Source organism: Physcomitrium patens, chromosome 5 (genome assembly GCF_059467195.1).
Source record: "Physcomitrium patens ecotype Gransden chromosome 5, ASM5946719v1, whole genome shotgun sequence".
In the NCBI taxonomy this organism is placed as follows: Eukaryota; Viridiplantae; Streptophyta; class Bryopsida; order Funariales; family Funariaceae; genus Physcomitrium; species Physcomitrium patens.
In genome coordinates, this window is record NC_143414.1 from 15,522,397 (window position 1) to 15,594,485 (window position 72,089).

General features: G+C 31.5%; 3 protein-coding genes and 2 long non-coding RNA genes across 19 annotated transcripts; 3 read left to right on the top strand and 2 right to left on the bottom strand.

The window, feature by feature from the left end:
• Positions 1-12,892: 12,892 nt before the first annotated feature.
• On the bottom strand, positions 12,893-16,390 carry LOC149989306 (uncharacterized). The gene is made up of 2 exons (XR_016503099.1): positions 15,513-16,390; positions 12,893-15,292 (listed from the first exon to the last, which is right to left on the bottom strand). It is a non-coding gene; the product is annotated as an uncharacterized LOC149989306 (long non-coding RNA).
• A 760-nt stretch (positions 16,391-17,150) lies between these two features.
• LOC141045386 (uncharacterized) lies at positions 17,151-23,511 on the top strand. Of its 13 annotated transcripts, none has more exons than XM_073533997.2 (4): positions 17,151-17,904; positions 18,090-18,184; positions 18,559-18,675; positions 19,389-23,511. In XM_073533997.2, exon 4 carries the CDS (start codon positions 19,636-19,638, stop codon positions 20,323-20,325), a length of 690 nt encoding a protein of 229 aa, XP_073390098.1. In that variant the 5' UTR covers positions 17,151-17,904; positions 18,090-18,184; positions 18,559-18,675; positions 19,389-19,635; the 3' UTR covers positions 20,326-23,511. The 13 variants fall into 13 exon arrangements, with proteins under 13 accessions (XP_073390098.1, XP_090106780.1, XP_073390094.1 ...); XM_090250654.1 differs by having other exon boundaries at positions 18,127-18,204; positions 18,547-18,675; XM_073533993.2 differs by having other exon boundaries at positions 18,127-18,184; positions 18,547-18,675.
• A 1,397-nt stretch (positions 23,512-24,908) lies between these two features.
• LOC112282742 (uncharacterized) lies at positions 24,909-33,198 on the top strand. The gene is made up of 11 exons (XM_024520774.3): positions 24,909-25,121; positions 25,237-26,191; positions 28,249-28,337; positions 28,724-28,801; positions 28,931-29,103; positions 29,292-29,393; positions 29,848-30,083; positions 30,907-31,334; positions 31,557-31,762; positions 32,078-32,241; positions 32,597-33,198. Exons 2-11 carry the CDS (start codon positions 25,995-25,997, stop codon positions 32,730-32,732), a joined length of 1,809 nt encoding a protein of 602 aa, XP_024376542.1. The 5' UTR covers positions 24,909-25,121; positions 25,237-25,994; the 3' UTR covers positions 32,733-33,198.
• A 3,693-nt stretch (positions 33,199-36,891) lies between these two features.
• Positions 36,892-40,845, bottom strand: LOC112282892 (26S proteasome regulatory subunit 6A homolog). Its single transcript, XM_024521032.3, has 10 exons — positions 40,595-40,845; positions 40,333-40,449; positions 39,895-40,002; positions 39,561-39,752; positions 39,002-39,193; positions 38,721-38,839; positions 38,505-38,592; positions 37,950-38,069; positions 37,633-37,773; positions 36,892-37,121 (listed from the first exon to the last, which is right to left on the bottom strand). Exons 1-10 carry the CDS (start codon positions 40,718-40,720, stop codon positions 37,044-37,046), a joined length of 1,281 nt encoding a protein of 426 aa, XP_024376800.1. The 5' UTR covers positions 40,721-40,845; the 3' UTR covers positions 36,892-37,043.
• A 304-nt stretch (positions 40,846-41,149) lies between these two features.
• On the top strand, positions 41,150-42,740 carry LOC149989307 (uncharacterized). 3 transcript variants are annotated; one of them, XR_016503102.1, is made up of 4 exons: positions 41,150-41,464; positions 41,585-41,710; positions 41,821-41,975; positions 42,368-42,740. It is a non-coding gene; the product is annotated as an uncharacterized LOC149989307 (long non-coding RNA). The 3 variants fall into 3 exon arrangements; XR_016503101.1 differs by having other exon boundaries at positions 41,324-41,464; positions 41,838-41,975; XR_016503100.1 differs by having other exon boundaries at positions 41,184-41,352; positions 41,585-41,628; positions 41,838-42,740.
• Positions 42,741-72,089: the final 29,349 nt, after the last annotated feature.

Below are 72,089 nucleotides of genomic sequence, written 5' to 3' on the forward strand. Positions count from 1 at the left end.
AAAGAATTATCAAATCATTTTGATGATAGTTAATGGTACATCTCAAATACTGCTTCAAGACTTGATTCACATATTTTGTTTGTCCATTAGTATGAGGATGAAAAGCCAAAGAGAGCTTCATATTCATCTTTAAAATCTTACAAAAGATTCTTCAAAATCTTGATACAAATTTAATTCTTTTTTTTAATATAATATCTTTGAACAATCCGTGATAGCGATAGATATTGTAAAAAAAAAGCTTAGTCATTCCTTCATCTATAATGTATTTTATATATAATATAAAATGAACCATTTTAGTATCACAATCTATTATTACAAATGTACAATTATACAAACTTGAAACTCAAAGATCTTTAATGAAATCCATAGAAATAAAATATCATGTTTGTTCCAAAATAGGTAATGGTTGAAGAAGTCCATATAATCAATGAACAAGAATTTTTAATCTTGAAAAAATATCATTTAATTGTATAAAATCTTTAATTACCTTTCACATTTGAGGCTACTAAAAGTCTCTTGATATTAGCTCTAAAATCTTGTTGTATCCAAAATGTTTGTTTGCTAGACAGTTATGACAAGCTTAGAGAACATATAATCATACTTCACCTTCTAGAAAATATAATTGTCCCTCAAAATAGAATAAATTATTCTTAAATTTAAATTTAAAAGTATCACGAGACTTAAAAGAATTATTCTTTATATTATAAATAAGAAAATCAAAGAATATATTCAATTGAATTTACTTGAATAATATTGAATCAATAATTACTATTGATTTTATTATTCAAAGATGAAAATACTTTGGCTTCAAGAGAACTATTCTTGGTTCATCAAAGGATGCATCTCATTCTTTTGATGCAAGATAAAAAAAAATCTAGAAAAGACATTTGACAAACCTTATTATTTTCTAGATTGATAAGTAATCTTAAAATCAAATCTTAATAAAGACATGCTCAAACGGACTTGATGACAATTCAAAATATATGCAAATATGAAATACTTTAGCTTCTTGTGATTTATATATAGTCATTAGAGTCAAGGCATCTTTGAAATAATGATGTCATTCTTCAAATCAATGTATGATTGCAAGAAGCTCTTTATTGTGGATCTTATAATTAATCTTGGTTGCTAAAAATTTCTTAGAATAAAAAGCTATTATGTGGAACTTGTCATATGATCCTATTTGTGATAGAACATCATCCATAGCAAAGTTTGATGTATCTATTCCCATAAAAAAATATCTTAGAGAAGTTTATAAAATATTAGATTAAAGCAAAAATAAATATTATTTTTAAGGTTTGAAAAGATGTTTTAGTATCTTTGCTCTACTTAGATTTGTTTTTATATATCATACATATAAAAAGAATTGTAATTTGAAAAAAATTCTTGATAAAGATCCTATAATAATTAAAAAAATGTCAAAAAATATTTCACATCTTTGATTATTTTTGGAATCTTTTAATCTATGATAGTTTGAACTTTTGGATCTATTATTGGTCTTTTATTTGAAATGATGTACCTTAAAAAGTCAATTAGAATAATATAAAATACATATTTTTTATCTTAGCATATAATCATGCATCTATAAGTTTTTGTAACACATGACAAAGATGATATTATATAATATTTATGTTCTTTTGTATTATTAGAATAAATTAGAATATTATCTAAATAACAAAAAATAAAATAATTTTAAAAATTATAAAAAAACAACATTCATGACATGTTGAAAAGCAACTTGTACATTTATGAATCTAAAAGGCATGAAATTATATTTGAAATATCCATATTTAGTTCAAAATATAATTTTTTATTCATTTCTTACTTTAATGAAGACTAAGTTGTATGCTCTTTATAGATCTATTATTGTATATATCTTTACTTGATTAAGTTGGTCAAGAAGTCTTAAAATCAAAGAAAAAGAATACATATTTTTTATCGTGATCTTCTTAAAGTCCTCAATAATATATGCACATCCGTAGATATCCATGAATTTTCTTTATAAATAAGATAGGAGTTCCTATTAGATAATTTGAATGGTGTGTGAAGTTCTTAATCAAGTTCTTGTCAATGTACTCTTTTATTATAGCCAATTCATTTTACAATAAGTTATAGATTGGTATGAATGATAGTTGAGCTACTTCTTGTAAATCAATTGAACAATAATAGGATTGATGTTCTAAAAGAATATCTACATTCTTTTTTTCAAAAATATCTTAGAAATGTTAATATTCGTTAAGAATATCACTTGATGTCTTTCTACCATTAGAAATAAGCATGGCATATATAACAAAAGATAACCTTTTTTTTGTCATAGTAATAAAAAAATTTGTACCTACTAGTAAGGGTTTGGATATACTATACTTATGTATTTCTATTTGACTAGTAGAATTTTGAATCAAACTACAAGAAAAATTAAAGTTACAAGAAATCCAATCTATTTGAGGATCATACTTTTTTTAACCATAATAATCTTAAAATAATTAAATCAAAAGAAGATCTTATGACATTAAATATTATGATGCTATTATAATCTTTAATTGCTATATTTAAAAGAATAATGTCATGAATAATATCTCCTTAAAAAAATGAATAATCATCAATGGCTTCTACATATATAGATTTAATTTTCTTGACTAATGATATTTCATATTTTTTGATAAAGTCTTTGGATATAAAATAAGATAAGGCTCCTAAATCTAACAAGGCTAAGAATTTGTGATTTTTTGGTCTTGAATAAAATTCTATTGTAAAACAAAGTAATAGATCTCAAAAGAAAATAAGATATTTATTAGATATTATGTAAGATTCTAATCGTAGAATCTCTATTGTTACTGAAAAAACTCGTTGTTTGACCTATTATCCTCTTTGGCAACCATGCTCTTTACTTTGTAATTACGTAGCTTTTTTTTTATAATATTGAGCAGTTTAGATTCTTAATAATATAAACACAAACCTTTTTGAAGACGATGAGTCTTTTCTTGCTCAATAAAAGATTTAAAATGTATTGTGTCAATTTGCACACGCTTTGGCATGAACAAATAAGCTTCTAAAAACTTAGAAGGTATTACTATGGCTTGACTTATATTTCACCAATCAAATCTTTGTTCTTGGCATCTTTTAAAAAATCAATTGTTGTATGTAATGGCTTGAGCAATAAATTGCTCTAATGAATTTATTCTTGACATTATCAATAATAGTTCTTTAATATTATATTTTGATCCTATCAAAATTAATTGATAATGGCTTTGTCATTCCAATCCACGTCGCAAACAAGATTTTGAAATTCAATAGCATATATAATGGCTAAATATGATCTTTGTTGTAGCAACACAAGCTTGATTTTTGCTACCCTTTCTCAAACACTTTTTCCAAATGTAGCTATAAATACTTCCAAGAATGAATTCAAATCATAGAGTAGTCGTTGTGAATTCCATCAATTCATTTTAATTAGTGGATTAATCAAAAATATAATTTTAAATCATTTTATTATAAAAATATTAAGATTAAAAAGTTTCTATGACTATTTAATTATTTATTATATTTTAAAAGTATTTATAAGTATAAAAGTCACATTGAAAGAAAAGTCATAAAAATGGAATCTTAGTAAGTTTTTGAAGCAATTATCTTAGTTAGTTTTATATTTTTATTTAGTATTAAAGATTAGTTATTGAAACTAATATCTTTATTGATCTCCTATCTATAATTATAACTTATAAAAATCCTATTAATGATTAGTTGGTCGTTAAAAGAAGCATGAAAAAAAAATTCATATCTTTTTAGTTAATTATATAGAAAATAGGATTTTTTAGTAGATGTAAATTGATTTTATTACTATAAAAAATCATCAAGATATGAAAATATAGATTTAAATAGATATCATTATTATAAAAATATTATATAATTTTTTAGAATTTATTTAGAATTTTTAGATATTTTTGTAGAAGTTTTCAAGACCTTGGTAAAATTAAGTTTTACCACCTTGGGAGCCATTATGAAGAAATGAAGCAAGATTCAAAATCCATACCAGATTCCTAGGCTAAATGAGTGTTTTTAAATACCATGGTAAAGTCAAAAATGAAAACAAATAATAATAATAGTAATAATAATAGAAAATAGGAAGACCAATAGTTAGTCTAATCCTTGTACAAAGGGAAGTGCACAAGTTTCATATGGATTGTAGCACCTTAGATATATGTAGGAAGATAAGACTAAGGCCTTATGGCCTCTCTTAAAAATCCATATACACTACTTGTGAGCCTTGGTGAGACTCAAATTCTTGATTTTTTAAAGAAAATTATTCTTGAAGTAAAAATTATTCACTTAGCTTTTCTATTATTTACTTTTTATTTTTAATCTATTATAACTTACTCATGGTAACTTAAATTTATATATTTTTTTATATCATTGAAAAGAAAAAAATATATATCTAATTTATTTTGTAAACTATAATCAATTTTGTAATATACAATTACTTGATTATATTTATTCACTTCTTTTGTATTGTTTTTTTTTCTTGTTCTTACTACTTCTATTTCATACCACCAATTACAAGCAACTCTTAATTGAGGCCATCTTATAATTTGGATAGAGAAAGAAATTTACCCTCACAATCATGAATTTTTTTCGATTAAAGGTACAAACCAAGAGAGAGCATTTTTCAATAAAAGTGAACCTATTGATCCAACTTCACAAAATCTATTAAGATATTGGAAAAGATGCAATTTTAAATAAAACTTAATTTGTTACAAAAATCGTCAAAATTTTGATTTTAATCCATTAAACTTTATGGACATCTTAATCCTTGCCTCCCTTTTATTTGTAGAAGCAAGACTTTTTGAATTTGGTTATGAGGTTGATCTACTTACTTCCTTCAACTGCACAATTTTTTGGCATAAACTTTGAACTTCTTTCATATGTGTAAGAATAGTACCTCCATGATTCATGTTAGAAGTACATAAGATTTCTACTCTTAGAGTTTTGACAAGTTTGTGAAGATCTACAATAGTTGCAAATCTATTCTCACTTTTGTTGAGAGTAGCATCCATAATCTTTTCTTCTATAGATAATTCAAATAAATTCAAAAAATTAAATTAGAGGAGGATAATTCATAATTTCTAATATCAAATAAAATTTTCTACAAAAAAGGATAATCTACTCTCTTTAAGAAAAAATTAATGTTAAAAAAATAAATTAATTATTTAAAGATAGGTAGTCCACAACCTTCAAAATATAATAATAAAAGTAAGATAATTCATCCACTTTTAAAACAAGATAAGAATAATAAGTCAAGATTCTTGTCAAACTATGAAAGACATGAATCTTGAAGAAAAAAATCTTCAATACATTCTTGTATCACTCAAAAAGATTAATAAATCACTTATAGATGGTAATATATTGAATTGAAATGGCTATTGCCAAAGACAAAAAGACTAGATAGTCTTGAAACAAGACTAAGGATTAAAAAGGTGTTATTAAGAATGAAGAAGGCTTCACTCTTGCCTCCATTTGTACTATCTAACTACAAACTACATAGCAATGTTCTATAGAACATCTAACATGTGTTGACTTTGCAAGACACATGTCTTAACTTGTAAGTTAAGTTTTATATGTGTGCATCATATTGTTAACTTGTATTACAAGCCATCAACACATACAATACATGGCTAGCTTGTTATCCAAGTTTCTAACCTACCAATTAGTTACAAATATGTATAAAGTCAAAATTGTATCTATGAAGCTTCTTGTAAATGCTTTTGTAATCCTAAGTATTATTTCAAGTCTTTTTAATTATCTTATCTTTGGCAATAGCCATTCTAATTCAATATATTACTATCTTTGAATAGTTTTCTAATCTTTTCAACTAACATAAGAATGTAATGAGTTTTTTTTTTTTTTTTTTTTTTGACATTCAAGTCCTTGACAAGAAGATATGATTAATTATAAGATATAGATATATTAAAAAAAAATTAAAAATTTTGAATATAAACATATACATGTTGAACTTAAATATATGTCTATTTCATGAATTATCAAATAAGATAATTTTATTTTATGATTATCCGACTAGCATGTATAAAATCAATAATATTATAAAAATATATATAGATTAAAATTTCTTTTTTTAGATATATTTTAATATAAATTTATTATGTAAAAAAAGTAATAAGTGGCATGTATCAAAGAATGTGTAATTTTAGAAGAAATAGATGTTATATTACAATTTCTTATAATATATATAATCCAATTAAAAGTCATAATATATTTATAAGTACTAATGTGTATTAAAATAATTATTAGATTAATTTAAAAAGAATTGATATAAAAATTTTATTTTGGTTTCTTATTTTGTGATAAGCTATAAATTAATCAAAATGGAAATTGAGCCTTTTTTTGAAGATCAATTGAGCAATACAAAAAATAATAATTTGATAAAATATTTACAATGCATCTTGATATTATTTATATTATATTAAAAGGTTATTTTGACCTGATTCAATTGATGACGAATATCTAGATATATTTAAATAGCATATCTTGATTCAATTGATTGAAATCTATTCAAATACATTTAAATATTCTTTATATTATATTAAAAGATTTCTTGATATATTTATATCATTAAAATAAATAATGCATAAACAGATATATATATATATATATATATATATATATTTATTGACATGCATAAATATTCTTTTTTTAAATAAATATTTAATTATATTAAACTTATGCTTATTACTTATTTTGAAATATCCTTAAATATATTATGAAAAATATCAAGGTTATTAGAGATCTAATATATTTTAAAGTTTATACTTTTTAACCAAAATAGATCCAAATTGAATAGATTAGCTTGAGATTTAATAATATAAAATATTTTTAAGATGTTATGACCATTTTTTGCTACATCTAGTGAAATAGTTTTATGAATAATATCTCTAAAAGATAAAGGTCAATCATCTATGACTTCTATATATATGGGTTTAATTTTCTTTAAAAAAATTATTTTATGACTCTTAACAAATGCTTCATCTAAAAAACAAATTAAAACTCTTGAATCTAATAAGACAAAGATTTTATAATTTTTAAGTCCTAAACAAATATCTATTGTAAAAAAAAAAAAAAAAAAAAAAAAAAATGTGAGGGTTTTAAAGAAAGAATATGTCCCTCAAAAGATGTTACATAAGAATCTAACCATATGGTTCCTATTATAATTTAGCAAACTTGTTTTTGACATATTATCTTTTCTATCAGCCATGCTCTTCATTCTATAATTGTATTGCTTCTTAGAACAATGTTGAAAAATGTATTTAGATTCTTTGCAATATAAAGCAATCATTCTTAAAAAAAATTATATTATATATTATCTTATTTGGAAATTTATTAGGTACTTTGTTGTAAAAGATAAACTTATATTTTGTAACAAAAGAAGAACCTAAAAATTCCTAATAAATTCCCAAATAAATTCCAATTAAATATTAATAATTTTTATAAAATTCTAATAAAATCTTTAAAGATAATTATAAAGAAATACTTAAGAAAACACAAAAAACCTCAAAAAAATATTTAAAAACTTAGAAATACTTATTAACCTTCAAAATATTTTAATCCAAGCTTTTAAACATTTGAAAGATTATTTAAAAGCTTAAAAATGCTTATTAACTTTCAAAAAATAACTTCTGAGATTCTAATTTACTTAAATTTTAATAATCTTTGAACTAATTATCTAATTAATACAAATTCAACATAATTATTTTCAAAAATTCAAGAATAAATTTATGAAATTCTTTAAAATATAAATCCAAAGTCACCTTAAATAATTCTAACTATCTAAAGTTCTTACAAAGCCATTATATACTCAATCTCTCACAACTAATACTCAAAAAAATCTTATCAAGTCTACTCTCTTATATTAATCTTTGATCAATAAAAAAAACTTGTAATTATTATGAACGTGTGATTTTATATTTGAAGGTTTGGCTTTTATCTTATTTCACAACTTTTTCTTTCCATGTATTAATCTAAAAAAAATTAGATATTTTTGATAATTTTTTTTTAATATCACCTAAAGATTTCTATAATATTATTTTTTTCTAATTTATCTTTATTTATGTAATTTATGACCCTATAAGTAAATAAAAAAATTACAAAAATACAACATGAATAGTAAATATTTTATTACCTTTTTATCTTTTTATGTTTTTTTAAATTAATTTACTATTATATTTTTTAATTAAGAAATTCTATAATAATTTTTTTTCTTTTATCCAATGGCTATATTATCATATAATAATACCATCAAGATTTTTCTTGCTTAGTAAGAGATTTAAAGTGCCTTACATTAATTTTCATATCTTTTACTTTATAATCTATGTATTGAGAAGGTATTGGCCCATAGGATATTTTTACATAGATCATTAGTTAGAAAGAATATAGAAAAGAAGGAATAAAATCTTTTTTACTTTTTTTAGTATTTTTCTTGCTTCTAATCTAGTTTTAATAATCTCTAGTCTTTTTATCTTTGGCAATAGTCAATCTAGTTTCTTCATGAATATATATATATATATATATAATTTTTTATTTCTTTTTGTTATTCTACTTTGATGTAAATATTATTTTTTTATTTAAATTCTTTAGATTCTTCACCTTAAAAAATTCATAAGAATATACTTATAATATCTAAGCTTTTTTTATTAAAAATAGATTTTTAAAATTTATATAATATAAGAATATTAGAGGTTTTGGATTATTCATTTCTAGAGTGATATTATTCTTAGGACTTTTTTTTATTCTTGATTCTTTTCTACCTCTAGTCATAAGTAAAATGAGAAAATTTTTCTTTTAATCATGCATTTATGGCATAGTTTATAGAAATGAAATGTGCAATAAAAAAATTATAAGAATAAAGCAAAGAGTTAGTGATTGCAATGCAACAACTCAATTCATCACCACAACCTCCACAAGATTAATTAGAAATAGAGATGTAGAAATAGTTGAATTTACTTTAACATAATATATTTACTAAAGTAGAATTAGATAGAAGTAAATAAAAAATATATTAAATTACTAGTAACTTCTTGTAAAGTTTCTTAGAAGTTTTGTAGATGCAAATTTGAATATATACATATTTGTAGAAAATTAATAAGTAAAAAATTATACTAACTAATTGGCCACATATATTAGAAATTTGTCATAGGATGCACATGTTGAAAACTTGTCTTACAAGTTAAATATATATATCATGTAGCCCATGAAGCATTGCCATGCAATTTTTTATTTTGATGGTATATATGGAAATAAGAATAAGGCCTTCTTTACTCTTGTCAATAGATTTTTTGTTTTTAATCTAGTTTCAAGTGTTTATAGATTTTTTATCTTTGGTAATAGCCATTTGAGTTACTTCTTGAATATACAAGTTTAAAAAATTAAACTTCTCTAAATGTTTTGTCAAAATAAAACTCGCTATAATATACAATCAAAAAATTGATGCTTATTGGTCATATATTTATTTTAAGCATTAATACGAAATTCATTGTTTTCAACAAATAAATAAATAATTTAAACAAAAAATATTCTACTAATATGTGCTTGAAAGGTGAAGAAATGGACCTCTTCTGAAGCACGTGATTTGTTGAGTGCAGCATTCGACATTCTCTTCATATTCCTTGGCCAAGCTCCTACGCTCCAATTACCTTGTGTTTGGTGCAATTCAGCAAACATAGGCAAAAACATCCTTGTCACATATTACAGTAGCGTCGGGGTATTTTTGCTTCCTATTCAACTCTTCACAGAGGCACAAATCAGAGGATTAATGACACTTGATAACATTCCAAGTGGGAAATTCACTATCTAGTTGTGATTAAAGCTTCGCTAAATACTTTCCGAGCAGAAAAGAGGAAAGAAGTTGTTATAAACAGGAAAGAGGTTTCGAAGTTTCCGCAAATGTCCCAACCATTTTTCTGTTAGTTGCTACGCCCTTGATATATGCAACCAGGTCTTTAAAACCCTGTGAATGAGTTTAAGGTATGACAAAAGTTAGGCGTCTCAATGAACTGCAAAAACCCTCTCAAGTTAGTGGTAATTCTAATTTTACTCATTCTACAAATTGCTCTCTGAGCTAATCCTTGTTTAATTAGTATTACTCTTTGAGTAACCGATTCAAGTTTCAAAGACCGAGATGCAAAGATGACAAGAAACTTCAATTCATTAATTCTGTTTGTGAGCCTTATCCTTGGCATGCGATTTCAAGAAGTGAAAGATTATCCTTAGCATTTCCATTCACTGCAGGTATACCGTCATGACATCCAGTGAGCATCTTCTGAACAAGTATAAAACAGGTGGTAAGGATTTGATTTTGACTAAATTTGATCCCCACATGGTTGAAGGTCACAGGGATCTATCTTCTCTCATTTCTACGACCTTTATTTTTCCACTTCAGTTCCATCTCTCTCACCTTCAATTCTTTCAATCTCTATCACAATCTTCGTGCGGTTCGCAGTCTTCAGTGCCTGAGTCCTTCAAAGTGCCGCACAAGGTGTAAGGTCACGATTGCTTGGTTTCATGTCGCTTTGAGCATGATTTTTCGTTGATTACAATTTTGCAAGAGGAAGTTTAGCATCATGTGTAGAAGGTGGACAAGACACAATGAATTGAATCTGAGACTAATCTGTCGATGGGATTTTTGCGCCTTTGCATTGTGAGGAAGTTGGGCAAAATGCTTCGGCGTCTGGAATTCTAGACGACATGCCTGGGCAGCAATCCGAACTGTAATCGAATTTTCCAAGCTCCTTATCAGTTTTCTCACAAACTTTCAACTTGCACCAGTTTCATCTCCTTCAAATCTCCAACTCTGAGCAACTGTGAGCTTCGCCGCAGGCGTGTCCATTCTTCCACTGAAACAAGTGGAATCGCTGTTGCTACGTCGACAAACTTGCAGGCGACATATTGGGCTTATTTTTGGTAGAAGGCAACACAGAACTGGATCAATCTCACATGCTCGAGCAACAAGAGAAAACGAGAAACAATATCTATTCCTCCAACGCATAATTTCGAAGGTGAAATCTCTTCACTCGCTCTTAAGGTACGGGGGTGTGTACCCTCAGCACTCCAGATAGCTCTTCACTCCGTTTCGTGCCGATTGGCCGTCAACACATGCTTCTTCTGACAGTTTCTGAGCCATATCTTCGTGTACGCCAGGGGAAGTACTAGAAAACGCCTTCACACGCATCCCCGAGTCCAAGTAACTCAAGCGACACACGCAACAGGTTCAACATCTCGCAGACCATGAATAACACCAGACGCTTGAAGGTTCTCAGACTCAACCATCCAGGACAACGGCGCTGTTTGCCGTTCAACATGAACCTTGTAGGACAGACAAGTCACGGCTTTCTCTGGCACCTCACAAGTAGAGGTTGGATGGCGTGCCACACCAGTCAAGGACGCCGACGGAGAATCTGGCGGTCCAAGGATCTGCCTTGCTAACCTGCACATCAGCGAGCCGATTATCACAAATTCTTGTGTTTAGAGAACTGTCTGAACCGTCTCCGAATGTCGATCCACCACCGCAGCCTCCATATTCTCAGCTCATGTGCTGCCCGGGCGTTGCTTCCATTCTGCATGCAACAAAACCAGTTCATATCTAGAACCTGCAGTCAGAGTGAGGATGGTTTCTGTTCCAGGAATCTGGCTAGTACCCAAAAATCTGTCACGCTGGCGTTGCATCGATCAGTGGCTCCATGCATAGAATTTCTGCAACCAGGTCAAATAGGGACAATTCCAAAAATAACAACAATAACAATAACAAAGATGGCGATTAAGAGCACATTTCATGTATTCTAACTATTGAATGTGATGTGGCGTAACTGTTTTGATTTGAGAAACAGTTTGCAGCAGTGGAAATTGGAGGACATACTTGCAAACATCAGTGTCTGTTACACATGTCTATTGCAGTGTCTATGAGAGTCATTTTTGTGTGTGTGTTTTTAAATAAAAGTGAAAGAATATTGTGAAGCTAATTTGGCTCGTGGATTTAAGAAAGAAGGGTAATATGTTCTTTTCTATTAGAATTTCTTTCAAAAGTAGATTAAAATCAGATTTTTTGCAGTGTAAATTTATGAATGGTTTTTGAAAAGTTGGGTGTATTGTCAGTGTAAGTTACCTCAAAATAAATCTGTAAATTTTTCATCTATGAATTGCACAAATGTACACTATTTCATGAAATAGGTTTGTTAATTTGGTTGCATGAAATTTATTTTTAAATTTTTGGAATTTATTTATTTAAAAATGGCATCCCAAAGCTTCAAATTTATACATATTTTATAAATGCAAAGTGAAACATGCATATAATAATTTAAGACAAAAAAAGAGTTTTTAATGCAGTGGAAAAATTAGAGTTTTTTCAGAACACTTAATTCTTATCCTACCAAATATATAAATGAAATTAATTATTTTCATAAAATCGAATCAAATATTTTGTAGGAGTTAACCGCCAAACGTGAGATTTCAAGGTGACATTATCAAAGTTCCATTACTAATTAAAACTTAAAAACAAAAGAAATAAATTTTCAATCTATTATTTGATAGAGGAGTAAAATTCACTATAATTGATTCAAAAAAAGTTAACTCAATCGACACATAATGAAAATTAATTGAAAATGTGTAACAACAACGTACAGTAAAATACGTGGATCTTATTTTGAAATAATCATCATCCTAATAATAATTTGAATAATAGTGATTGAACATGTAATCCATTAGTTGAGGAAACAAAAATTTATAGTTTTAGATGAGGTGTCTTTGACTTCCAATGTCAAAGTAGAGGAAAAGATTAAATCAGAGATGAGCTTAAACTACCACAGACAGCAGCCAGAACTATTCACAATTTGCACTAAGAATATTGGCAGTTTGATTCAAAACCGGCACTTTTCACCTAACAAAAACCCACACATTTCCAAATGCAATAAACAAATAAAAATGTGGGCCAGGGTTTCGAAAAGCACAAACAGCTTATTCTTCAAACCTTTCTTGGTTTGCTATCAGAGACTGAAAAACGATAAACAAAACTTTCACACCACAACAAAGTGGGAACAATCGCTGTCACTTGAAGATGCTGCACCTCGAGTGCAGACAAACTGAACCCATGCCGAGAATAGATTTGCCTGTGCAGTTGTAGACGCTGAAGGTCCCTGGATTCGACATTGTTTTGCAACACTATGTCACGGTTTTCATCAAATATGATAAATGAGGACACTGCCCGGTAGCAAAAGGAATCTGATCTCCGCGCACTCCGCTCAATGTCGACAAAACCAACGGCATTCTTCCCGATGGAGAGTGACGCATTCTTCTCTTGAGATCGCTTCGCAGAATGCGGGAGATCCAGCGAAGATAGACTCCGTCCTCTGAATCAGACAATCTGATCTGCAAACTGGTTCGTGAGCACAGAAACCTCCGCGACGAGGATCCACTGCGCACAGTTAGAAAGTAGATCAGTCTTCATGTGCTCCAATCATGCACAGACCCGAGGCTCATACATGCTGCCAAGTCCACATCGTTTCGGGAACTGGGTCACCGTTTGTGAACGGTCCGAGCACATTTTATGGTGGTCTGGTGGAAAATGGAGTTGTCCCACTGTAGCATTGAGGAACCCCGTCCATGGAAGAATCTGTCTCGGCATGTTTTGAAGCGCACTTCAAACGGGCCGGGTTTGATCAGGTTGATGAAGTAACAGACATGTCGGCGTGGTAAATGCGAGCTAAGTCGGCGACAGAGTTGGTGCCTTTGTGCTGTTCACTTACCTCGAGGGGGAAGAGAACATGCTCTGATCAGACTGTTGTGTGCATACTAATTGGTGTGGGAAAAAGGCTTATTACGCATGCGAGTGACTTGCTGCATCAAGTTAGTTGTGGGTAGCGAAATCGGCTCGGTATGTCTCCACCTCCCTGGTCAGATGCCCTTGCAGGATTTTGAGCTCCAGAAGATCCAAGACAATTGCGATGACCTCATTGGTGCAATTTTAACGTGGCTGCAGTCAGGTTGATGGTGTCGGTTTTGGCGACAAGCGCCTGCTGAACTTCTGATTAATCGTAACAAAAGCATTAATGTACTGTAAGTGTGATCAATGCAATACGTGTGATGTACAGGCCGGGGAGGAAAACTTTGTAAGGGAACTTCACAATCAGGGGCGAGGAATAGTACACTCTCGAGGGAAAGGAAGGTATTCTGTAGTAAACTACAATTTAGTAGCAAAATTGACAGGTAGTTTGGAAATTCATTTGATACACTGGTAGTTTCAAACCTACTTTTTGCGTTTGACTGCATTTGGCAATAAAAACATGCAGGATTAAAACATGATTATCAAATATTCTCCTACACTCATGGTGTAAAGGTCTTGGAGCGAGCTACAGTGTAAATTTTGTCCTTCGTTGATCTGTACTCTACTCGTCCTCTACTCCTCGATTGCGAATCAGTCGCCAACAGGGCAGAGATCTAGTCTGCACGTGACGAATCGATCACCGGCAAGTCAAGAACATCTTGGAGGATTCGAGACGTACCACAAACCTTCGAGGAATACACAGTTCGACTGGATGATAACGGAGCTTCGGAAGTCCATCAAAAAAGCATGAAACTGAGATTGTTGTGTGCCTGCAGCCCATGAAGCTGCATTAGGGCTGCCGATCACATCCATCGACAAGTTCTGCGACATCTGTATGTCGTACCTTTACAAGCATTAGGAATCAATATTCTTGAGAACTACACTCAGGAATGTGTTCTGCTGACGGTTTGGCGCGAAACTTCAGTTTGATACATGGTTTAGGTTTTCCGAATACTCTATTCGAAATGGAAGCGTTTTTACAACACCAGTATCTGGTAGCAACATTCTAATCCCCGGCTGGTATACACTATAGAGACTTGGGCCTGCAGGGCATTCAAGCACAAGCATGCATCTACGAAATGATTCAATGTCTTTACACTTATTCGCTCGCATGCTATATAGAGCAACAACCAGACACGAATCTTTTTTGTCTTCCATCATCATTTCGGGGGATTGTGATTCTTGTTTGCTAGGGATCATTGATTCTTTGTAACAGCCATTGCTAGTGCTGGGAATTGGACACCAGAACGACGCTGATATTCTAGATGCAAGGGCAGTTTATCTCATGAAAACATACGCACTGCTTTTTGTGACGAACCCGACTTTCTCAACACCATGCAATCACTGCTCTCTGTCACAGGTTACCCAAGATGACCCTTAAGGGCGGTGGTATTCCTTTCATGTACAAGAAGTAGCGCTCTAATGCATACATACACATACACACACAAGCACACATTAAGAGTTCTGCTCTGCAATGAGTCACCTTTAATGATCCACACACGCAATCAAAAGCTCCTAGGATCAGACACAGGGCTGCGCTATATTTTGCCGTCTGTACCCATAACTTAGCAGACCTCACGCAAATAATCAGTTCCGTGAAAATCACATGATTTGAGGAAGATTATCATGACAGGAGTACCAGTTTGAAAGTACTTGTTGGATAGGCATCTTGGTGAATGCCCATGTGCTTGACTAACAACATTATTCCGGTTGTGTGAAATCCTTGGTGAAGCCTTGGTATAAATGCCCATCGATACTTTGTTTCCTCCTTGTTTTGAAATCCTGAAGTCTAATGAATTTGTGAGAGACTATATTTCAAGCTGGGAAATTCCAGTACCTGGTTGCAAGGTGTGGCATGGAACAGGACTTACACACACACACACACAGACTGCAATGTGGGTTCGTTTCTATTATTTTCCCTTCGTACAATGCCCTAAATTCGTACACAAAAAAAAACAATAAAAGAACCTAAGTAAAAATAACCATGACAGTAATCGGAGAACTGATAAAAAAGATGCGAAGCGAGGCAAAAAAGCATCCCGGCTGTCCGTCTGTCCGTCCATCGATCATTAGGTCAAGCTTATCACCCCATCTGGGTCCACCCGGGTGCCTTCTCCCACAACCACCATCACTACCACCACCACCTCCAGCACATTCTCACTAGACAGACACAGCCTTTTGTCTCCCAATGCTCTATTCCCAGGCTCCGGCTGCACTCAGATAGCCTCCATGGGTTGCATCTCCAGAGAGTACTGGAAGTTGCAAAAGGGTGAACATAAAAAGAAGCACAACAAACAGAAAAAACAAATAGGAAAAACCACAACAACAGAGAATAAAGGGAAGTATTGGGGAACCCAAAAACCCTACTGAGAAGTGCAACAAATCAGCAGCAGCAACATCAATACCAACAACAAAAACAACAAAAACAACAACGACAATGAGGGAAGATCCTTGGGCTCCTAATACACCCACAGCCTTCCCTTCTCCCAAGGCATTCTTATCTTGAGACCCCCCCCCCTCTCCGCACCCATTATCTGCACAAACCCTAAATTCTATCTAGACTGTATGGATTAAGTAGATTTCCATTTTGGATTTGTGTGAATGGGGTGTGTTTTTTCTCTACATTTTGAGATAATTTCTTGCAAAAATAAAGTGATACCTGTGTGTTAACGTGTGGGGGAAAAAACGGAGTTTTTGCTTGTGTTGTGTTATTAGCTTCTTGACAAGTTGAATCTAATTCAAGTACTAGTAATACAAAATGCACTTTCTTATAATGTCTTGTATCAATCTATTTGTTTGGTTATTTGTTTATGTGACTATATTGTTTCTTATTATAAATTATTTTTTCATGCTTGCAATTCAAGGTGTTAATGTTAAACATATTTTTCTTTTTTCCTTCAAGTGAGAATTAATATAGAATGTGCTTACATACAAGATTCATGTTATGTTTTCAAAGACTAAATTGTTTGGCTAATATTTCATTCTCTCTATTTGTCAATTTGTATTATTGTTGGTTTTTCCTTAAAATAGGACGTAAATGCAGATTATCAAACTATTCATTATTAGATGTTTAGAAATAACCATAGCACAAAATTCATGGATAGATGTTCTTGGAAAATGTGATGACATTTACATGTCAAACCAATGTGCAAAAATTCCTCAAATAGAAGCATTTTGTACATCAAATAGTTGCATCTGCTACCAGTCATTAAATTCACTGTTCTTGGATCTAAAAACCACCTTGGGTGTATAGACACATGTATTGATTCGGAAAAAATTTAATACATTGAATAAAATGTATCTAATGCTTATGGTTGTTTTGGATGGTGTTGGTTTGTTGCTGAAAAATGTCACCTGGATAGAATATAAAAAAATTATTTGGCATTTCAAATTAATCTGTTCCATAAATTTGAAAAAAAATAAAAGAAAATATTTTACATTACACCATCTCTTGGGTATTTTTCAAGAATAACTTAATATCATTATTTAATATTATTAGTACTAGTTTAATATACCCCAAACAATGGAAGAGTAATTTTAAACCCAAATTTATCATTAGCCAATTTTCTAAAACACAAGTAAACAATTAGGTCTAAATTGTAATTTGATTTAATCAACTTGCACAATTTATATCATTTTTCAAAAAGTTCTTGAAGCTTCTCTAATATTATACTTTATTTTAAAAAATAGAATGTATGAAACATATTGTATAATGAAGTTTTAGTAGAATTTCCTAACCTGCTTAAATTATAATGATTCCTAAATATACGCTTTTGTCTTCTTTTTTTACATTGTTTTCAAGTGTTGATATAACTATAGACATGAAACGGTATGTAAAGAAGTTCACAACTATTCACTTGAATCTTGATCATTCTTCTCATGGAAAGCTTTAAACTATTTTTAAGTTTAGAGTAGAAAATTGTGCACCAAATAGAAGTGAGAGAGAAGAGATTGTCTTAACAGGAACAATTTTTTCTACTAATTTGGAAGCTAAAGTACAAAAGACAATGCCTCGTTAATTATAGATTAAAGTAAGTGAATCTCTTACACTATCTTCCTAAAAATCATTCATTGTAAGGATCATCATATATATATATATATATATATATAAAAGCCTTGTCAAATTTGATCCACTGCTGATATTCGATTTATTCCAGTGTTAAAAATTTTAAATGTTACTTTTTTTTTAATTTTATACCCAACCTCGCATTTCTAGTTAAATATAAATCAAACTAAGAGTACTGTGTACATAGTTCAACAACCAGTTTTGCGAAATTAAAAGTATCGAACATTTTGAAAGTAATGCTGATGGTAACAATAACAACTATTGGGTGAAGTTTACTAAACAAAAATGCATGCAATCTATTTGCATATATATATATATATATATATATATATATTTACCTAAGACCTCTGTGATTTTCATTATCATCCAAATCCACAAGATTCATAAGAAGAACGTTCAATAAAAATAAAATTGCCACAACTATAACTATATTAAAACTGTTAGCACTATAATTTTCTGAGAGCGAAAAAAGAAAAGAAAAGAAAAAAGACGGCTCAATCACCGATTATCACAGAATTTAATTATTATTTATTATTTGCAAACATATGTCTGTGCAGTAATTAATTGACGATTCCATATAAAAAACATGTTACATTAAACTATCCAGATTTTGAATCAGAACGTCAGGGGATGAACTGAAACATAACCGACGACGATCCTTTGGGAAGGCCGGATCGGGGGAGACGGGACGGGAGGGGGACCTGGTGCAGCAGCAGGGAAGGGACGCCATCGGAAGGTCAGGATCCATTCCAAACTGTGAGGGAGAGGCGCAGGATGGGCTTTTCAGGACGGAACTGGACAGCATGGCATCAGCATGGGGCGAGGAGCCTGGCCAATCGGGATTCCTCCACGTGGCGTCTCGTTCACGCGGGAAGAGCTGGCACGTCCAGCTCACACTGCCCGCGGGGAGTGGGACAGAGTCTGACATGGCGTTCATTCCGAGGTCACCTCACCCCCAAGGATCCCTGTTTCCCGCCTCCCGGACGATTTCGTGACTGCCCAGGTGGCCTAGGGCACGGGTCCCACTGCCCGTTTTTCTCCAGACATTTCTACCACTTGGAAACACCCTTGTGTATGTGTGTGTGTACATATATAGTATAGTGTACTATAGAGAATCCCTTCATAAAGGCATACGGGTTTTCTTGTCTACCGATAAGACTGTTGTTCATCTCGGTATGAAAATTGTTGATTCAGATTTTACAACCTTAATGAGGACATGGTTGCATTTGTCTCAATCTAAAAAAAAAATCCCTGGGGTGTGTATCTTGGTGTGTGTATTAATAAAGAAGAGAAAACGAGTAATAAATAATGTTGCTCCATTTTTCAATGGAAATATGACTGTGTAATCATCACACCAAATATCGAAATCTTTCCTGAATCTATTGAATGATATTTTTAAGCATTTTTAAAACGAAAGTTGTCTATGATTTTTGTAATGGAATTGTAAAGGTCAACAGAGACACTTGGAACTGTAGTGGATTGGAATGCAAGAAAACCAGCGAAGAACACAGTGAGGGAGGAGCATTTAAAGAAAGAGATTCTGGAAGCATCCATCGAACACGGGTGGAAACAAATAGGCAGCACCTGCACAAGCACAAGGAAAAGGAAAACTCGGGGAAAACAAACAAAAAAGAAGAAAAAAAGAAAAAAAGAGATCAAATAAAGGAGAGAAACAATAAAGAAGCTTGGCCCAACAATGGCTCCGAAGGCCGCACTCGGTCCACCATTATTGGTATCTCGTAGCCCCTCAAGAGTTTCTCGCATTGCGTCATTCATCGCAAGCAGACCAGGTCTTCGTCCTCCACCTCCCCCACTGATCCTGGCATTTGGTCTGATTGAGTGGCCGCCACAGTCACAAGGATGCCTTCCAGCAGACTCCACAGGTCATACCACCACCACGGCTGCAATACATTATGCAGCAGCTGCACCACCACCAGAAATACGAGGACGAGGAAAACGAAGGGACCCCCTTTTCTCTACCTACTGGATCCGAGCAAGCTCCGAATCCAGCAGCTTTGCTGTCCCGAGGAAAGTGCGCCCGATTGGAATCTCCATCCCTGCTCAAGAAGCCAGTGACATACAAAGGGGATTGTTCTTGTTTTGCCTCCCACGGAAACGCCACCACCACCATTCCCGGACGCTGAAGCATCCATCCAACTCTGCTGCTGTTGCTGTTGCTGTTGCTGCTGCCGTAGCGGCGATGGTGGGAATGAGCCGCTGGGATGCGAAGGCGCGGACGTCGCGCAGGGTGGTGTTCCGATTCGAATATCGGATGTCCGATTCTATCCCACTCTTCTCCCCAACTCTACAAAATCAAACTGAAATTAATCGTATATGTGTAAGTTTGCATGTTCGGAAATATACGTTTCTACTGTTGAATAAATGAATCAATAGCTTAAATAACTGTGTAAACAAAATATATTGTTCACTGATTTGTTACGTGTTTTCTAGGAGTGTTGTTGAATTTTGATTTCACGTGTATGGCAGAAGGTTTTTGTGTTTTGGAGGTTTCATTCCGTGTTGAATGTGTTCATTTACACGTGCATGTCGTTCACGAGGGTCAAACTGATGGGCAGAATTATTATTCGTATATTTATAAGTGTAGATTGCAACAGTGTTGCTATTATCATACTATAAACAACAAGCATGTGTATCAAAAAGTTGGCATTACTTGGTGTAGAAGGCTGTGTTTTTTTAAATCAGTGAGCTAAATACATCCTAAAATATGACCACTTGATGTGCCAAAGGCCACTAATATAAATGTACTCTAAGACTGCCATTTATTTTGTTCTTCATTGATTCTATTTGACTCTGTTAAATTCAAGTTAACACTGGAAAGTATTGAGGCTTGTAAATCCATTGGGCGGCCAGGGCTTCCAATAAAAGAACACATTCAGTTCTTTACAGACAGAAAATTCACATGGTTGATGTAATATTCTTTCAAAATTCATTAATTACAATCAATATTGTTGGAATCCCCATTGCAAAAGTGGTAATATCAATGATACCATAAAGGTCTAGTGGGATGATATTACTTTTATGTCAGCATGAATAATCATACAACACACTCTCTGTCTTAAATAAGATGGCAAGTGGATTCTGAAGTATTGAGTAAAAATAACTAAGCATCAAAGACACAGTGATTAATGTAGTAAATGATTATTAATCTAGAATGCAAACAACATACAATGAGCTGGTTGCAATTGGTTAAACATGCTATTAGCATTGTCATCATCATCATCATCATCATATGCATGTATATATATATATATATATATATGGAAATTTTAAATAACTAATTTGTACGTATTTACGTACATACGGAGAGAGATGCAGCATAAGCTGTGATAATTTGATCCATAGAACAAAAAAGTTGTAGCCACGTTTTCCTACAATCTTTGATGCATGATCCATACTCTTACAGTTTAGTATTCTACAAAAATAGAAGACAATAACGTCTTTACTGAGAATATGCATTTGCCATATTTTCACCACCCTTTTCGAATACAGGACGAATTGTTCTATAATATTGGCAGTTTGGTCAATATACTATTTGAGTAATCAAAACTATAAACTAGCAAGTTCACACTTGACAGAAACAAGCAAACTTTAAAACATAAAAACACCGTTAATCTGTTTACTAGTTTAAAACTGTTATCATGCATCACACATGTCCAAAATTGAGTATATGACAAATGTTTCCAAGGGAGTGCAAGTTTTGAAACTTGAAGTGAAGTCAAGTGTAAGAAAGTAGAAAAAGTTCACAACAAAAAATATATATACAATAAAAGAAAACTTGCATTTTATGGATGAAGAAAGTGATAAATCATCCACGAGAGATACTTCGTACATTCGCCGTGTTCATCCATCGCACTCCCCCCCCCCATTTCCTGCAGCGCCATGTCAAGGCTGCCGGTTCGTGGGAACCGGAAGGATGAAGTGGATGGATGAATGCCGTTTAGAACAAATAGACGGACGGAGTGATGGCAGGCTACCCCTAAAATCTACACACAAGGTGCCGCCTTTAATAAAAAATAAAAATAAAAATGCACATGGAAGTGAATTTGAACTTTTACTTGAAAGCATTCCAAGGTATTTTTTTTCTTTATTTTTAATTTTTTTTATTACTTGTATATTCTTTTTAAAATAAAATTTAAAATTGTTGTGTGCACGTGGATATATATCAAGAGAGAGAGGGAGAGTTTGTGTGGCACCCACTTAACAAATCATTTTGGTCTTCGTTTCTTCAAATCTTAAATTACATTTGAAAGTAATCAAAGAATGGAATTTTATAGATTTTCAATTTAATTTTAATGAAAATAATTGAAAAGTTAAATGGTGAGTGACAAATTGTGGTGGTATTAATAATACCCTACATATAAATGTATAAATCTATACATAATATTTTTATGAGAAATTTTCCCTATTCTTTGTTTGCATGCATTATCTATCTGTGTACAAGCACTATTTAATATATATATATATATATATATATCCTTTAATAATGATCATTTGTTACATTACAGTGTTTAACTGGTTTTTGTAAAGAAGAAAAGGAAACAAAATGGCATGTTCTGATATTGTGTTTTATGTGTATATATATAGTATTCCTACTTACTCGGGTTGTGTAAATAGTCATGCTCAATTCTTTCTTTTACAGTTATATATAAATTTATGTATACTAAACTTCTATATTAGAATTTTTTATTGTATTTGTCTAGCAACAACCTATTAGCTTAATAACGATTTAAAACATGTAGAGACAATTATACACCATAATAGTAGTAATACACAAGTATTACAAAGTAAGTTACATTTAACTATAGAATATTAGACTGATTTGTTACTTTTTACAGACATGTATGAAAAAAATACCTCATGCTCAATATATAGTATTTTCTGTATTAACATCAACAACATAAATTGGTGGTACCAAAAAATTAATTATAGAAGTATTCCAGGTACATTAGATTCATGATGATGTTAAGTGTATCAAACTTTAAGCATAAAAATCAAAACACAATATAGAAATGTATTAATCATGTTATAAAATAGGAAGGTATAAAACAAATTACCATCAATAGTGGTAATTTACAAGATGGAGCAATTTGTTTGAAAACACATCATTGGTTTGACTTAATATATACCAGATGCTGGACTGGATGCTTGTTGTCTAAGCTTTTAGTGATTTGTCTCACAAGCTACTAATATAAAGTATATAGAAAGGCTTGTTGCGTATGCTAATGTTAGAACCTCTTTTTATCACATTCTTATTACGTTCTCTTTAAAAAATTGCTTGCTATCATTTTAAGTTTCTAGGAAATTTCATAACAATCATAAAGATTAAAAAAAATACAATAAATTAATGATATTGTAGAAAGATCTTAAAATTTAAATCTGCAACTATGTGTGGGTATATCATATATATATTTAGCATGTTCAACATACAACTACATATATAAACTTTACCCAAAAGATCATGAAAAATATATTTATAACTTATCAAATTAGTGTAACCAAATTCAGTATAATACTACTTCATGTCAATTGAAATTTTGATTATTTCAGGAAGTCAGAATCCTTTGAGCTGCAGACTAATGCTTTTTTTTCTTTTTCTTTTTCTTTTTTCCTCCTTTTCTTTCTAATAAAGTATGCTTTTGTGTAAGTTTAATTATTTTTTCTTTTACTTTGTGGAATAAATCATTATCTCAAGGAGAACTAAAAAAATAAAAATAAAAATAAATTCATAGAAGCATGTACAAGTTCTGAGTTTCATATTTAGCATCTAAGACTTGGAAAAGCATTTACGCAAACAAACTAAAGATTATATCAGCTGCAGACACAATCCAAATGCTACAAATCAGAATTATTTTGTCAATGGAAATTTTCATGGCTACAAAAATTGCATGTGTAAAGAAACAACCCATAATAAGCAGAACAACAAAAAGCATTACAAGATTAAAAAGTCCAATGGTGACTAAATTTCAACTTCATTTTTGCAACCATCATGCACACACAGTGTAGCATCTGATGTCTTAAATATATCATGCTGGGTTATCTTAGACTTCACCTTGACAAAGAACTCAACACAACCTTGTCATGCCAAATCAACCAGACAACAAAATCTTGTGGTAGCATTATAATGTTCTGTCCATCTAGCTACATGTATTATGAAATGGGTCATTTTCAGTATCTTTCCTGAACTAACCAATGACATAATAATATAACTTCATAATACAAAGTTTTATTTCAGTCAAGTTTGAATCTCAAATTCATAAAATGGAGCCATACTAATTCAAACAGAAGTTAGTGTTTAATCAAATGTACCAAGACCAATGGAAAACTAATACAACACGCTTAAATTTTCAACACAAAGTCAATAAATTTCGAACAACAACAGTTCTTACAACAATTATTTGGGTGTTGGGAAATTGGTTCCAAGTGAGCAAGTGTGAACTGAACCCGAATCGGGCAGCATGGAAAAAAGTTAATGACAGGGATGGCATGCATGGCGCTAGTCAATGATGGGCCCAGAGGGGGCTGCAAATGTTGTTTTGACACCTTTAAAGTTGTTTGTTTCCTTTATCGGCCCCCTAAGCGGGGGCCTGTATGCTCCTGGGGGTCCTTTCTGTTTACTCGTAAATTTATCGAGAAGCATGAAAATCCCTTGCAAGGGAACCGTTCTCGAGCAGGGGAGCGTGGGGGCGTCTTGGCAGGGGGACGACGAAAACACCAGCGCTCCCGGTTTTATTTGCCGAAGGGGGGGGGGAGGGGGCTAGCTCTGGAGTTTGCTTCGGCGGAAGGAAAAGCTGTAGCCCATTTGAATTTAGCCAGGGGGATAGAGGCGAACAGAGAGAGAATGCAGAGTTGGAGAAAGAAGAGAGAGTCATGACGGATATATATATATATATATATATATTAATATATATGTATAAAACATATATACATGAATCCATGGGGGAACGAAGCTGGTGCGGGGGACCAGGGGCGAGGACGGCCAAGGCACTAGCGATGGAGTTCGAGGATAAATCGGCGAAACGGAGCTTTTGGTTTTTCTTGGGCATGATTCTATCTGGATAGTTTTTTCGGGTAGGAGTTGCTGATTATGGAAGGGAGTCGGGATCGTAAGGGCGGGCCGGTAGAAGAGCAAGGGTCAATTCGTTGATAGAGGAAATATATGAGGTGCGTGATGCTGATGCTGCGTTGATTGTGTTGTTGTTTTTGTTTTATGTTTGTTTTGTTTCTTCGTCTTCTTGTTCTTGTTCTTGTTCTTCATCATCATTATCGTTGTTGGCAGTGTGCGCGCTTGTGGAGCGGGGGTTGTGATCATACTGTCTTGCGTCGGTGAGAGGGAGGGTAGGGCCCAGGCGAGGCAGCGCGTGGGTCAACAAGACATTGTGACTTTTTCGATTTTAAATTTTATTTGCCCCCACGATTCATGGTCGGGTCGAAGCTTCTTTTCGTTCTCGTTTCTTGTTCGGTCCCCGCTTCTGTGCGTGAATGAGCCTTGAAGGAGTGTGGCAAGGTTGGATGAGGGTGAGTCGAGTGGGGAAGAAGAGAATCGAAGATCTGAGAGGGGAGTCTCTCCAAGGGAGCAAAGAACTGAGGTTGCAGGTGAATGCGGAGCTAGGTTGTAGTGAATGAGGGCGACTCAAGATGGTGATTGATGCATAGTGGTCTTTACAATGCTGAGAGCGTAGGAGTTGATGTTACTTCCATATCTTGTGTTCTCTACATCATTTCATTGCTTTCGATAATAGGTACGAGTAGGAGGGTTACAATCTGACGAAGTCAGTTGAAGTTATTCTGTGCGGGATAAGGTCATAGTGTAAAAGCCCTCGGACTTGCGTCAGCACTTGGAAGTCTTATTTCACTTCCTGAAATTGAGACCACAGTTGGACCTAACGTCACTGAAGGCAGCAGGGAAATTACAGTTTAGAAGTTCAGAGATGGTACATGTGGAGCAGTGGAAAAGTTTTAAGAACTCCTCCGGTTGAAACAAGGGACGGCAAGAGTGGAGAGGCTTAAATTTATCCTTGCTCTTGCAGTACCAGGATGGATGAAGGAGATATTGAAGCTGTAGAGGACTCTCAGGTCTTAGTAGCTAGCTCTTTGGAAGATGACAGCACAAATGAAGGGCCGCACAATGAGCTTCTGCAGATGCAAAGAATTCGTGAGCTGGATATGGAGCCATTAGAGGAAGAGGAGGCTGATTCTGAAGCTGGCCATTCCCTCAGTGACAATGATTCAAGGTTTTTGCCCTCATCAGTACCCCTGATACATCCCCTATTGGTTCTGAGTGGCTGCCGGCCTCTGTGAAGCATTTCTTTTGTCCTTCTCGCATGTTACGATATATAGTGATCGAATTTGCTTTGTGTTTCAAATGGTGATCCTCCCGTCGCTCTTTTAGCTTCGAAGTAGCTACTGTACAATATAGTTCATCTCTATCGCTCTACTGGAGAGGAGTGAATGCACATTACCGCCGCACCCTCCCCCCCCTCCGCCCAGAGTTTCTGATTGCTGATTCTTTACAGCTTTCTCTTCTTGGGGAATAGGTCGTCCGTAGGATCTGCACTGGTGGTTTTGTTCATCTCATTTTCGAGGATTGAAGCTCGATTCTAGAATCCTTAGTAGTGAGTGTTATAGAGACACTGAAATGATTCCGTTTGGGGCTCTGTTTTAGCAAAATCCATCCTAAAAGAAGTCCGTTTGGTGCCTAACACGGATTTCGTATGTTTGTAAGGTATCTGTCATTCTTTTCACCCGTCTTTGATTTGACTCACTTCGAGACATCCTTGTGACAAGCCTAGATACGTAGTGTTTGTAATCTTAATCGAGTTCCAATTGCGATGGATAGTATTTTGTGTGCTAGGATTGTTTGTAAAAGCCTCGATCCTCTTCAACGGCTGCGATTTGCAATGAACATCTTCCTCAGGCAGCAAATGTCAAATGTTCATCCTTATTGTAGTGCCATGGTGTAGATCATATTATTAGTCTCGTACATTCTGGTTTTGATCGCATGCAGGTATAAAGGACCTGGCCGTTCTCAGCTGCAATTTGCGGTAATTTGCAGTTGCGAATGCTTATTTCCTTCTTCGATTTCCATCTTCAGAGCTTGATCTGAATCCGTATTGCCTTAGGGGATAGTGTGTTTCATCAGAGTATTCCTCACAATGAGTCGTGCGAACCAGCGGAAGAGTGGTTTAAAGGAGTTCGAGGATAAATTAATGGTGATGATGGAGAATTACATCCTGTTATTTCAATTGCCTAAGTGTAGGCAGGCGTTTTGCTTCGAATGAATGCTTCTAATTCTTGTTCTGAAGAGATTGAACGTCGGTCTGAAAGGTATTGGTATTCTGATCTGATATCAAGATTGTGTCTCTGAAGACATGATCTTGACTAGATGAAAGTGAATGCCTAAGTCTGTGTCATGTTGCAGGTGTGAATATTTTTCCGAATTCACAGCGAGTGGATTTGGCGTATCGTTGTAATGAAGCAATATTTTAGAGCAGTTCTAGGACTTACATGTATTAGTCACGCTCTGTTCATAATCTGCATTGCTACTATTCGAATTTTTCTGCCGTTGTTTTTTCACAGTATCCTTAGGTGGTTCCGATTTTGCTATTATTTTTTTATTATTATATGGGGTTCAATTACAATCATTCATGATAGGAATATACTCCTAGTGTTTGATGCTGAAACCTCAAGTGGGAGAATTTTTAAGCTACTTACTACACTCTTGCGAAATCATGGTCAAGTTTTATTTCGTCGGTCTAAGCTCTGAGTCAATTTCATTGGATTGGGAGCACGTAATCTGCGTATTGCGGGATCTAATGATTTTTCGCTGCTTGCAGCGGCTCGGGTGAGGAAGTGCAATGAACAGTGTACATATGTCCAACTTTATCTTGAGTTGATTTGATTATGTTAGTTGTCGGCAATCTTTCAGAGTATGGATGATCAATTGGTCTTCTTTTCGGAATAAATAGGTTCCTGTATTTCTTAAGCTTTCTAGAAGAAGCCTGAGATGAAGTGGCTCGTAGTATTGGGGTACGGCAAAGAACTACGATGAATATGCTACCAAGCGTAACAATGGTTTTAGCCGGTGCAAACCACTATTGGTTTTTGTTCTATTTCTTAAGACTGACATCGAGATATCTGATCCTATTGGACATAGAATTAAAACCCGCATGTCGTATGCTACCACGGTAGGTGGCTGCAGTGTATTAGCACAGTCGCTCTGGAAATATCGAAACTTCTAGCAGTGATTGATACTTATCTTTCATTTGAATTTGCCTGTGACTGATTTCAGTTTGAGCGGACGAGGGGATGGAGGCGGTCGTCAAATGGGTGGATTCACCTTCGATACTAACTTGGCTTCTATGCACACATACTTAGGAGGTACAGATGTTCAGTGGCTTGGATGTATTTCGTCAATTGCATCATGGTTGGTGAGGCATCTGGCATTTGTAGGGAAGTGTGCATTGATATCGGATCATTGTCTAGTTACTCTAGCGTATTCGATCTCTTGGACGAATGATGTGAGCCTTCAACACTCTGGTTACGAAACACAGAAATTTCGGTTTTTGTTTTTGGGCGTTTGGGGCCTTCCAAGCTCATGAAACGTGTTGTATGCATCAGTTGAGCAACGCGTGCTACTTTTGACTAGCTTGTGTTATCGTTTGGCCTCGGCTTTGTTTCGAGTTACATGTAGTGTTTATGAAAGCTATATTCAATGCGTAATAACTCAATTTCTCAGGCGAACTTTTATTTGTATCTTATCGCAGAAGTCGATGACGTACATAGTAGTCGCTCCTTTGCCGATGGCGGTGCGCTCCTCACGCTGCCAATGTTTTACCTAGAGGGTAAGTTGATGAATTTTGTGGATTAAGGGCTTTTTTTCTCTGTGAATCACGATTGTAACGGCAGTTCAAGAAGTACAATTAGTTTGCCCTGAGGAGTCTGATGTTCTGGATTGGTTCTGACACATGTAGGGATAGTGTTATTCCCTGAGGATACACTGCCGCTTCGAGTTCTGCAACCGAGATTCAAGGCTGCAGTAGATAGAGCTATGCGGAATGATGAGGCTTTGAATACAATTGGTGTGATACATGTGCGAGCAAGAGATGGGCATGTCCATGTTGCATCCATCGGCACGACTGCCGAAGTAAGTGTAATTAAGTTGCGGAGCATGTTCGTTACTTTGTCATGCAACCATCATCTTGGTATGATGCATTGCCTTTTGTCATCGTTTCTGTTAATTTGGCACATCATCGTCCATTACTATTTTTGAAGCTAGTTTTACTTTTGTTCTAGTGTTAAAACTTTAATGATATTATGGGATCCATTTTGTAGATTCGTCAACTACGCCATCTTAATGATGGCTCCATAAATGTGGTAACGAAAGGCCGCCAACGGTTCCGCATTTGCAAAGCGTGGACTGAATCTGATGGAGCAGTACGTGTTTTTCTCACTTTTCGTCTGCCACTGTTTGTACGATAAGTTAAGTGTATGACGTTTGAATCAATTGCCTCTGAGTATTCGTTTAATATTTCTATTTTGGACACTCTACATTGGGCGTTCTGTGACTTTTCCATCGTGAACGAGCATTTTAGTGGATTGTTGCTGTTGAAGGTCACCTATTACACCCTTAGGAGCTTCGAAACCTCAATTTCAGTAGTATTTAGGTTTCGAGTCATTATTGTTTCCTTTATTATAGATTTTGTTTGTGTCAAATCTTGGACATTTACTAATGTCAATATTCGAGGATGTAACGTGACCAAAAAAGAAAAAGAAAAAAGTGTAGATGTTTATGTTTTGGGTACTTATGTTCTCTTATAACTTCAGGTATATTGATTACAATATACTTATCATTACAGCAACTTACCAATTTGGACTCGCGTGTTTGCAGTTGTTCGCTCAAGTTCAAATTATTGAAGAGGAAACTCCTCTGCATATTCCAAGAGATTCATTCAGTCATTTAGCCGCAGTACCTACTTTCCACAGTGGCAAAGTTCCTCGTGCAGCTACTACATCTCCACTTCCATACGAGCATAGCGATGATGAAGCAGGTCTCCAAGCTGATGCTGACGATTATGATGATTCAGAGTCGGATTCTGGACCTGAAGAAGATAGGCTGTTGCGAAGGTCAGTGCTGGGTACAATGTTCATAACTCTTTCGATTCCCCTTTTGGTTTCAATTTTAGTTCTGATTTTCAAAGAAAGCACTATGGAATTTGAAACATTTTGTTGCAAATGATATTGGTGCTTGATTGAAGACACCCAATCATTGTTCATAGTTAAGAACAATTAATCATTGCTTCAATGTCCAGTATGATTATTGTAGCGAATTTCTTGCCTTGAGTCTCTGAAGGGTGTTGCAGCTAAAAATTTCTTAGAATTCAAATTTCGAGCATGTATGAATTCTAAAACTAGAGAATTTTTTAACTTTAATTTTGTTTTGTTTTGTTTTGTTTTGTTTTATTGTTTTCCTCTTCGTGTTTTCTTATTTTATTTTATTTTTGCTTTCCTTTCCCCAACTAGTACATTTACAGGTTAGAAACCATCTTCAAAAAGATAAAGTGTGAAATTCCTAATTGTTTTGTTGCTACTATCCCTGAAGTGGCAGGACCTCAGATTTTCCTTTCTTATAAAAGTTTGTTCAACAGAAAGTCAGTATCGATATCTACAAGACAAGATGTGAATGTTGTTGGCGCTCCCTAACATAATAATAATTCTAGATTTTTAGTCAGTTGTTCTCAATTTCATCGAAATATAATGAAATATTATCTCTGATGAACTCTGAGAATTGGAACCTGTGAATTCTTTACAAAATTAAAAAGCGATTTCGTTAATTTTTGTCCGTAAGGGCATGATTTACAAATCCACTTCAAAAGAATGTCACAAGTGGCATGTTGTAACACATCTTAGGAGTGAAATCATGCTGACGGACGTCCTTTTTGCTGTGTAGGCTTACACGATTTGCAACTGAGAGTACGGAACTTCTTCGGGCGCTGGAAAGAGGGGTGGCAGAAGATGAGAGCAGCGAGGAGGAGGAAAGGCTGAGATGGTGGTCACGAAGAAGAAGAGTTCGCCAAAGAGGCGTGGATAATTTTGAGGTAGGAAACGATAGAGGTGAAGAACCTCAATCAAGTGGGGAAACACAAACAGTTGATGCATCACATAGCAATGGACGACGTGTGTATCCTGGAGAGTCGTCTGTGGTTTCGAACGGACATGCGGATAACATGAAAAGGCCTCCCGAAGGTGGACGTGGTGGCTGTTGTAAAGCCTGGGGTACTGATGCAGGGAAGTGGAGGTATAGGGCCCAGCGATCAGCGTGGCCTCATTGGGTCTATCGCCAATTTGATGCGTATGATTTGGCAAGGAGAGCTGCTGGTATGCTCGCACCTCATGTGGTTTCGCGGTCTATGGTGCCAATATTTTTGCAGCAGGAATAATTAGGGGGTTCTTTCTCTGCAAGTAAACCATCACCGAGACTTTTGGGTTTTAGGTGTGAGGGGGCATACGAATAATTTTGTTGCGTTGTGGATGTGTCTTGGCATTGGTCCTTCCTGTTCTTCAACCATGGTGTGCTATACTTGTGGGTGGGTTTGACAGACATGTTGAGGCAAATGGCCGAACTCCCTCGTATGGAGGCTATGGTTCGTACACCTTCTTTGCTGTCTTATTACATAGCCAGCAATATGCCTCTTCAAGATGCTACCCGGCAGGAGCTTCTTGAAGTTGACGGGACCGTGTATCGTCTGCGACGGGAGATTGAGTTGTTGGAGTCAATGGACCAGCTTCGCTGTAAACGATGCTTGGTAGGTTAATAAGTTTTCATATATAAATATAAATATATAAATAAATATATAAAATAAAAATAAAAATAAAAATATATTCCTCGCAATATACGCACGTTCCAAGAATATTACATCTACAAATGATTCGGATTGAAGAAGAGCCGAAGCAACTTTGTAGATCCTATGTCATTTAATAGATGAGCATCGCAAGTGGTAGTTCATAATCCATTATGTAGATACTCAGTTTGGGTTTTGGAATGTACCATGTGGAGCTTTAGCAGTGAGGACGCTTGGAGGATCAATTCAGCTGTCTAACTGGTAATTTTGTGTTGTCAGGATATAAAAGCAAGGCGCAGTGACATGCTTGTGATGTCAGCAGATGGGCCCATCAGTGCTTTTGTCAACGCCCATGGCTATGTTCATGAGACCCTCACTTTGCAACGTGCTAGTAGGCTCGTTTTGGCTGGACAGCCCCAGACGGCGAACAGCTGGTTTCCTGGGTCAGTCATCTCCACTTTCGAAAATGTCTTGATCCTCTGTGTTTTGTATTTGGTGGATGTTGGACGTCGTTTTCATACGAGAAATGCTACCTTTGGATACTCTTGACAATGATGGTCAGAATGGTCTTGAGAAATACTTCTTACTTATCGTGTACTAGCTGTCGCTTCTATGGATGTTTACTTTCGTAACGTATTGCGACTTACCATGAGCTCAAGTTGAATCGTGGTTGGTGCATCGAAGCCTGCTCTGTTCACTGCTTCTACTGACTTTCTTTTGCCCAAACACATGAAACAGAGATAATCTCTTGAAATAGTGTGATTGCTGTTTAAAACATGTGTTTGCATTGGGTTGCAGGTATGCCTGGGTTTTAGCTGAGTGTTCTGCATGTACTGAGCACATGGGATGGCGATTCACAGCTGTTGCTAAGGAAACCAGACCGAAGGCTTTTTGGGGCATTCGAAGGTCACAGTTGGCAGACAACAGTTCCTAGAATCGCCGTGTACATTTCTGGTACTCTGGATTGAAGTTTTAGCTTTTTATGCTTCTGGGGATTAGTCACACTGGATCAGGGTCAGGCTTGGCTACATAGAGTTTACTGGTGTACATATGACCGTAGAGAAAAGCATACTTTGCGTCAATGTTAGAAGCTATGTAGGGTCTTTCCAATTTTCCTTCCACGTGTGGAAGTGCTACTCTTTACAAACTTAAGAACTTCAGACTTATGGAATCTGGTCGCACTGGTCGTCACAAGCTGTTGTTCCATTTTAAGGAAGTTACCAGAAATCTGCTTCTAGACCCAAGTGTAGTTCTGTTCAGAACACTATATTTGTCGGATAGGCTGTGCAGTCGTGATGTAAACTTGGTATCAGCTGTGAACAAGTTACCTTCATTGAGCTCAGCGTCATGTGAAGGCTATTTGGTCATACTCATTGATTATCAATACCGTTTCGCAGCCATGAGTATCCAGATCTTAGAAATCATGATATGAATTTCGTCTCAGGAAGGACTGCAACGGAGTACAATTTTTAGGACGTGAGACTAGCAATTGACAGCGTCAAACCTCATCCAGCCTGGCGATAGTTCAGCACACAGAGCTTTTGTACATTTTTTTGGAAATGTTTATGTTATATGCCTCCGACGTTGGGTCATTAGTGCTCAATTACATAGAGAAATGTGTAATTCTCAACCTTCATGTACATTTTACATTCACGTTGTCGAGCAAATCTAGATTGGTCCGGGAATCTTTTATAGCCTGTTGTGACGACAGGTTTTGGACTCCGCTGGATTCGCATTCTAAAACGGTTTCTTAATGTGCACTTCAAACTGCTAAGGTTCAAAAACCGATTTGGGTGCTTATCTACAGACACAGGATTCAATTCAATGAAATCTGATATCTCGAATAGATTCATGGTACGGTACTTTTCATGAACCAGGTTGGCAAATGACTTTTGGTTTACGTCACTAACTTTTGAAGAATTTGGGTCAATGAGGATTTGGTGAACGTGAATCTGTGCAGATTGGTGCAGGAACTTCTTCGTGTGACCACCCTCTGGAGAAATGAACTCACGTTTATGGTCGACATGCATGGACTGCTATAGCTGGAAATTGTTCCGGTCAAATCAGTGAGAAGGTTGAAGTTCTGCGAAGAAAGTAAGGTACTGTCACTTTGCAGCTTTGTTGTTGAAATTTGTTTGAGGCATTAGAGTCAAAAGGAACGAGCGCCAGCGATGGTGTACAAGGAACGGGATGCAAGCTGAGGCTTGTTAGAATAGTGATGCTGAGCATAGGTTTGCATTGAGAACATGGGAGGCATTGAAATGGTATTTGGCGCTGGATTCGAAACTGTACCACAGCCAGCTTCAGGTTTGCCGCCCAGCAACATCTTATCGAACGACTGTCTTGATTCTTGGAGAGCACTCCCAGCACCATCAATTTCTACCCTTGTTTCTAAAGCAGTGAAGGAAGGATTCTAAGTCGAGTCTTTATGTTTTCCATTCTCACACACTCATTCAAAAACTAACGGCCCACTGTGATTTTCCTCTAACAATTATAACATTGGACTTCATCTAAAACAACACATTAATCGTATGCTCAAACTACAATCACACCATAAATTGTTATATACCTCAAATTGCTATACACACATCCATTAAGTCTGTATACACAACCATTATGTCTATACACACACCCACAACTTTGTTTTACATGGGATTAAAAGAGAAGTTTTGAATTGTGTTGGTGTAACTCAAAAGGATTGAATGATGGTAACAAGGAAGAGAGGAAGGAGGTTTGGAATCCATGCTGGGACAAGGAAGAGGGGACGAGGGGATTAAAACCTACACCAAGACAAGGAAGATGAGGAGGTCTAGTACCCTGCCGAGACAAGGAAGAGAGGCCTTGGGTGTGATGTAATGGCTAAGCACATAGCAACTTGGAGTGTGCTTGTAACTTGTCTTCATGATATCATTAGTAAAGCAATATTGGATAGCTTTGCCATTAATATATTTGTATTGTACAAAAGAAGAAAACACTCATCACAGTTAACATTGAAAGTGTTACACTTGTTCAAAAATGAAACATGCTTTTACAATTTATTTGTAGATTATAATTGTGGACATTTTATTATAAGTGATTTAACTTTAATCAACATGATTGTAATGATATTCTTATTTCATCAAATATAAATATATATATATATATATATATATATATATTCCAAAAAACACACAAAAGTTTTTCTATCATCTAAAATTTAAGCATGAATGTTGAATTTTTTATATATTAAGTGAATGATATTTAGTAATATATATAAATTTAAAATTCAGGTTATTATAAAAGTTATTCTAAATTTGTATTATATATGGTATAGAATAAAAAATAAATATTCTAATATATAGTATATAGTATAGTACAATTAAAGGAATATTTTGTTCTAAAAGTCGGTTAAATTAGTTGAATATTATTATTTTTGATTTTTAATTTGAATATTTACTAAATATATAGTTTAATTTTTAAATAAATAAAAAATATATATTAAAAATATACTTATAAAAAATGATAGTCCCTTAAATATATTATGCAAAATTAAACATATTAAAGGTCAAAGTTGTAATGAAAAAAATTGTTAAAAAGGTATGTGATTTGAACAAAGTGAATACTTTAAGAATTTTAAACTTGTTAAAAGTTAAACAAGAACAAATTCGGCCATGCTTTATATAAAATTCAATTATGTGTTTTTCTTTTAAAATTTTTATTTTCACAAACTTAACTTAATCTAAAATCAAAATAATATATGTATGTATGTATGTATGTATATATATATATATATATATATAAGATAGTAATATTTAGAATAATCAGATTTTATTAAAAAAATCTATTGCTGACGTCTTAAATTACTTTATACTGATTTGGATGTTTTATATGCCTTATTTTGTGCACTCTTACTTGCCAAAATAATTTTATAATTAAATGATGTATTGGATGATTTGTACACAAAAGAATGGAATCAAGATTCTTTAAATTTATGAATATGGATGTAAAAGAAAGACAACTGTATTTTACAAATGGAGATGATTTTTAAATATTTGTAGGGATGAAGATTTTATCTTGAACATTACAGCTTTACACAAAAGAATGAGGCTTGCCACATGTCATGTGAAAGTTTCATCAAATAGCAAAAAAGACTTTATGTGTAAAAAAACATGCAATAGGTTAGAACTTTCAAATTTTGTTACAAGCTGAAATCAAGAATCTTCCCTTGGTTCACTTTACACTTCAAAAAACTAATTAAAAACTGTAAGAGATATAATTTATATTGTCTTTTGTAACATGAATAATATAGTTCCTAAGATTTTGCATTGAGCCCTCTTCAAGAAGTTAATTTTTGTATAAACTTGAGGTATACCAAAAATTGATAAAAAATTGATAATTCCTTCTTCAAAAATTCAATTTATTTTTTATTTTTATCATAATCATTTGAATCTATCCTATTTAAAAACATTATAAAAAAATGGTTTAATTCATCTCATATGCTCTTCTTATTTCGTAATATCTACAAAATCCAAATCTTACAAAGAAAATGTTTTCTTCACCAAATGGATGACCTTCAAAAGACTTCCAAACCATGACATTCCAAAGTGAATCTTAGAATATATGCTTAACCTACTTGACCTTAACAATAAGGTTCTCATAGTTGGTACATCAGATATTTTCAGGGCTTACGACTTTTTGTGACATTCATGTAAAGTGCAACAAAAGCTTCCATTAACGAATATGCCGTAAAAATATGTTTATTCGGGGTATCTATCTTAGATTCAACTTGAAATGTGTAAGTTATAAGAGATCTAAAAACAGAACCTCTAGATTCCACAAGCCCTAACCTGTATCCTTCTTCAAGTTAAGGTACGCTCCATGAGTACAAAATCAAATAAAAAGGAACCGATCTTGGTGAAGGTGTGCACACAACAAAATGCTATACAAACCGTTGATTCTGGTCACAAATTTCTAGGATCTTGTGATGACTGGTGCTAATAGTCATCATAAAAAGAAAAACAAGGGATGAAATAACAATTCAAAATGAGCATCACACGGCTTAGATACAGGTGTATTTTCCAATAAAACAATAGAGTTGGAAAGTCCTGTGCAGATGAGATAAGTTCTGCAGCATTTCGCTGGAACTGATTACAGGCTCATTTACAAGGGCAGGTAAAAACCTCTGCTGCATCCACTGTTCCAAACTGACAAATCTCAAGAAGTTCAGATATAGATAGCCAAATATCAAGACATTGAGGACTAATGTTTATGCGTAGTAATTGAGACTGGCTTTCTTTTTAGCTTGTACTTGAGTGATACCCTCGTTGAAATCCTCATGAGTTACCTGTAGCATAACATATAAAAGTCAATAGTGTGTAGAAGCCTCCAAAAATAAAGATGTGTTTCTGTGGCATACCAAATATAAACAATACAGAAAAGGATAACGAACTACCTTTGCTCCCTTTGTTTTCACTTGTTTAGAAAACACTAATCGACACTCTAATGGATGACACTTCAGATACATGTCTATAAAAAGATGCGGGGTTTTGGTCATGAAAATACGTTGAAGGAAAAGAAATGGGCATCGCATAGCTATATTCTGAAGAGATAAGCAGAAGATCAGACAGCCAATTCAATTTTATTGAATAAGCCATCAGAACACTACAAACCATAGAACATTGACACAGCAGCGGATATCGTGATGAACACCTAACCAAGATGAAGCTATCAGTGAATTACAACATTCCGAACCAGAAGTTAAATAATGAACTTTACTACAAGCATCAATTGATGAGTGCATTCCATAAATAACCAAGTAAATATTGGAAATATAAAAAAGCCCTCATATGACTTACTTCAGTGGCATCACGACGAAGTGCCAACATTCCAGCCTCAATGCATACAGCCTTTAATTGGGCTCCGTTAAAGTCGTCCGTGGAACGGGCCAACTCCTCAAAGTTGACATCACCCCGTACATTCATTTTCCTTGAATGAATCTGGAGGTGAAAGTTCATTACAGTGATTGATAAGATATCCTGCTCATAAAAATCTGTATAGGTGGTATAATTATAGAAGGATCAAACAGTAAAACAATAGGTGAAAACATGGTTAGGTTAGGGGTACAGGATTATGCAAACTTCAAAGTCTACCAAGCGCTATTGTTTATCCGAACCTGCAAAATACGAGCTCGTGCCTCCTCCGTTGGATGAGGAAACTCAATCTTCCTATCCAAACGTCCAGAACGCATCAAAGCAGGGTCCAAAATATCTGCTCTGTTTGTAGCTGCTATTACCTGTTCATGGACCATATGACAGAGAGTTCATTAACAAACACTGTTGATATCATGAATGGCCGTAGTATAACTGGACATACAGTCGAACACATGGCCAGAGGCATTGATTAAAGAGATAACTTACATATTGCGCATCTATATTAAGACAAGTACAGAAAACAATTTCTGCCCTAAATAACACTGCAGAGAATGCCGTGGTATCCAGCCTCATGTTTCCCACACTACAGATATCACAAAATATCACGACATTCTCAACTAAAAAAGACTGAATTATCTTTAAGAAAAATCCAGTCGTATTCTTTTGATTACAAGTGAAAACTTGTTAAGCAAATCTGTACCCAATCATATACAATATCAACATGCAGAGCCACCCGCACATTTGGAAAACAATTAACTACATACAATGTAGAATGACAAAAATCCTTCACAGCTCACCTTTATGCGCTCGTCACTGCTAAAACCGTCCAACTGATTAAGCAACTCCAACATAGTTCTCTGTACTTCACGATCACCACTTACTTCACTGCCAACGCAAAGCGAAGAAAAATTACACATGATATTGTCAGTAAATCACCAATTTCAATATGCTTTTTTTCCAGAAATAGTTCAAGATAAACGTTGCATGCAGGTCCTAAAAAGAACACCACAAACCTGTCGAAACGCTTGGTACCAATAGCATCCACCTCATCAATGAAAATGATACAAGGAGCCTTTTCTTTCGCCAACTGAAACGCGTCCCTCACAAGTTTTGCACCATCTCCAATGAACATCTGCAACGATCAGGAGGAGAACAAGGGCCTTGAGCTTAGCCAAGTGAATGACCCAACTTCTTAAAACAAGTTCTACAGTGAGATTCTGTACATGTTTCTCAAAAAGCTGAAAATACAAAATCCAGTCCAGAAGAAAACACTAAGGAGAGAGCAGGACAAAACCTGAACAAGCTGAGGTCCAGCAAGCTTCAAGAAAGTAGCATTTGTTTGAGCTGCACACGCACGAGCCATGAGGGTCTTGCCAGTACCGGGTGGGCCATATAACAACACTCCTTTGGGAGGTCGGACACCTAAGCTTTCAAACCGTTCTTTGTGAGTCATAGGAAGAACAATTGCTTCCATCAACTCTTGAATCTGTCATACAAACAGAATAACAAGTGGCTTTAAGAAATTAAGGTGGTGCGGGCAGCGATACGTATAATACATAATTTCACGCTGAAAGCTCCACTTACAACAAACAGCAAACACAAAACAAGTCAACACAGGTGACCAGTGCATGAAAGCACATGAAGCAAAGAGAAGCTGGAAGAAAGACCAACACCAATAATTATCCCCACTAGTCAGTGTTGCAAAAATCGAGCTCTTCGTAATTACCGACATTTGTCCTATATGAATGAGATGAAAAAACTCAACCAGAACTAAGACACTCATATGGAATAGATTGTGTAGATGATATTGAAGAACCCAGCGGGAAATTTGAACTCTAAAACGACAATCACACCTGTTTATCCAGACCACCAATATCCGAGTACACCTCTGTAGGTTTCTCATCAACCTCCATAGCTTTTACACGCGAATCATACTCCGAAGGCAGTGTATCCAGAATTAGATAACTGTCCTTGTTTACTCCAACCAAGTCACCGGGTTTCAAGCTGTCAGGATCCACTAGACCAACTACAGGCAAGAAGATCGTCTGTATGTTCACCAAAAATAATGTTAGAGTTTTTTTTTTTTTTTTTTTTTTTTTTTTTTTTTTTTTTTAAATCGATTGATTAAGAAAGAGTTATAAGCTGCAGAAGCTAATCACAAGGCGTTGTTCTGTGGAGAGTACGCACTTGGCGTGTGGATGTCTTCAAGACAACACACTTGCCCTTCCTCTGAGAATCCAAGTCAACATTAGCTCCATCCTCTTCGGCTTCATCTTCTGGATTGACATCCAAGATCTGCACAAACCCAAAAGTACGCCAAATACAAAACGTAGCATATTACTTGGCACATCCTGATGTAACGCATTTGAAAGTTTCTCCAAAAACTACACCAAATATTGTACAATCCCTCCAATGTTTGCGACCTCTGAGTTACAATCTATTTTAAAATTTTAGAAACCTTAAAACAAATTCTAGGTTTGATGACCAGCGTCGTCAAACCTAAGATGAGAAAGAACTTGCTCAATTAGCATTATTCGAACCGCAAAAGGTCCTCAAACTGCACATCGCCTCCCTGAAAACGGCAACCGATGTTTCCGAAAATCGGTAAAAGTAATCAATACACACCTCCACTACGTTTCCGACAAGGTAAGGCAGCTGCTTATTCAGCTTGATCTTCTCTTGATTCTCCTTGATTTTTTCTTTCGTAGCATCGTGTTCCAGTGAAAGTCTGTGCGTTTCGTCCTGAAATCCAATCCCACCCATCCGATCATTGATAATTCACACCTCGACACAACCCCATGCTACTACACCCCCCCAGCAAGACCTCAGACTAACATACATATCCAACCATGAACCAGGCGCGCCATACTCAAGGCGCAGAAAAAACCTTCAAGACACGGATCTCGTTTTCGAGCAGACGACTTCTGCGTTGAATATCTTCCGGGCTCATCCCTGCCAGCTCGTCCATGCCTTCGTCTCCAAAGATATCCGCCTCGTTCATGCTGAGCGCCATGATATTCGTGCTCCTTTCTTCACTAATCCTTCTCCCTTCTAATCAATATCTCCCTCTACACAACCAAATTGCAGCTTCAATCCCTCACAATCTCGTCGCACCTTGAGAGATTGAGCTTCCTTAGGGCTTGCAAATAGGGCTTCGACGGGGAAGCAAGCGTCAGGTTCTCACCGTTCAACCCTCACGGTGGGCCTCGCTCTACGTTCATCCACTTTCAGCCTCTTGACGAATGAACTATTGTTTCATCCATTCCCGTGTGCTTTAGCGGCCAACAAGTCCCTTGCATGGTCGGTCTCCTTTCATCTCCTCTCTGTCCAATAACGAACGATCTATACTTTCATCCGTTTTGCCGCTTGCTTTAGCGGTCTCCTAGTCCACCCCTGATGTTGCCCTTGCGTGATCGCTTAGTTAGCAATTTGCTTTTTACTCTGTCGCTGCTCATGTTTTTCTTTGGTCTATTCTTTTTTTTGGGAGTATACGGGAGAATTGCCATGTTAGTTCCAGATTTCAAAACGGCTGGTGGTCGTGTTCGACTGTGTGTCACTATGGCACTAGTGATTTAGATATGGGTTTTTCTAAATTTGTGGCGGGGGGGGTATCAAGTAATGTCGTCTCGGAATGAGGCTGGAATGGTGAGAGCACTAAGGCTTCAAACCCCACTTACTAGAATTCTTGAAGGTCTTGCAATTGGTGGGATGTGGAGATAGCTCATGGTGGACGCTTGAAACATATGTTAATGATGAGGTGAGTACTTGGGCCACAGAAGTGCCCAAATTGGTGGATTAATAATACTGCCCTAATGTGTTGAGTTTAGGGTCTTGAGAAGGACATTTGCAGCTCACTGCAAGAATTGCGGCTTTGTAGGTTGCAGTGGAGAGAATCTATGCGTGGATTTGTGACGTGTTGAGGTATGCCTGAGCTGGATTTTTCTGAAGAAGAGTCACATCTCGGAGTTTTGCAGCATTGCAGCTGGTTGTGGAAAGTGCATAGGTATTTTTTGCAGAAGATGGATTTCATTTGGTATTTGTAATAAGACGTTGGTTTTGTCCATGTCTCTTTTCCATCGTTGAAATTGAGTGGTCTTAAGTATCGGGGTGAAGAGTTTTGTGTGAAACAGAACATTGTTGATGAAGGCACCCCGTCACTCTTACTGGATGAAAACTTTGCTTTGCACCGAACGCGGCCAATCCGACCTAAAACGACCATGTGTCTTTTCTCTCCTGTGCACCCGCTGGCAAGAGACTTGCAGAAAAGAGTACATTCTAACCTACTGTTTTAGAAGTCCTCGATCTATTAGAATGCATGTTGTTTTTCTGGCACAGAAAGAAGTCTAGCGAAAGGAGCTGTTGTGAATGGCTCAGAGGTATGTAAGCATGTACATAACAAAGGGGCCTACTGTGTTATAGCTGGTGATAGATGCGGACGGAAAAAGGTTGTATTGTGATTTTTGAGCGTTGTGAGAAGGTTGGGGAAGTCCTTGGAGCTGATGCCCATGACTCCTAGCCAGAATTGTGGAGTGCAACGCATTCCAGTTTTGTCTATGTAGCCAGTAACACACTGTTGAGAGTGATGAAAGTGCTCCTATTGTTTTTGACTGTAGGACAAAGAAAAGGATGTTTGATCTTGACGATTGTCTTTCTCTTTCAGGCCTTATGGCTATCAGCTACTCCACTCTCAAGGATTTGTGAATTTGTGCTGCATTATCGCCGCGGACTGAGGGTCTAGTAAGCGTCTATTACGTTCGGGATTTCGGAGTGTGTATGGGAAAAGCAGGGCATTAGACTAGATGACTACGAGGACACCTTGAGAGGTCTACAAATTGGATTATGTATTGGTCAGGATGACGTAGAGCTATTTACAAATTAGGGATTCATGTTTTGGACTTAGGAAAACCTTGACTAAAGTGGGAGTGTCCGGCAGCTAATCAAGCTTGACAATACATCAGCAAATGAATGGCACGATCTTCCTTCATTGGCAAGGGATTCTCTACTTCAAAATAAAAAGCTTGATTGAATATTCATATGTAAGTTTCGATGGGATATCATATCAAGAACTAAATTATTGGAAGTAATATTGATGAAATTAAAACATGCTAGTGCTTGGCAATCATAAGGAAATCTCTACCAAGGTATGTCAAATATTTTAGTTATTGTATGGGATTACATTAAGTTTGGTGGATCTTTGTAGTTTTAGTTGCTTTTAAGTTTTTTTTAATAGAGCACCACATTAGTTTAGAGAGAGTTCTAGAGAGAGTTCTACGCAATGCACCTTATAAGTGATGTTTTTGTCATTTGGTTGTAGATAAGAGTAATGTTTGACAAATTTTGCATCAATTAAAAATCCATTAGTTAATGAGTGAAATGTAGAAATTTTAAATATCAATTCATTTTTAGTAATTTTCAATTGCAGTTGTTTAATTTGTACAAGTTCTAATAGAACATGATTCAAATAGTAAGAATTTAATAGTAAGAAATGCATGACAACTATAGTAGCTATATAGTAGTTATATAGCTAATATTGTCAATCAACTATTATATGTATTAAATCTTCAAGAAGATATATGATGTAAATAAAAAGATGTTAACATAGGGCAATTTGAAAAATTTGATCCAATGGAGAGTTCAAGAATTGATAGGACTTAGTTAATAAAAGATAGGTAGGAGATATTCAATCTAAATAAGAATGAGACCATTAGGTTTTAAATAGTTATAGAAAAGTCAAAGATTTTTATTTTATTATTTTATTATTTTTAATGTATAAAAATTGAACATCTTGAAGTTCAAGTTAGAACAATTTAGGACAAGAAAATAAGTAGCCTTTAATAGAAAGCTGATTAATTTTTAATAATTGAAATATTGTAAATAACCACTAAAGTCAATAATTGGAAGAATTACCACTATTGTTATTATTGCTATTCTTTACTTTAGAATCTTATTCAAATTAATTGTAGATAAAGAATTTTTTTGAAATACTTTCTTTATTAGTTCTATTATTTGATTTAAATTAAGTCCTTATATTCTTTCTACTAAAATTAAGTTATATGCAATTTGATTCAAAATTAATAATAAATAAAAATTTTTCTTTATATAAATTCTAATTATAGCTTATTAATTTTAATAAAAGAAAAATTATTTTTAGGATTAATATTTGTAGATTGATATCCAATAAGAGATGCAACAATCTAATTATGATTTAAGATAATGAATAAGTTTTTTTATAAATGAAAGATGAAAATGACAAGATCTTTTCAACTTAAGGAATTTTGTACCTACTTACATCTAAGTATTAAAGTTTGGACCTAAGATCTTATGTATAATAAGTCTTTGTCATCTTTTTGTAGTAACATGTATTATTAGTCCAATTAGTTATAATAACTAATTGATTGTTTCATCAATATAATATCAAAGGTTAATAAAAGACTTCATAAGGTTTTATCAAATTATATCTTTCTTAATCTTCTTAAATGGTATTTTGTCTAATAGGTCAATTAGAATAGATCCTTGTATCAAGAATATTAATTTAGCCAAAAATTAAAAAATAATATATTCATATATTATTAAAAATGAAAAGATTAGTTATTTCTTCAATTATTATAATTTTTGTATATGGTATGAAATGTGTCATTTTAACTTAAAAAAACTACAATCACAAAAATAAAGTTATAAAAACTTAAAAGTAAATGATATGTGATGAAGTCCATTGAAATACATGACCAATGTTTTTTTAGAATATATAAAAGTTGAAGTCTAAAGAATTAATAATATATAGTCTTCCCAAAATAAAAAGGTGTCATAAGATTGAACAAATGCTTAAACAACCTTCCTCATTTGATGCCACCAAAAACATCTTGAAATAAGCTCTAAATTTTTTTATATTAAAAAATATCACATTATTAAAAAATCATGTTATGTTGGAAGTGCAAGTATTTATACTTGATCTTCTATATTATATAAATATCTTTTATAGAAATCATTAAAATTGATGATTTTAACATAAAAATAAGAAAATATATTAACATCTTTAAAAAAAAATTATTATATAAAATAATATAAATTTATTTTTTTACTTAATAACTCAAAGACGAAGTTTTTTAATTTTAAGAGAATTAATGATATTTTTTTGTATTTTTTTATTTTGGTACAATAGAATAAAATTTGCATTTATTTGTAATAAAAATATATATAAAATAAAATATTATTTATTTTTTTAATTTAAAAATTGATTTAAAAATATTTCAATGATATAAAATAGGAATTGATGTAGAAGCAATTTTTGAACCTTAAATGCTACTTTTATATCTTGATTCTACAATAATTTATTTTTATAACTTAGTTTTGGAAGCGTAATTAGAATTTAAGAATAATTCTTAATAAATATTTGATGATAGTTTGTAAGTTTAAAAAATATGGAACATCACATATGATTTTTAAAATTTCTTAATCTATAATAAGTTGTAGTTTTTAAAAATCTATTAAAAAATTATTATTTGAGATAGAATATCTCAATATTTTTATTCAAATTATATAAAATAGATATTTTTCCATCTTGATATGTAATCTTGTAACTTTAAGTTTTTATAGTATAAGATAAAAATAAAATAATATTAAATAGTTCCAAATTTTTATTAAATCAATTTACCTATCTTAACCAATATATAAAAAATAATAATTTCTTGATTCATTTTTCCATTATTAGATTTAAAACTAATAAAAATCAACCACATTCATCATGATTTTTATATATTTTTTTTATTAAAACTGGATATATTTAATAAAAACATGGATCTATGTAATACTCCTCTAAAAATATTATTTACATTCCTTCATCATCAAAGATATGAATTATAACTAATAAAAACCTCTCTCTCTCTCTTTCTATATATATATATATATATTCAATAAAAAATAATACAATATTAAAACAAGAATGACTATTATCAAAGATAAGAAGACCAAAGACTATTGAAATAAGACTAAAAATAAGAAAGATATTGATAAGAAAGAAGAAGTCCTCACTCTTACTTTCATATATACTATGTAATTAAAAATTACATGACAACATTCTATAGGACGTCCAATAGGTATCTATCTTGCTAGATACATGTCTAACTTATAAGATTTCTTATATATATGCCACATGATATTAAAGACATGAATTTCAAAAGACTAAAAATTCAATATATTCTTATGTCATTCAAAAAGACTAGAAAATCATTCAAAGATGGTATAATATTAAACTAAAATGGCTACTATCAAAGATAAGAAGATTAAAAAGACTTGAAACAAGACTAAGAACTAAAAAGGCATTGATAAGAGTGAAGAAGGTTTTACTCTTGCCTCTATATATACTATCTAATTAAGAGCTACATAGTAATATTCTATAGGACTTCCAATACTTGTCCAATTTGTAAGACACCTGTATTAACTTGTAAGGTAATTTTCCTATATATGTGCTTGATTATTAACTTATACTATAAGCTACCAACATATTGTTGTGTGGTAACATGACTATATGATGAAAGAAAAAAGAAAAGATTATATTATAGAAGATCTTAAATAAAAATATTTTAGTAAATTATCCTAAAAATATAGATAATAATTAAGGAGGTAGTAAAAATTAATAAATACTAATATTGACTCCTTGAAGAAGAGAGTTCTATTTATTTTGTAAATGCATAAATGAGCCAAATCAAAGTAAATGAAATAAATAATTGAAATGGATATTTTTTGAAAGAATTAAAAAAATATTTTTAGAAAAAATCACTTCAAAATATAAAGAATTAATATTAAAAAAGAATCAATTATGAAACAAGGTCAAAATCAGACCCTAAGACACAAAACTATGCCTCTATGACAATTCCAAGGTTCTTTTGTTGATTAGAGAGTGGAATTTGAGAATAGACTTGTGAGAAGATTTTTAAAAGTTTTATTTATGTGATTTGAAGGTATATTGAGGTTTGGAAGGCTTTTCAAAATGAAAGATGTATTTCATAGATTTGGATTTTGGAAAATAAAATAAAATAAATAAATTTATAGATTTTGTAAATTTTGTAGCATATTTATGAGTAATTTTTTAAAAAAATTCCAATGTATTTATCCTAAATATATTTAAATAACTTGATGTTAATTTAATGATTAAAATGATGGTTATTAGAATTTTTGTGGATTATGGTCTTAGATAATTGAAATTTAGGATTAATGAGGATTTTTGCGATCTCACAATATTTGCCTATTTAATTGAAGCACAAATTAGTTAGAATAATTTAAATTTAAAAATCTATATATCAACCAGTTTTTGAAGTAATTTAAAAATTAAATAAGAAATAAATACTATTGAAAGATCAACATTCAAATTAGAGAAGAAGAGTGGCTAACATTTGAGAGGTTTTGGAAGCTTTTCATTTAATTGGTGAGTTTGATTTTTGTCAAAATTTTTTTACTTGTTAATTAATTATGGATTTAAATGTGATTAAAATTTTAATCAAGATCAATTCTTTAATTAATATTTATTGAGATTTTAAAATAACTTTAAAAAATGGTTAAGATTTACTTAAGATTTTTTTAAAATTATTTTAGATTTGATTTAGAGTTTAGGATTTGGTCAAGGTTTCATTAAGATTTTATTACGATTTGATTTAGGATATATTTAAAATTTTATTAGGATTTATTTAGAATTATTTTAATTTTATTAAGATTTAATTAAAAATATATTAATATTAAATTAAGATTTATTTAAGATTTATTTAAGATTTATTTAGATTTTATTTAGAATTTTTATTTTTAATATTTATTTATGATTTATTTAGATTTTATTTAGGATTTCTATTTTTAATATTTATTTGGAATTTTTTTATTTTTTTTTGAAGATTTATATTTTTAATATTTTTTTAGCTTATTGTTATTTTATTAAAGATTTTATTTTTATATTTCTTTAGAATTTCTTTTAAATTTCTTTTGAATTGATTAAAAATTACTTAGAATTTAATTAAGATTCTATTAGACTTAGTAGAATCTTATTGTTGCATTTTTTTATTTACCTTCTACAATTAGGTCCTTGATAAATTCTTAGGCAAGCATTCACATTATACAACAACATGTGACATGTGGCTAACTTGTTGGCCAAGTTTCTAATCTATCAATCAACTAAAAACATACATAAAGTCAAATAAGTGTTTATATAGCTTTTAAGAAGCTTTTCCATTAGATAATATCAAATCTATATACATTTATATTTTATCTAATATTACTTATATATATATATATATATATATATATATGTGTGTGTGTGTGACATTAATCCTTCTTTTTAAAAACAAGTTCTATAAAGAATAGTCATCATATATTGAAGAAGTCAAAGATGCAGCAAATTATGTTTATTACATACTATGAACTTTGTTCTATTTAAAGGTGGTTGATAGATCTTCTCAACTGCTATGTTATCTTGAAAATTATGATAATCTTAATGTCTCATTCAATAAGTTAACAAATGAATATTCTTGAGTTAAATCTATTGGCTATTGTTTTTTTCATCTTTTTAGTATCACAAATACACAAAAATTATAAAAAATTTTAATCTTTTCAAAATCATTTTACTTTTATAGCAAAGATTTACTATTCTTTATCTTCGTTTTGATGGATATTATCGATAATAGGCATCAATCTTTTTCGTTACATTTACAAGATTTTTGGATGCATCATATGTACATTCACTAATATCATGTTAAGACTAATAAATCAGATATTTTAACCTATTTTGATATTGTCTTGAAACTAAGACTTCTTCTACCTCAAATTCTTGAATATTATCTACTTCTATAGGAGGAGATAACATTTGGCTTCTTTCCAAGATATTCATTGTCTTATATAGTTTAAGAAAAAACATGTAGAATATAGAATGGATCTTCATAAACTTCAGTAGGTATAATTGATAAGCAATTAGATTGATTTGTTTACAAATAAGACATAGTCTAAGCCTACAATAATCTAATTAATGATAAAAGAGGCTAGTCTAAATATTGTAATGAAGTAGCCATACCTTATTGCTTATATGGAATTGAGGTTGTTCTTTATAATAGACATCCACATTGGTTTTTTATCATTCTTGAGCTTCTTTTAATTGTGCATTTATTGTTGTATGTAGTTTGGATAAAAAATTTATTAAATTTTTCATTGTAGATTTATTAATTCTTTAGAAGTCAAAAGTATTAAATTATAGATGATAAAAATATTTAATAAAAAATAAAATTTATATAAAAGAATATATTATATTATTATAAATAAACTCTATCAATTATAAAAAAGTTATTCAATCATCTTGTTAGTAGTAAATGATACATCTCAAAGATTGCCTCAAAACTTAGTTTACGCTCTCATGATGTAATACATCTAATAGATGAAAAGGATAAATAAATTATTATATTATATAAGATCTTACTTCAAATATTATAGCAAATTGTCTTTGAAAAATAGACAATAGCTCAAAAAAAAAAAAAAATTGAAGATTTAAATGCCATTTTTTTACAAAGTAGGCTTCTATTTACTTTATGATACCATAAATAAGGCAAATCAAGATAGATTAGAAAAGTAAAGAATATAAGCATATGTAGGAAGAAATTAAGAGTTGATTTTTGCAAAAATTAATTCAAAAAGGTAAAATTTGATACCTGGAGAGGACTAGTTACCAACAAGAAATCAGACCTTGAGGTACAAAACCAAGCACCTACGGCAACTCCAAGGTCTTTTGTAAATCAAAGAGTGGAATTTGAAAGCAAAATTGATAGGATTTCTTTAGGTGTTGATTTTGAGTGATTTGAATGTGTAATGGCTTTGTAAGAACTTTGCAAAGTTATAATTGTTTTGGATGATTTTAGAATTTATGAAATAAAAAAGATATTATATTTTAGAGAATTTTGTAACTTTGGTAGTAGATCTACAGTTCAAATTTTAAAGAATTATGTAAATAGTTGTTTGAAATATATGCTGTAAGTTTGAGCTTGATTGAATGGTTGAATTGAAGGTTATTGAATCCAAGTAGGTTAAAGGCTTGAAAATTAGATTTTGAAGGACAATTAAGGTTTTTAAGATCTTTAGCAATCTACTCATTGAATTGAAGTAAAATTTGTATATAAAGATAATAGACTTGATTTACTACATGTATATGAAATTTAAAAATAATTAAATGGTTTAAAAAGAGAATATTAGCATTAAAATTTCAACATTCAGATTGGAATAGGATGCCAGCCAACACTTAAGCAAATTTTAGGATTTTTCTTCCATTAAGTAAGTAAAATTATCTTCAAATTTTGTGTGTTTATTGTTATCTTAGTTTTTGAAAAGTATATAAAATTTTAAGTAAGATCAATAGTTTAATGAATAAATATTGAGGTTCTAAATTATACTAGGATTAAATTGAATTGATTAGATTTTGATTGGGATTTGATTTAGAATTAGGATTGAATTAGGATTTAGGATTTGATTAAGGTTTGGTAAGGATTTAAGATTGGACTAAGGTTTAAGATTTGATTTAGGATTTTTTTAGGATTTAGAATTTAGGATTTAGACTTTGGGTAAGCTTTGGTCAAGATTGAGGATTGGACTAGGGTTTCAGATTTGATTTAGGATTTGCTTAAAATTTAGGATTTAGGATTTGCTAAGAGTTAAAGATTTGCTTAGGATTTAGAATTTAGCCTAAAATTTGATTAAAGTTCATTGGGATTTTAATTAGGATTAAATTAGGACTTGATTGAGATTTATTTAAGATATATTTGGAATTATTCTAATATTTCTTTAAGGTTTCTGAGAAATTCTTTTAATATTTATTGTCGATTTTTTTTAACTCTAAGAGTTTTTATTATTTTTTTTGTAATTTTTTTAAGTTTTTTTTTGAATTTGATTAAGCTTACTTAGCATTGTTGAGGTTTAATTAGAGTTTATTTAATATTCTATTAGAGTTAAGATTTTGTTGTTTCAATTTCTATTCTTCCTTCTATAGTTAGGCGCTTAGTACATTCTTGAGTAAGATTTCATGTAATACAACAAGATGCTCTATTTTTTTGATGATTTGAAAATAAAATGTCAAAGATAATTTTATGTCTACCTTTTAAATCTTGAAAAAAATTCTCTAAAATCATAATACATATTAAATCTATTTGATATAATATCTTTGAAAAATCCATGATATCAATAGATATTATCAAGATTTTTTTTTAATTATTTCTTCATTTATAATAGATTTTATGTACAATAAAAAAATGTCACTTTGATAAAACAATCTACTATCATGTATATAAAATCATAAGAATTTGAGATTGAAAGATCTATAACAAAATCTATAGAAACAAAAGATAATAGTTGTTCTAGAATAGGTGATGGTTGAAGAAGTTCATAAAGACAATATTAAAGAGTTTTTATCTTGAATAAATATCAAATGCTTGTACAAAGTCTTTCATTGCCTTCTACATTTGAAACCACCAAAAATCTTTGGATATTTGTTTGAAAGTCTTGTTATATCCAAAATATTTGATTGCTAAAAAGTTATCATAAGCTTAAATAACATGTAATCATCCTTTGTCTTCTAGAATATATAATTTTACTTCAAAATAGAATAGATTATTCTTAAATTAAAATTTAAAAGTATTATAAAATTTGAAAGAATTATGCTTAATATGATGAATAAAAAGATTAAAAGACAAAGTTGATTGAACTTGTTTAAAAAAAGTTGAATCAATAATTAATATTGATTTCATTGCTCAAAGATGAAAATGCTTTGGCTTAAAAAAATTGTTCTTTATTAATCAAAGGTTGATTTTTTTTTTTCGATGTAAGATATGAACGTCTAAAAAGAATGTGTAATAAATTATATTATTTTTTAAGTTGATAAGCAATTTTGAAATTAAATCTTAATAAAAATATATTTTAAAAATCTTGGCAATAATTCAAAACATATATTTCCACGAAATACTCTAGATTCTTTTTATCCATTGTCATATTGTAATACAACTATATAATAAAAATATAAAAAGAATAATATTATAATTTATATTCTATTATTTTGATTCAATAATAATTCTAGATATTTAAATTAGGCTTTTATGAAAGCATCTTAGTTTATTTTCTTATTTTAATAGCTAATAGATTAAAGGTTGATTAACAAATTTATCTTCTAGGTTGTAAAAAATTCTTTTGGTACCTTAAAAAGGTAATAAATTGATAAAAATTAAGTAGATTAAATAAATATTTAATACAATCAACTCTAAAATGAAATTAAAAGATAGGATTGTATTAAAAAACTCCTAAAAAAGATTGGATTGATACTCAAGGAACACCCATTTGTATATGGAGGTCGAAATCAAACTTCTAGCTACTTAAATAGTTAGTTAGGACGAAGTATAAGAGATTTTTGAAGATCAAAGAATTGAATCAAAGAATTGAGTCAAAGAATTAGTTTCAAGCTTGTTGTACAATAATAAAGCTTATTTTCATAGATTTTGAGATGATTTTATAATTATTTTGTAAAATTAGGATTTATCTTGGTGATTTTTAATTTATGCAATAAAATTATGGTTAATACTTTTAATTGATTTATGAGATGCATACAACATCTACAATTCAAATTTCATCAATGCAAAGTTGAATGGATGTGCTAATTCTATATAAACTTTTATATTATTCTAATAACATAATTAAAAAATATTTAGTTATTAATGAAAAGAGGTATTAGAAGTTGGTAATTTAGGATTGGATAGGATTTTGGTGATATTTAAAGATCTAATTATTGGAATAAGGAGAAACTTGGCATAGTTTTGAAAGATTGATATGTCAAACTATACACCAATTTGGACTTGAAGTTGATGATGGGAGATGGAAAAATTATTCCTTGAAATTCATCATTAGCCTTTAAATGAGCAATTGAGGGAAACTAGCGTGGCTCTTTTGTATTTTTTTTATAATTTGTAAGTTGGATTGGATTAAAATTTGTTGAGCATATAGAAGACATATTGTTTTATTAATATAATTTTTTTTTAATATCAATTCAATAATTAGATCAAAAACCATAGCTAGTTGAAGCTCGTTGCTAAGGATTAGAATTTGGATAAAAAATTTGAAGTTACAAAAAAAAAGAAAAAAAAGACAATTAGGATTTGTATTTACTTAAAGTAATCAAGAAGAATATTTTTGAGCCTTTTCTATTGATTTTAAGTTTTTTTACATTAGAATTCAAATTTTTTCTTTCTTAATAGTTGAAACCTATTAGAATTTCTTTAATAATTGTAATATATGACTTCACCTTCCATAGCCAAGTATCTAGTGTATTTCCAAACAACAAGATACAAAATATGACACTATGTATATGGTGATTGATTTTGAAATGCCTTCTAGATATTGACACCATTCTTGAAATGAATCCATGCTTACAAGAAGTTTTTTAATTGTAAATCTTGTAGTTGATTTCAATTGCTAAAAATTTTATGGAATAAAAAGCTATTAAGTGGAGCTTGTGATCTATTGCCACTTGTGACAATACCACAGCCATAGTAAAGTCTAATGCATCTATTTTAATATGAAATACCTTAAAAAATCAATACAATACAAGATTATTGTAAAAATAAAAATTATTTTTAGACTTCAAAAGATGTTTTAACTTCTTTTCCACTTATTTATTTTTTTATATATCAAACATGTAAGAAGAGCCGCAACTTGAAAAAAATTCTTAATGAAGATCTAATAATAATTAGAAATTTTTTAAAAATATTTTATATTTTTTTAAATTTTTTAAAAATCTTTTAATCCATAATAATTTGAATATTTTTAAGATCCAATATAATGCTATTGTTTGAAACGATGTATCTTAAAAAATTAACTTAAATAATATATATATATATATATATATATATATATATATATTAGCATATAATCTTGCATTTTTTAGTTTTTGTAACACACAATAAACATGATGTTTGTACTTTTTTATATTCTTAGAATAGGTTAATATATTATTTAAAAGAAAAATAATAAAATCATCAAGAAACTCACAAAAAACATCATTTATCAGATTTTGAAAATCAACTAGTGCATTCTTAAGTCCAAAAAGTATGATAATATTTGAAATAATTATATTTGGTTTAAAATATAATTTTTTATTCATTTTTTTTTTTTTTTTTAATGCTTATCAGGTTATATGCTCCTCATAGATCTATTTTTATATAGATCTTTACTTCATTGAATTGATTAAGAAGTCTTGAAATCAAAGGTAATAGATACCTATTCTTGATGGTGAACTTATTGAGTCTATGATAGTCTATACACATCCAAAGTGATTTGTCTTTTTTCTTCACAAATAAGATAGGAGCTTTTATTAGAATTTTGAAATAGTATATAAAATTCTTAGTCAAGTTCTTATCAATGTAATCTTTGAGTATAGCCAACTTGTTTTGTGATAAGCTATAGATTGGTCCAAATGGTAGTTAAATTCCTTCTTGAAGATCAATAGAATTATTATAGAAACAATTCTTTGGAAAAATATCTTCATAATCTATGTATTGGCTTAGAATACTATTTAAAATATTTTTTCTATTAAAAATAAGTATGATGTACATAGCAAAAGTTGATCCTTCTTTTATAATTTGTATTTTTTTATATCTATGAATAAAAATTTGATTGTATTGACCTTTTGGATTTCTACTTCACTAGAAAAATCTTAGACTAAATTATAAAAAAAATCAAGGTTATAAGAAATTCAATCTATTTGAGGATTATACTTTTTTAACCATAATAATCCTAAAATAACTAGGTTGAAAGAAGATCTAATGATATTTAATGTTATTAAGTTACTATAAACTTTAGATGCTAAATTTATAGGAGCTCTTTTATGGATAATATATCTGGAATATATCAAAAAATCATCTATATTTTTTATATATATATATATATATATATATTTTAATTAAAGATATTTTTTATTTTTTAACAAAGCCCTTGTCTATAAAACAAGCTGATGCTTTCAAATGTAATAAAGCAAAGACTTTGTCATTTATTGGTCTTAAATAAACTTCTATTATAAAACAAGGTGAAGAATATGATAGAAGGATAGGACCTTTATTAGATATTATATAAGATTTGGGCCATACAATTCTTATTGTAGCTAAAAAAACTCATTTTTTGAACAATAAATCTTTGATATTATCTTTTAATCTATATTAAAATTGATTGATAAGAACTTTTTTATTCTAATCCACGTTACTAGTAAGATTTTGGAATTTTATAGCATATATGGTAATTAAATATAAGTCTTGTCATAAAAATAGGAGTTTGGTTTTCATAATTTTTTTAAAAATATATATTTTTAAATATGGCTATAAAGACTTCTAAGAATGAATTTAGATCATAAAAATTCATGAATTCTTTTTCATCAAAGAAACAAATTAAAAGAAAATACTTCTAGATAAGAGTGCACTTATAAATCTAACTTGAGTAAATCTATTAAGGTATTGAGAAGGATGTAACCTTAGATAAAACTTCACTTATTGTAAAAATTCTTAAAACTTTAAAATTTTTCTATTAAACTTCTTTGACATATTTATTTTAGCCTCCTTCATATTTACAAAAGGAAGACTTCTTGTATTCAATTGTAAATTTAATCTACTTCCTTCTGTCAATTGTAAAAATTCTTTACTTAAAGTCTAAAATTCATTATTGGCTTCTTCTATAGGTATAAAAATAGTACGTCTATGATTATTAAAGATAAAAATTTGATGAAAGTAAATAAATAAGTGAAATTTTTTCAAAGAAATATGACAAAATAGAAATAGAGAAGTATATATATTATAAAAGAAATTTAAATATCTATTGCCAAAAGACAAGAAAATTAGAGACTCTTGAAACTAGAGTAGAAGCAAGAAAAGAATTGATAAGAGTAAAGAAGACTTCACTCTTACCTTTATATATATTAGCTACCTAAGAGCTACATGGCAACATTCTATAAGACCTCCAAAATATGTTGACTTTATATAACACATATCTTAACTTGCAAGGTAAGTTTTTTATATAAGCACCACATAATTAGCTTTTTTTGCAAGCTACCAACATGTTTAATATATGGTTAACTTGTTGATTAAGTTTCTAATCTATCAATCAATTATAAATACATATAAAATTAAAGTAACATCTATGAAAGTTCTAAAAAGTATTTTTAGAAGATATTATGAAATTAATATATTTTTATTTACTTCTATTTATTTATATTATCTAAATGATGATTATAGTAAATATATATTTGTGATATTATTTTTCCTTCTAAAGATGAGTTCCACAAAGATTGGTGATTATATATCACAGAAGTCTAAGATGTGGCAAATTATATTTGTCATGTACTCTAATCTTTGTTTTTTCTAAAGGTAGTTGATAGATTCTCTCAATCATTGATAATATCCAATTTTAAGGTGAGAAAATCATCTTATTATTTGATTTTTGTTAAAACCTCTATAACTTCCTTCAAACAAAATATTTGTGATATTATTAAGAGTTGTTTCTACCTCCAATAAAATCACTAAATATTGAGACTCTCTCTATAGGTTGTGATACCAAATGTGTTATATTTTGCTATCTATTTGAAGAAAAACATGTCACTTTTGAAGGTGTTTATTTCTATGACATCATCTTGAAGGTTAAGATTATTACAATGTCTCATCTGATAACTTAGTAAATAATGGCTCTTGAGTTGAATTTACTAACTATTAATTTTTTATCTTTTTAATACAATGGATATTAAAAATAAGGATAAAAGTTAGAATGAGATCTTTTATAAATTGTGTTTCTTTTATAACAAAGATTTTCTATCCTTCATCTTGATTTTGATGGTTGTTATTCATGAAAATCTTTGACCTTCTTTATTGCATTTATAAGATTTTTTGCTTGCTTCTATATGCATTTGCTAATATCATATTCATACTAATAAATAAGATATTTCAATATAAGTTGGTGCTGTCTTAAATCTAAGATTTCTTCTACTTCAAATTCTTGATTATTATCTACTTCTATAAGAAGCAATGGTATTTGTCTTCTTTTTAAAATATTCATTTTCTTATATGGCTCTAAAAGAAATATGTGAAATATAAGATAGATTTTTATAGATTCTAATAGATGTAATTAATAAACAATTGGATTGATTGATTCATAAATATGAAATGGTCAAAGTCTAGAATAATCTAATTTATTACAAGGGCAAATAATTTTAATATTACAATAAAGTAATCATATCTTATTATCAATATAGAAATGACATTATTACTTGTAATAGGCATCCACATTTTTCTTTTATTGTTCTTAAGCCTCTTTTGGACATGCCTTCATTACTGTATATAATTCAAATAAATTATTTTTTAAATTTTATATTGTAAGATTATCAATTTTTAAAAAGTCAAAATATCAAGTTTTAGATGATAACCATGAAAAATATATCATATTATTATAAACAAACTTTACAAATGGAAAAAAAATTATTCAATTATCTTATTAGTACTTGATATTATATCTCAAATACTACTCCAAAACTTCATTTATATACTTTTTTTGCTCATTATTTTGAGGATGAAAAGTTGAAGATAGTTTTATGTCCACCTTTAGAATCTTAAAAAGTGTTCTATAAAATATTGATAAAAACTAAGTTCTTCTATTTAATATAATATCTTTAAGTAATTCATGATAATAATAGATATTCATAAAGAAAAGCTTAGTTATTTCTTTACTTGTGATAGATTTTGTATACTATATAAAAAGTGCCATTTTAGTAAAATGATCTACTATTACAAATATAGAGTCATAAAAACCTAAGATTAAAAGATCTATGATAAAATCCATAGAAATAGAAGTTTATAATTGTTTTGGAATAGATAATGGTTAAAGAAGTTCGTAAGGATGATAATAAGGAGTTTTTAATTTTAAAAAAATATCACAAGATTGTATAAAATCTTTGATTGCCTTCTACATTTGAAGCCACCAAAAATCCTCAAATATTAGTTTCAAAGTCTTATTGTATCTAAGATGTCTTGTTGTTGAAAAATCATGACGAGCTTGAAAAATAAGTAAATGAGTTTCACCTTTTGGAGTATATAAGTGCCTTTCAAAATATAATAGATTGTTTTTAAATTTAAACTTGAAAGTATCATAAAACTTTAAAGAATTTCCTTTAATATCATAAGTAAGAAAATTGGAAGACATATTTGACTGAACTTACTTAATAAAAATTGAATCAATAATAAGTGTTGATTTTATTGCTCAAAGATGAAGATGCTTTGGCTTCAAGAAAATTATCCCTTGTTGTTGAAAAGTGGCATCTCTTTCTTTTGATACAAGGTAAGTTTGTCTAAACAGGGCATCTAACAAACCTTGTTGTTTTTTTAGTTGATAAGTAATCTTGAATTTGAATCTTGATAAAGACATGCTCTTGTGGACTTAGCGACAATTCAAAATATATGCTAACATAAAATACTCAAGGTTCTTGTGATCTATATATATGATGATTAGATTAAGAGCACCTTTTGGATAATGACTCCATTTTTGAAATAAATCCATAATTATAAGAAGTTCTTTATTGTGGATTTTATAATTGATATCGATTGCTAAAAAGTTTTTGGAATAAAAAACTACCAAGTAAAATTTATCTTTTTATTCTAATTATAATAATATGGTGCCTAAAAAAAAATCTAATGCATGTATTTTCATAAAAAATGGCTTAGAAAAATTGACACAATATATGATTGGTGTAAAAATAATGACTTTCTTCAAAGCTTCAAATGTTGCTTCTACTTCTTGATTCCATTGAAGTTTGTCTTTATAAGTTAAACATATGAATGGAGCTGCAACTTGAAAAAAGTCCTTAATGCAGATCCAATAGTAGTTGGTAAATTCCAAAAAGTATGGGACATCTCTTATTGTTTTTAAAATCTTCCAATCCATAATAGTTTAAACTTTCTTAGAATCCATTATAAGTCTATCATTTGAAATGATATATTCTAAGAAGTTGAATTGAATAGTATGAAATACGTACTTTTTTATGTTGGCATAGAATCTTACATTTTTTTATTTTTGTAATATATGAAAAATATAAAGTTTATATTCTCTTCTATTTTTAGAATAAATTAAAATATCATTTAGATAATAGTTAATAAAATCATCTAAAAACTCTCAAAACATATCATTCATTAGATGTTGAAAAGTTATTAGTACATTTGTGAATCCAAAAAGCATAAAATTATATTTAAAATGTCTGTACTTGGTTTGAAATGCAATCTTCCATTCATCTTCTTTTTTGATGTATATCAAATTATATATCTCTTATAGATCTATTTTTGTATAGATTTTATTTTGATTCAATTAATCAAAAAGTCTAAATATCAAAAGTAGCAGGTACCTATTCTTAATGGTGATCTTATTGAGTCTTCAATAATTGACACATATCTACAATGATCTATCTTTTTTCTTCATATATAAAATTGGAGGTCTTATTTGAAATTTGAAATAAATTATGAATTTCTTGGCTAAATTCTCTTTAATATAATCTTTAAGTTTAGTTAATTTATTTTGTAATAAACTATAGATTGATCCAAATGGTGGTTGAACTCTTTCTTAAAGGTCAATTGAGTAGTCATAGGGACAATGATTCAAAAGAGTATCTATATTTTTCTTCTCAAATACATCTTAAAAATCTTGATATTGGCATAAATGACATAAGATGATCCTTCTTTTGCAGCATGGAAGAAAGCGCTTGCACCTACAAATAAAAGTTTGATTGTATTAGAATTATGAATTTTTACTTGATTAAGTATATTATTAGTTATACTTTTAAAAAAGTTAAGACTATAAGAAATTTAATCTATTTAAAGATTATACTTTTTTAACCATGATAAACCTAAAATAATTGAATTAAAAAGAAATCTAATGATATTTAATTCTTTAAAGCTACTATGACCATTAGTTATTACTTTTAAAAGAAATATTTTATGAATAATATCTTTAAAAGATAATGTATGACTTTCTATGATTTTTACATGAATAAATTTTATTTTCTATACTAAAAATATATTATATCTTTTAACAAACTCTTCATCAAAAAAATAAATTGATGCTCTTGAATTTAGTAAGGTAGAGGCTTTGTGATAGTTACGTCTTTAACTAAAATCTATTATAAAATAAAGAAAGGATTTTGAGAAGAGAATAGAACCTTTATTAGATTTTGTATAAGGTTTTAGCCACATAGTCCCTATTACAATTGAACAAACTCATTTTTTGACATACTATCTTCTTTGACAATCATATTTCTTATTTTATGATTGAGTAGTTTTTTGGAGAATGTTGAATAATGTACTTTGGTTCTCCATTACATAAACATAATCCTTCTTAATGATAGGTTTTTTCTTACTGAATAAGTAGTTTAAAATGTATTGTATTAATTTGCATATTTTCTACTTTAAAAGATATGTATTGAAATGTTGTTAGTATTGCCATTCAATTGTAATAATTTTGAGGTCTACTTGTGCAATTCTTAGACCAAAATTTAAAAAATAAATTGTCACACTTTATAGTAAAATCTATTGCTTGACTTAATGTTTTAAGATCAAATAAATTAAGCATCAATTTCTTTACTTCATATTATAATTCATAAAAAAATTGATCAATGAGTGTAAGATCATCCTACTTGATATCAATCGTAAGTTGTCAAAATTGTGAAGCATATAATATTATAAATTAATTTTTTTGTCACAAAATATGAATCTTATTTATTGTAATACAAATTATATCATATTTTCTATATATAGATCAAAATTCTACCAAAAAAGCTTTCAATTTATCTAATATTAGATTATATTATTTAAGAAAGATAAAAAATCATAATAACATAGAACCAAAAAATAATATTCCAATAAACCTGACTTGTAATCTTAGAGTTGAATAATTTTAGAGTTGAAGTTCAATTGCTAGTTATACTTCATTGATAAATCCTTGAAATTTTAATTTTATACCATCAAAATTCTCAAGTAAATTTTTTTTAGTTCTTTAGTATTTGAATGATATTATACTATAAGAAAAGTGATATGATTTGGTGCAAATGTTGAAGCAATTTCAATCATTTCTATATTTTTATTTTTTATCATTATTATTCTTCTTTGTGGTGGTAAATTAAATTGATATATTACAAGGATTAACTCCCTCAATTATTCTTGTATTTGTGCCATTTTACTCTTTATTTTTATAAGATTTTTCATAATAATACTTAGAAGAAAAGAGATGTCTAATATTGCTTAAGACAATTAAAAAAAGAAGAACTTGAGAAGAAAGAAAATATTCAAAACAATATCAGTTTAGAAGAGGATAATTTGTAACTTCTAATATACTTATATCTTAATAAGAGAAAGGAGTAATCTACTCTTAATTAAAAAAAGATAAAGCTTTGATATTATAAATATTTTCTTGTCAAATTGTCAAGAACAAGAACTTAATAAAAGTAAATAAAGAAGTGAAACTTTTTTAAAGAAATATAACAAAATAAAAATAAAAAAATATGTATATTAAAAAAGAAATTAGAATGGCTATTACCAAAAGATAAAGAAACTAGAGACTTTTGAAACTACACTAGAAGCAAGAAAGAAATTAATAAGAATGAAGAAGACTTCACTTTTATCTTTATATATACTAGCTATCTAAAAGCTATGTAGTAACATTCTATAGGACCTCCAAAATGTGTTGACTTTACACAACACATAACTTAACTTGTAATGTAAGTTTTTTATATGGATGCTACATAGTTAACTTATTTTGTAAGCTACTAATATATATAGCACACGGTTAACTTGTTGACCAAGTTTCTAACCTACCAATCAAGTATAAATACATATAAAATCAAAGCAACATCTATGAAGGTTTTAGAAAGCTTTTCTAGAAGATATTATGAAATTAATATATTTTTACTTACTTCTACTTATTTATCTTATTTAGGTATTAATTATAATAAATATATATCTATAATAATGGTTCATATTAAAAATATATGAGATTTAAATTCTAAGAATGTTGATAAGTTTGTGAAGATCTGCAATAGTTAAAAATCTATTTTCACTTTTGCTAAGAATAGTATCCAAAATTTTTTCCTTCATAGATAAGTCAAACAAACTTACAAGTCAGATTAAAAGAAAGTAATTTATAACTTTTATTACCAAATAAAAATTTCTTCAAAGAGGGATAGTCTACTCTTTTTAAGAAAAAAATTGGTATTAAAAAAATAAATTGTTAGTTTAAAGGTGGATAGTATGCAACCTTCAAAATACAATAGTAGAAGTAGAATAATCCATTCACTTCTAAAAACCAAACAAAAATAATAAATTAGAATTTTTACCAAAGTATCAAAGATATAAATGTCAAAAGACTAAAAGATCAATATACTCTTGTACCACTTGAAAAGACTAGAAAATACTCAAAGATGATAAAATATTAAACTAAAATAACTATTCTTAAAGATAAGAAGATTAAAAAGTCTTGAAACAAGATCAAGGACTAAAAAAGCATTGATAAGAATCAAGAATGCTTCACTTCTGCCTCCATATATATTATCTAACTGAGAGCCATGTGGTAATATTCTATAGGACCTTCAACATGTGCCCAATTTATAAGACAAATATCTTAACTTACAAGATAAGTTTCATATATGAGCGCCACATTATAAGCTTGTACTATAAACTATCAACACGTACAATATGTTATCATGCTGTAATATGGCTAATAGATAAAAGAATGAAGAAAATATTATGTTATAGAAGATCTTATTTCAAAATATTATAGCAAATTATTTTAGAAATATAGATAATAGTCAAAAGGTAGTAAAACTAAAAGTATAATAGTTGTTTTTTTACAAAGTGGGCTTCTATTTATTTTGTAGGGCCATAAATAAGATGAAATAAGATAGATTAGAAAAATAAAAAATATAGACATATATATAAATAAATTAGGAGTTAATTTTAGTAAAAAATAATTCAAGAAAATAAGAATTGATATCTAAAAAGGACCAATTACCAACCAAAGTCGAAATTAGATCCCAAGGAACAAAACGACATACCTATGGTGACTCCAAGGTGTCTTTATAAATCAAAGAGTGGAATTTGAAAGAAGACTTTATAGGATTTTTTTGAACATGGATTTTAAGCAATTTGAGTTTGTAATGATTTTATAAGAGCTTTGTAAAGTTAAGGTTGTTTTTGATAAATCTAATTTTACAAAATAAAAAAGGTTTATATTTAAGAAAATTTTGTGAGTTTAATAGTAAATCTATGGTTGATAATTTGTGGATTTGTGGTCATAGTTATTTTTATTGCATATTGTAAATTGAAGCATGATCAAATAATTAGATTGAAGGTTATTGAAGTTCAAATGAATTAGAATCTCAAAAATAGGATTTTAAAGAGTAATAAGGATTTCTAAGATCTTTAGCAATCTGCTAGTTGGATTGATGTGAAATTTAAGTGTGTAGATAATAGATTTAGTTTCCAATATATATGTAAATTTTGAAAGATATTTAACAATGGAGTTAAGCAATTTGGACTCAAAGAAATCGACATCAAGATTGAAAAAGGATGCTAGCTAACATCTAAGCTGATTTTAGTATTTATCTTTTATTTGATAAGTTTAATCTTTTTAAAAGTATTTATACTTGTTGTTAGCTTAATTTTTGAAAGCCGTGCAAAATTTGAGTTGAAATCAATAATTCATTTATTATTATGGAGGTTTCAATCTACCATAGGATTTGTTAAGAATTTGTTTAAGATTTAGGATTGATATAAGGTTAAAGATTTGATTAAGATTTGATTAATATTTTTTTTAGAATTTATTTAGGATTTATTTAGAATATGTCTAGGATTTGATTAGAATTTTTTTATGATTTGATTAATATTTATTTAGAATTTGATTGAGATTTGTCTAAGATTTGATTAAAATTTGTTTAAAGTTTAATTAAGATTTGTCTATGATTTTTTTAGAATTTTTTAAAGATTTGATTAAAATTTTTTTAGAATTTAATTAGGATTTTATTAAGATTTTTTTAAAGTTTTTTTTAAGGTTGATTAGGATTTATCTAAGATTTTTTGTAGGATTTGATTAAAGTTTGTCTTAAATTTGATTAGGATTTATTTAAGATTTTATTAGGATTTACTTGAATTTTTTTTGTTTTTTTTTAAATTTATTTAAAAATTTAATTAAATATAATCAATGTTTGATTATATTTGTTAATCTTTAATTGCAATTTATATATGATTCTACTAAAATTATTAGAACTTGTTGTAACTTTTTTTTACATTCTACAATTAAATGTCTCACACATTTTCAAATAAGACTTCATATAATATGATAATATAGCTAATTTGTTGGTGAAGTTTCTAACCTACCAATCAATTACAAACATGTATAAAGTCAAATATGCATCTATATAGCATCTAAGAAGCTTTGCCATAAGATAATATCAAATCTACCTACAATTATCTTCTACCTAATACTTCTTATTTAAGTAAATATGTATGCCTATGACATATGTCCAACTTGTACCACAAGTCACCAACATGTGCAATACTTAACAAACTTGTTGGCCAATTTTTTAACCTATCAATTACTTACAAATACATAAAAAGTCAAGTTCATATCTATGAAGCTTCTAAAAAGCTACTCCAAAAGATATTATCAAATTTACTTATTTTTATTTTTATTTAATTCTTTTAATCTATATAAATATGTATGTCCATGACATCTATATTTTTAGAATAATTAAGAATATTGTCAAAATAATATTGATTAAAATTATCTAAAAATTCATAAAATGTGTTATTTATCATATTTTAAAAAGCCATTGAAGCATTTTTAGGCTCAAATAGCATGATATTATGTTCAAAGTAGCCAAATCTAATTCAAAATAGAAACTTTTATTTATCTCTTTTTTTAACACATATTAAATTATAATCACTTTATAAACCTATCTTAATAAAGACCTTAACTTTATTTAATTGATTAAGAAGCCTCAATTTAAAGGCCAAGAATGATGATTCTTAATGGTCAATTTTTTGAATCTATAATAACCTACATACATTTATAAGGATTTATGTATATCTTTAAAAAAAAAAATTGGTATATTTGCAAGAGATTTTGAATATCAAATAAAGTTCTTTATATCAAACTTGTGACTTTGGCTGTAACGATGTTGAGAGCTAAATTTGTCTAGGGTCTCGTGTAATTACTAAACCTCTTATACACATCGTCAATCAATTTGAGCAGAATTTACGGACATGATGTACGCAATCTCAACTCTTCTATCCACTTCTTCAGGATCCACTGAGGTGGGTTTCTTCTTTGCTCATGAGCAGAACTTATCTGGTTGATTTCTTAACAACTCTCGATGTCCATTCTTCTTTATGTAAACACAGTGGCTGAAACCCATGGAGAGTGGGCCTTGTGCTCCTGGCACAGTTTTTATGCAGGAGGCCGTGTCTTGAAAGGTGCGCTTCTACTTTCGAATAGCAGATGTTAATGATAAGTTTTGTTTGAATTTGAAGCTCTTAGAACCATGATCCATTCGGCAGGATGAGCGGATACAATTGAGTAGCGTTCTTCAATCAGGCAGTTTTACCAAAAAGTGGACTTCAATCACTGTGAGCCCTATTATTCTGAAATCTCTTAATGTGAAAACCTGCTTTTTTACTAAGCTGGGCATGAAGAAAATGAACCACTCGTCGACTTAGTGGTTAAAGATTCCCAATTCTCCGAACCAATTGTCGATATCACAACCGATAAAAAGCACTCATTTCTCTCTAATTTTTGACGAGTTCTTGCTTCCCACAAACACTTTTGTGTATGGTTGGATTGCAGCTGTATTTTGTCTACCTTGCTGCATACCCGATCAGAGGCAAAATAATTCGTTGCTTTGACAGCTTAAACGCGGCTGATAAGTCTTGCCACACGCATGTATGTAATAAAATCAACTGTTTCGGAAAAATATACACACCCATTCTTCAGCGTTTTAGCATGCGGTCCTGGGACACTGGATCACAGTTCAGGAGGATATGAATTTGAACCTTGATGTAGAAGGATGGTAGGAGGGCTTCTGTCAAGCTAATATTGACGGTGCCGAATCGGACATGGTAGAGCTACATGCCATAGGTTCTGACAGAAGGTGGGGTCATGGCAATCCATCGCAATTGTCAGGCATATGCGAACCTTTGGGCAGAAGCAAGTTGTAAGCACAGATTTATCAGCCTGCTACAGTACATGTATGCTTTTCGATCATGCGTTGAAGTAGTTCATCATGTGCACCTTCTCGTTGGTTTTGGTTTCCATGATGAGTGAGTTAGATTTTGTACTTGATGCTCAAAGAGCTGACAAACTTCTGGCAAAATTGAGCAGAAGTATTGTATATTGGCATTTCTTTCTTAAATTTCGGAGAGAAATAATCCAAATATCAGGGAATTACACCGGTGAAGATCCATTCGACGGTGACGACTTCCAAACCGACATCGAGATATGACATGGACGGAGACGATCGACATGTTAAACGTTGCATCGGACTTTGTGCGGGAGGAAATAACACAATAAACATTCTAGAAATCTCTCTTGCCAACGAGGAGCTCACTTTTCTTTGAGCGGGGAATCTGAAAATCGTTTTTATTTCAGGAGAATTAAAATTATGTTAATGTGGGTGAGACAGAGTGGTTTATGATATGAGGCACTGAATAATCCAGATCACAGCCTGACATAACCGAAGAGGTAATGCGCAGGGATTCGTGTGCACAAACAGCTGTGGAGTCGCTTGGTTTAATCGAAAACTGTAGAAAACCACTGCTGGCGTTGAGGGCTTCGACGCAAATCTTTCCATCTCTGGCCTAGCAACAAAAGTCAAAACAAATTTATAATGACTAGTGACTGATTGAAACGAAAGTGGAACTAGCCGCGTTATCAGATGTTCGTCTGGCTCCAGCGGCATTGAGAAATCACCCGGAGTTGAGTTGGGGACGAGGAGGAAGTTTATATTTTTGTCTAATGTTGGTCCTTTTGGAAGCAATTACCTGTGAAGCGCTTCCAAATACATTCTATTCGGCTCTGTACCAGCCCTGCGTCGATCAGTCAACCAGATCGAACGTGATGCAGTCAAGCCACCAGACACTGTGCACAGTTCGCTAGATTGTACTCTGTGCAAGTGTTCGTGAAGTAATCAGCGAGACGATGCTTGACTGCCGGTGATGGAATGTTGGACCACCCCTTCCGTACTCACACACACATATACATATATATATATATATATATGTATATTCGTATACTTATATATAGCGCCTAACACAGCCAAAAGAGCAGATCATGCAAAGGATGGCGTGAGTGCGGGGCCCTTAGCAAGAATTACAGAAAAGTCGTGTGACGAGACAGAATGATACCCCACCTTTCCTTTCATGTTGTTCCATGGAACACCACTTTCAGAACCCACTGATCGGTTATGGATTGCCGCAGACACTGCCCTTATCATCGATGACTTGACCACTCTGCAGAATAGTTTCGTTTTTTGTTTTTTTTCTGCAGTGTAGGGTCACATGCCACGACCATACGAATGTCGCACAAAGTGTGTCGAATTTTGACGACATCGTTCCTTGTTCAAAGGAGTGTTTCCATACTATCTCCAACAAAATTTGACCCTGTGATTCTGGATCCGCTGCTCCGGGGAATTTAACCCCTGACAATATTAGCCACTTTGAACGATGCATACCTGATAGGAGAAAAGCTCGGGCGAAACGTCCCCCAGGCTTGGGATCATGGTAAATACAATATTACCTCTAGTAAGTTTTAGGGTCGGTTCACCTCCCAAAACATAACTTATTGGAGGTTAAAACTTACCAAGTTTAGACGGAATCATGAATTTATTCAAGTGTCCACTTACCACTAGCCTAGGGCTTTCTTTCTTGCATGCCCAATATTTCCATGCCTCATATAATGTTGAGCTTCACCAACATGCATGCTCAACACTTGCACACATCATATAATGTTGAGCTTCATCAACATCCACTGATTGCTAATCTGCAAGCAAAGGAATACATAGCCTTTGATTTTATAGATGGCTCTTATAGAGTAGGCCAAAACCAAGTTTAAGTTTACAAAAGCATCCTCACAAGTCGCTATTAGCTCAATCCTAAAGAAATGGGACAAATACGAAGCCATGGACCAGGACCAACTTCAAAGAAAGCGCCTAAAGCTCGTTCATTTTCTTGATCTCAAAGAATCACTTACTTTGTGGATTTTGCAATAGTAATCTTGAAGTATTTTGTTGTCAACGGACTTCATTAAAGAAAGCAATTGATGCTTTATAGAGATGCTTGTGATTCCTAAAGACAAAATGGAATTTTCAAACAATTGATTTGAAAAATTTCTCTCTCACCACAAGCTGAAAGTAATCAAAATGCATGAAGAGACACATTCAATTAATCAAGTTGTATTGATGTAGCAATGCTTGCTATGCATGCTTGTATTACAAGTTCTAATTTGTGTAATGTGTATAATAAGGATGAAACAAGACTATTTTATAGTATGGTGCCAAACTAAATTATTGCTAAATAAGAAATTGTTGGCTACAAGCAACAAACTACATAGATCACCATTGTAATCAAAGCCAATGTTGATAGAACATACAAATTACCATTATTTTTTATCGACCATGTCTACATACCATGCTACTTCAACCATTGCACATACAAACAATTAAATTTTTATTATCAATCTAATAAGAAAGTATAGATGATTGGAATTTTTATTCTAAAAATGGTTCAAAAATCTTGACAAAGAGATGGAAAGGGCATGTCAACAAATTCTACTCTTCATGGATACTATACCATCACACATTATAAATAACCAGATTTCTCGTAACATAAATATTTGTGTACTTCTCTCAAATGCAACTTCAAAGATCCAACTAATAGATGTTGGAATCATTCTAACATTCAAATGGCACTATCGGTGCTTCCATTTGCAGAATGTATTTAATTAAGTCAAGTAAAATGAGATCAATTTATACAAGATTGGCCAATTGATGATAATATGATAGTCACTTGTGGCTTGGTGTCAAGGACACAAACTAGAAGAAGATACATAAAGTCATAGAATTTGTATAAAAAAGAAAGTGAAAAAATAGAAGAAAGTATGTATATTCAAGGAAGAACTAGAATGGCTATTGCCAAAGACTAGAAAACATTAGACTCTTGAAACTAGACTAAAAAATAAGAAAAAGAATTGATAAGAGTGAGAAAGGCCTTACTCTTGCCTCTATATATACTAATTAACTAAAAAATATGTGGCGACATGCTATAGGGCCTCTAATACACGTCCATCTTGCAAGACACATGTCTAATTTGCAAGACAAGTTTCTTAGGTGTGCGCCATATGCCCAATTTGTACTACAAGTGGTCAATATGTCAATACATGGCCGCCTTGTTGGCCAAGTTTTCAACCTACTAATCACCTATAGACATGTATAAAGACAAAGTAGTGTCTATGAATCTTCTAGAAAGCTTTCTACAAGATATGATCATATTTATCTACTTTTACTTACTTCTATCTATTCTTATTATCTAGATAATTATCACGATAAATATGTATGTTCGTGACATTACTCCTCCTTCTAGGGACGAGTTCCATGAAGAGTAGTGATTACATATAGATGAAGTTCAAGATGCGCCAAACTGTATTTGTCATGTATTTTGATCTTTATTTCGTTCGAAGGTAGTTGATAGGTTCCTTCAACTATTGATAATGTCCCATACTAAAGTGAGAAGACTACCCTGATATTTGATCATTATTGAGGCCTTCATAACTTCCTTCAAACAAAACATTAATAATACCACCAAGAATGGTTCCTATCTCCAAAAGTATCACTAAACATTAGGAGTTCTTTCTAAGGTCGTGGTATCAAATACGTTGAATCTTGCCATCTATTTGAAAAAAAAATGTCGTTCTTGAGGATCTTTATCTTAATTTTGCCATCTCGAAGGTTGTAATAGTTGCAATGTCTTGTCTGGTAGTTCAACAAATGATAGCTCTTGAATTGAATCTGCTAGTTGTTGGTTCTCCATCCTCTAAGTACTAAAAACTCCAAATAAACAATGATACAAGATAGAATGAAATCTCAATTGGACTTGCTTTGCTTTATAGGAAAGAATTTCTTGACTCTTTATCTTAATTTTGATGGATGTTATTAATGAATAGCTTTAATTTTGGCTGATGTATTTACTAGATTCCTAGTATCACGGCCATAATCATGTAAGCTAATAATTACATATAGAAATAGGTAGAAGTAAGTAAAAGTAGATAAAAGTAAATTAATTCTATAATATTTAATATAGAAGCTTCCTAGAAACTTCCTAGACGCTGCTTTGACTTCATAGGTGTCTTTAATTGACTTTTTGGATTAGAAACGTGGTCAACAAGTTGGCCATGTGCCACACATGTTGTTAGCTTAAAGATCAAGCTAACTATGTGGCCCACACGTAGAAAAACTTGCCTTGTAAGTCAAGGCATGTGTCCTACAAAGTCAACACATATTGGAGGTCCTATAGAACGTCGCCACGTAGCCCCTAGTTAGATAGTATATATAGAGACAAGAGTGAAGGCTTCTTCACTCTTGTCAACTCCTTTCTTGCTTCTAGTCCAGGTTCAAGAGTCTTTAGTTTCTTGTCTTGTGGCAATAGCCATTCCAGTTTCCTTTTAATATACCTACTTGTTTATATTTTGACTTATTATATCGAGATAGCCTTTTTGTGTATATTTTTCCTCATCGAGTCTTTGTCCTTGACAGATTGACAAGAGTACACTTACAATATCAGAGCTTTGTTTTTTCTTGAGTAAGAGTGGATTATCCCTTTCTCTTGACAAGACATAAGCGTATTAGAAGTTTGCGGATTACCCACTTCTAAATTGATACTGTTCTTAGTATCTTCTTTGTTATCAAGTCTTTCTTTTCCTTTGTCTTGAGCAATATCAAACAAATTTTTCTTCTTAGTGTCATTATGGCAGAGCTTGTTGAAATGAAGAGTGCAATGGCACAAATGCAAGAGCAAATGAGGGAGTTAATGCTTGGGATGCATGAACTCAATTCACCAACACAGGAAAGAACAAGAATAGCAGAAAGTGGAGATATAGAGATGATCGGAGTTGCTTCAACATCTACAACAAATCACGTTCCTTCTCCAATTGTACAACACCCTGTAAGTACTAGAGAACCAAGAATTGCCTTACCCGAGAAATTTGATGGTACGAGATCAAAGTTTTGAGGATTCATCAATCAAGTACAATTGGCAATTGAACTTCAACCGCAAAGCTATCCAACTCCAGGATCACAAGTCAGGTTTATTGGCACTCTACTTTCTGGTTCTGCATTATTGTGGTTTTCGTCTTTTTTTGAACAACGAAATCCAATATTGGATAATTTGGAAGCTTTTTTGGTGGAGTTTTGATCTATGTATGGTGAACACGATGCAACTCGTGTTGCAACAAATAAGATCCAAATTCTGCGATAAGAAAATCGCTCAGTAACAGTGTATGCTTCACAATTTCGACAACTTGCTATTGACATCAAGTGGGATGATGCTGCACTCATCAGTCAATTTCTTTATGGATTGCAATACGAAGTAAAGAAATTGATACTCAACTTACCTGATCCTCAAACTTTGAGTCAAGCAATCGATTTTGCGATAAAATGTGATAATCGACTTTTCGAATTTCGATCCGAGAATCATTCACGGGAACCTCAACGTTATTACTCAATGACAACATCAATATCTTTGCCAAACGTACATTCGGAAGTAGAAGACATGCAAATTGACGCGGTACGTTTTAAACCCCTAACTGAGCAAGAAAAGATTCATCGTCGTCAAGAAGGATTATGTTTATATTGCGGAGAACCTAAGCACACTGCTCAACATTGTCCAAAGAAACGACGCAACTATAAAATGAGGGGTACGACAATCAAAGAAGACAACATGTCGGAAAACAGATTCGTCCAGCTACAATAGGGACCGTGCAGCTGGAACCTTGTACAATTCCTAATAAAGGTCCTATCCTCTCCTCAGAACCCTCTCATTGTTTTATAATAGACTTATATTTAGGACCTAAGAATTACAAAGCCTCTGCTTTATTAGATTCGGGAGCCTCAGCATGTTTTTTAGATGAATAATTTGTTAAAAGTCGTAAAATACCTTTTGTACAGAAACCTAAACCGGTACATGTAGAAGTCATAGATGGTCGTCCCTTGTCTTCTGGAGATGTTACTCATGAAAATCATCCTATAAAAGTAACAATAGACGGTCATGATAGCTACA

What these genes read in the sequence shown, in the direction of transcription:
- LOC141045386 (XM_073533997.2), top strand. Translation starts at nt 19,636, where the DNA reads ATGGCTCCGAAGGCCGCACTCGGTCCACCATTATTGGTATCTCGTAGC.
- LOC112282742 (XM_024520774.3), top strand. Translation starts at nt 25,995, where the DNA reads ATGGATGAAGGAGATATTGAAGCTGTAGAGGACTCTCAGGTCTTAGTA. An exon ending in GGACTGAATCTGATGGAGCA is followed by an intron (nt 29,394 to 29,847) that starts GTACGTGTTTTT and finishes GCGTGTTTGCAG; the next exon opens with TTGTTCGCTCAAGTTCAAAT. An exon ending in GCGAACAGCTGGTTTCCTGG is followed by an intron (nt 32,242 to 32,596) that starts GTCAGTCATCTC and finishes ATTGGGTTGCAG; the next exon opens with GTATGCCTGGGTTTTAGCTG.
- LOC112282892 (XM_024521032.3), bottom strand. Translation starts at nt 40,720, where the DNA reads ATGGCGCTCAGCATGAACGAGGCGGATATCTTTGGAGACGAAGGCATG. An exon ending in TTGTCGGAAACGTAGTGGAG is followed by an intron (nt 40,003 to 40,332) that starts GTGTGTATTGAT and finishes GGGTTTGTGCAG; the next exon opens with ATCTTGGATGTCAATCCAGA. An exon ending in GCAGTGACGAGCGCATAAAG is followed by an intron (nt 38,070 to 38,504) that starts GTGAGCTGTGAA and finishes GTCCATGAACAG; the next exon opens with GTAATAGCAGCTACAAACAG.